The sequence below is a fragment of the Papaver somniferum genome, chromosome 2, assembly GCF_003573695.1.
Source record: "Papaver somniferum cultivar HN1 chromosome 2, ASM357369v1, whole genome shotgun sequence".
Classification (NCBI taxonomy): Eukaryota; Viridiplantae; Streptophyta; class Magnoliopsida; order Ranunculales; family Papaveraceae; genus Papaver; species Papaver somniferum.
The window spans coordinates 58,706,458-58,767,405 of NC_039359.1; the positions used below are offsets into that span (position 1 = coordinate 58,706,458).

At 37.1% G+C, this 60,948-nt stretch overlaps 3 protein-coding genes and 1 pseudogene across 3 annotated transcripts; all 4 read left to right on the forward strand.

Annotated features, from left to right (window-relative positions):
• The first annotated feature begins 14,560 nt into the window (after nucleotides 1-14,560).
• On the forward strand, nucleotides 14,561-18,318 carry LOC113351133 (phospholipid:diacylglycerol acyltransferase 1-like). Its single transcript, XM_026595183.1, has 8 exons — nucleotides 14,561-15,158; nucleotides 15,435-15,677; nucleotides 16,120-16,183; nucleotides 16,504-16,938; nucleotides 17,021-17,243; nucleotides 17,361-17,644; nucleotides 17,763-18,087; nucleotides 18,235-18,318. The coding sequence occupies exons 1-8, from the start codon at nucleotides 14,561-14,563 to the stop codon at nucleotides 18,316-18,318; spliced, it is 2,256 nt and encodes a 751-aa protein (XP_026450968.1).
• Nucleotides 18,319-24,268: 5,950 nt separating this feature from the next.
• On the forward strand, nucleotides 24,269-26,327 carry LOC113351134. Its single transcript, XM_026595184.1, has 6 exons — nucleotides 24,269-24,316; nucleotides 24,414-24,530; nucleotides 24,774-25,303; nucleotides 25,402-25,606; nucleotides 25,796-25,907; nucleotides 26,020-26,327. The coding sequence occupies exons 1-6, from the start codon at nucleotides 24,269-24,271 to the stop codon at nucleotides 26,325-26,327; spliced, it is 1,320 nt and encodes a 439-aa protein (XP_026450969.1).
• Nucleotides 26,328-38,315: 11,988 nt separating this feature from the next.
• On the forward strand, nucleotides 38,316-39,032 carry LOC113351135 (uncharacterized mitochondrial protein AtMg00810-like). The gene is made up of 2 exons (XM_026595185.1): nucleotides 38,316-38,942; nucleotides 39,024-39,032. The coding sequence occupies exons 1-2, from the start codon at nucleotides 38,316-38,318 to the stop codon at nucleotides 39,030-39,032; spliced, it is 636 nt and encodes a 211-aa protein (XP_026450970.1).
• A 3,326-nt stretch (nucleotides 39,033-42,358) lies between these two features.
• LOC113353355 lies at nucleotides 42,359-53,591 on the forward strand (annotated as a pseudogene).
• Nucleotides 53,592-60,948: the final 7,357 nt, after the last annotated feature.

The window sequence follows — 60,948 nt, forward strand, 5'->3', positions numbered from 1 at the left end:
CTTCTTCATTTGCATGAACGATAAAATGCATGCAATGAAAATTTGTATTGTCCCGACACATATAGATATAGTGACGCATCCCACGGAAAAAAAATTGTATTATTGTATTGCTCCCTAAACTGCTTTCTTTATTGCTTAAAAATAAGCTCTTGAAATCAGAAAATGGAAGATTATATGTGAATTTTAATAAGCCAGTTCCGCGTTGCTTGTTTTGAGGATTCTTAAATTTCAGTATTAGCAAGATGGTTGACTATGTATAAAGAATTTAGGATGATCTTTTAAGACAATACCTATTTTTAGATGTCAACTGCATATAACCATTATTTGACTATGCATGAAGAATTTAAGACAAAAAAAATACTCACTTTGTAAACCATCAAAAGGATGTAAATATGAAGCGATGTAATTTCAAGTTTCACATGATACAAAAAATTTGAAGTATAACATACACACATAATCAAGAAACTTTAATCCATTTTATACGAACATATACACGACTCTAGTCCAACAAAGAGTATGAACTATCTAACATCAATAGTAATACAGTTAAAAAATGCTATTTACCGACCCGGGTTAAGTGCATAACAATGGAAACATAGTTTTCTTCGTCATTTATTTTCTCTCCATGTAAATCCTTTGATTTTGGCCCGAAGAAGTCAGAGTCAAATTAGAAAATTTCATGTCCAGAGAAAAATAAAAAATTTAGTGTAAAAAAATAGAAATTAAATGATATGGTATTAAAAAGAACCTAACATAAGAATTAAAATGAATAGATAGCAATATCAAATCTGATCAGTATCTTTTGACTGCAAATGAAAAAAAATCGAGATAACAAAATACAATATTAATGAAAAGTAGCAAAGAGAAATTAAATCTCATAGGTGACACAAATATTAGGCGCGAGACACCCTTAATCCATTGATGTTAAACAAAAAATTAAAGAATAAAACTAACAAAAATTATCTCAATCAAGCAAAACAACAGAGAATCATACCTTGAGAATAGAGGTGTGCAAAGGATGAAAAGCGAACAAAAATTAAAGATAAAAGCTAAAAAAAATTATCTAGAGAAATTAAACTGCATAAATGACACAAATATTAGGCGCGACGCTGCATGAATCCATTGATGTTAAACAAAAAATTAAAGAGAAAAGCTAACAAAAATTGTCTCAATCAAGCAAAATAACAGAGAATCATACCTTGGAAATAGAGTTGTGCAAAGGATGAAAAGCTAACAAAAATTAAAGAGAAAAGCTAACAAAAATTATCTCAATCAACCAAAAAAAAAGAGAATCATACCTTGAGAATAGAGTTGTGCAAAGGATGAAAACCGAACAAAAATTAACAAATATTAAAGAGAAAAGCTAACAAAAATTATGTACAGAAATTAAACTGCATAAATGACAAAAATATTAGGCACGAGGCACCATGAATCCATTGATGTTAAACATAAAATTAAAGAGAAAAGCTAACAAAAATTGTCTCAATCAAGCAAAATAACAGAGAATCATACCTTGGAAATAGATTTGTGCAACGGATGAAAAGATAACAAAAATTAACAAAAATTAAAGAGAAAAGATTACAAAATTTATCTCAATCAACCAAAAAAAAAGACAATAATACCTTGATATTAGAGTTGTGCAAAGGATGAATAGAGTTATTGATTTAGAATAAAAGAAACGGTTTGGTATTAAATGAGAGGAATAACTCCCAAATAAATGACATTAAAACTCTAAATTTATTCTCTTAAATAAAATTAATATGTGAATTAATATGGACCCTTCTTTATATGCCTAAAATGTGGATTGAAAATCTTAAATATTTAGCTCAATCTTGACCATTCTTTATATGCCAGAAGTGTAATTGAATAACTTAAATATGTATCTCAATCTGGGCCATCCTTTATGTGTCCAAACTGTAGATCTCCGTCCATAAGAAAAAACACCATTGTCCCTTATAATATAGATATCATCTATTATGTGTCGTGTCGTGAGTTGATTGGTGATGTAGTGCAAGATATGGCAGAATCCTACTTGGAAGAAAGAGAGCGACGAAAAAATATTCGTTAGCCATGCAGGAATATTTTCCTGTTTGTTATTTTTGTTAGGAAATAAGAGATATCTTGCAGCATTGGCATGATATCATATTTGGTTAGGATTTCCTCTTTATTTGCATTAATCTTAAGAGATATTTGCATTAATATTAATTATGTCATAAGGCCTATATATGGCCTCGTCTGTAAGGAAGAAAGGCAGACTTTGAATAATCATACTCTTCCATTGAGAAGTTTTATCTATGTGTGATTTCTTTCGTTTCCAGTACTAACATCCTACACCATTTGGTATTCAGAATCTGGGTGTCGATCCTTCCAACATGGTTCGTGTTAGAGGTCAGGGTGGTCCTCGCGAAGCTCTGGTTGATGAGGTGATGGAGAGAACTAGGTACGATGAACTATCACGCACGGTTGAGCAGCTCGCCGGTCAAGTAGCAACATTGTTACAACGACGTGAGCGCCGTCTTCCTCCTACGGATGAATCCAATTCGGATGTAACAGATGACGATAATGATACTGAAAACCCCTTTGCTGGGCGTGAGCGCGACTCTAGGAGTTGGGAATCGTCATTCCGCATAGAGATTCCTGAGTTTCATGGTAGCGGTTTATCACCGGAAGATTGTATCGACTGGTTCTCTACTGTGGAGGAAGTTCTGGAATTTAAGAGGGTTCCTGATGATCGAGTGGTTCCTCTTGTGGCTACGTGTTTTCGAGGAAGGGCTGCTGTTTGGTGGCGTCAGTTGAAAGCTTCACGAATTCAGAAAGGTAAAACTCCTATTTCTTCCTGGGTTAGGCTTGAAAAGTGCATGCGTTCGGCCTTTTTGTCGTTTAACTATACGAGGGAACTCTATATTCGTTTACAAAATCTTCGTCAGGGTTTTCGGTCAATTGATGAATATACGAAAGAAATCTATGATTTGGTCACACGATCAGGTATTACAGACACTGAAGAACAACTTGTCTATCGATACTTAGGGGGTTTGCATGAGACTTTTCAAGATACCCTTAATCTGTTTGACTATTATTCTGTGTCTGAGGTTCATCAGCGTGCTTTGCGATTGGAGAAACAACTATCTCGTAAGTCGATTCGAGCAGCAATCGGCCGTCCTCTGGCTTCTTCTTCTCATACTGCTTCCGCACAACAGGTTGTTAGTACGCCTACGAAGTCTGGTCCTAAATGCTATCGTTGTGGAGATCCGAATCACTTGGCAAACGAGTGTCGCAAGGCTGGAAGACCTGGTAAGGCTTTGCTTGCAGAAGTGGATACTGCTGCTGATGTATTTGCTGATGCGGAGGAGACAACAGCTGAGTTCGATGAGGTGTTCCTGCCAGGTGACCAAGGTGAATGTTTGATGATCTACCGTCGATCGTTTCTTACTCCTAAAGCTAATGCTGACGAGTCATGGCTAAGAAAACTTCCAGAAAACGTGTACCATTGAAGACAAGGTGTGCCGATTGATTGTTGATTCTTGCAGCTGTGAAAACGTGGTATCTGACGAGGCTGTTCGGAAACTCAAGCTTCCCACGGAAAAACATACTATCCCATATTCTCTTCACTGGCTTAGTAAGGGATCCGAGGTAACTATTTCCATACGTTGTCTTGTGAAGTTTTCCATTGGTTCTGTCTATGAAGATGCTGTGTGGTGTGATGTCGTGGTGATGGATGCCTGTCATCTGCTGTTGGGTCGACCATGGCAATACGATAGGGCAATGACTCATGATGGTAAGATGAATACATACTCATTCATATTTAAGAATACTCGTGTTACGCTGGTTCCTGCCAATGTGACAGTGCAACACCTGTTTCTCCCGTGGCTTCCAATTTTCTTTCTTGGCGTCCGTTTGAGAACGAGATGCTCACTGAGGGGATGGTGTTCATATTGTGTGGTCTCTCTCGTGAGGCTACAGCTGCTGTGGAGGTTCCGGCATGTGTCCAGGGGCTGTTATCGGACTTTGAGGATAACTTCCCAGTTAATTTTCCAGAGGGTTTGCCTCCTTCTCGAGCTATTCAGCACCGGATAGACTTGGTGCCTGGTTCAGTGCTTCCTAATCGAGCTCATTATCGCATGAGTCCAAAAGAACATATGGAACTACAACGTCAAGTGGGGGAGTTATTAGCCAAAGGACTTATCAGGGAGAGTCTCAGCCCTTGCGCAGTTCCGGCGTTGCTCATTCCTAAGAAGGATGGTACATGGCGCATGTGCGTGGATAGTCGTTCTATTAATAAGATAACGGTAAAGTATCGTTTTCCTATTCCTCGGTTAGACGATATACTTGACCAGCTTCATGGTGCTACGGTTTTTAGCAAATTGGATTTGCGTAGTGGCTACCATCAGATTCGTATACGGCCAGGAAATGAATGGAAGACCGCTTTTAAAACGAGGGAAGGACTTTATGAATGGTTGGTGATGCCGTTTGGTCTCTCCAATGCTCCTAGTACATTTATGCGCGTAATGAACGAAGTATTAAAACCATTTTTGGGTAAGTTTGTTGTCGTTTATTTCGATGACATCTTGGTTTATAGTACTAACTTGGATTATCACTTGTGTCATCTTCGTGAGGTCTTAGTAGTTTTACGCCAGCAACATTTCTTTGCTGCTACAAAGAAGTGTGTTTTTTGTACGGATCGTATTCTGTTTCTTGGATACGTCATATCCAAGGATGGCATCTCGGTGGATGAGTCTAAGGTCGATGTTGTACATACTTGGCCTTGCCCCCAATCAATCCACGAGGCTCGGAGTTTTCACGGGTTTGCGTCTTTTTATAGGATATTTATTCCCCATTTTAGCACGATAGCAGCGGCAATCACGGACTGCATGAAGAATGGTAAATTTGCATGGACCGAAGAGGCGACATCAAGCTTCATCTTGCTTAAAGAGAAGCTTTGTTCGACTCCTATATTAGCTTTACCCAATTTTTCTTTGCCGTTCGAAGTTCACACAGACGCCTCTAAGGTTGGTATTGGTGCCGTCTTAATCCAAACAGGTAAGTCGGTCGCCTTTTTCAGTGAAAAGTTGAATGGATCCAAACGTAATTATAGCACGTACGAACTGGAATTTTATTCCATCATACAGACTCTTAAGCACTGGCGTCATTATTTGATTCATTCCGACTTTGTTTTGTTTACTGACCACGACGCTCTCAAGCACATAGGTAATCAAGACAAGATGAGTGCACGCCAGGTTAAATGGGCTAGTTATCTGCAGGATTTTACATTCGTCCTCAAACACAAAGCGGGTACTCAAAACCGTGTGGATGATGGTCTTAGTCGTCGACGAAGCCTTTTAACATCACTGCGGACTGAAGTATTGGGGTTTGACTCGTTTGCGACATTATACCAATCAGACCCATATTTTTCTGTCGTATTGGAAGATATACGTGCAGGCAACAGTGCACAATTCTCCTTGCTGGACGGATTTCTCTTCAAAGGCACTCGGCTGTGCATCCCGGCCTGTAGCTGGCGATTGAAGATCATCCAGGAGATGCATAACGAAGGTCACTTTGGTCGTGACAAAACATTCCAGCTGATCTCTTCATCCTATTTTTGGCCGCGTCTGTTTAAGGAGGTGCAACGATTTGTCTCCCGTTGTCACGTCTGTCAGGTCTCTAAAGGATCATCTACGAATGCGGGTCTTTATATGCCGTTACCAATTCCTTCGAAGCCATGGACTGATATTAGTATGGACTTTGTGGTCGGTTTGCCGCGAACACATCATGGGATGGATTCTATTTTTGTTATCGTTGACAGATTTTCCAAGATGTCACATTTTGTAGCTTGCAAGAAGACTACGGACGCGGTTAATGTGGCGCTATTATTTTCAGAAATGTGTACCGTCTGCATGGTCTTCCGGAATCCATCGTATCAGACCGTGATTCTAAATTCCTTAGTCATTTTTGGAGATGTCTTTGGAAATTGTTACGTACGGAGCTGAAATTTAGCAGCGCTTATCACCCACAAACGGATGGGTAGACAGAGGTAGTGAACCGTTCTCTTGGGAATTTACTTTGTAGTTTGATTGGGTCTCAGACTAAGCAATGGGATCAACATCTGTTTCAAGCTGAATTCGCTTTCAATAGAGCAATTCATAGGAGCACAGGGTTTAGTCCTTTTCAGGTGGTCTGTGGGTTTAACCCTCGTTCTTCACTCGACCTTGCACCGGTTCCAGACCTACAACGTGTGCATACCACTGCGGATGCTTTAGTGAAGAATCTTCAATAAATACATGACATTGCTGCTCAAAATTTGGTCGTTTCTTCTGCCAAATATAAAACGGCCGCTGATAAGCATCGTCGTCATGTTGAATTTGAGGTAGGTGATTTCGTTTGGGCTGTGCTTATTAAGGAACGTTTTTCGGCGGATACATACAACAAGTTAGGTCCTCGCAAGATTGGTCCATTTGAAATTATTGAAAAACTCAACCCCAATGCCTACCGTCTGAAGCTCCCGATTCATATTCATACAGCTGATGTGTTCAATGTTCGTCATCTAATTCCCTACCATGGCGACTTGTCCGATGATGATCTTCCTAACATGCCAAATTCGAGGGCGAATTTCCTCTTTCCCGGGGAGAATGATGTAGTGCAAGATATGGCAGAATCCTACTTGGAAGAAAGAGAGCGACGAAAGAATATCCGTTAGCCATGCAGGAATATTTTCCTGTTTGTTATTTTTGTTAGGAAATAAGAGATATCTTGCAGCATTGGCATGATATCATATTTGGTTAGGATTTCCTCTTTATTTGCATTAATCTTAAGAGATATTTTCATTAATATTAATTATGTCATAAGGCCTATATATGGCCTCGTCTGTAAGGAAGAAAGGCAGACTTTGAATAATCATACTCTTCCATTGAGAAGTTTTATCTATGTGTGATTTCTTTCGTTTCCAGTACTAACATCCTACACCAATTGGTCAGGCACAACACAACACTTTAAACTATTATGTTGTGACTTAACGGAGGAAGTCGTGCGTTATGTCGTGTTGTGCCATAATGGCGGTGACATGACACCCTTTACACCTCTATGCATACATACCCCTTTACATACATACCCCTTTAAATTAGTTATTTTAACTTATTTATATAAGAAACCTACTATAGGGGTTCTAAGAAAATAGTTTTGAGGGTTCTTATGGACACAAATATTCTAAATGAAGATAAGGGGATCTAACTTATAAGAAAAATACCAAAACACCCTTCACCCATTCACCCAACAGTAATCATATCAAAAGAACTTTTTTTCTTTCCTTACTCTCTTCCATCGCCCTTCTTCTCCCCCGTCGCCTTTTTTCTTATTTCTTCAGTTTTTTCTTCGATTAATCATCGATCCTCAAAATTATTCATTGTCGATTAAACCTCTATAAAAGAATCAAAAACCCATCTTATTCCTTTTGTTCTTATTCCATGAGTAAGTAGGTTCGATCAAATTAGGTATTTGAAAAATAGTTTCAGAACTATCTACGGTTTGGAATTCTTAATTTCCGAACCGTAGACACTATATACGGTTTTAATAACTCATAATTCCAAACCGTAGATTTTATTGAATTTTCATACGGTTTGGAAAATTCATATTTCCAAACCGTATGTTTAACTGACTTTTTGTTAATTCTTAAGTGAAAAAAATTGAAACTTGAATTCCCCGCCGTAGGTTCATATTTCCAAGTGCCTACGGTTCGAAAAACTCAAAATTCCAAACCGTAGATTTAACTGAATTTGCATACGGTTTGGAAGTGGTTTGGAAAATTCATATTTCGAAACCGTAGGTTTAACTGATTTTGCATATGGTGTTGTTTCTGAACCGTAAGTCATCTACGGTTTGGAACTCCAAACCGTAAACTCTGGGTTCAAAAATCTTACGGTTTGAAACATTCATATTTCCATACCGTGATTTCTACCTACGGTTGGGTCGATAAATAATCCCAACCGTAGATTGGGCTTACGGTTCGAATTTGAGGGTTTTCAAAAGAAAAAATAAGTGATGAGTTTTTTTAGTTTTTTCTCTTTATAATCGCCATCTTCATCGCGATGGAGAAGAAGAAGAGAGCAAGAAGAATAATAGGTTTTTATTTTTTCAGCATGATGAAATTATGATCATCATTTTCTTCATGATTTATGAATGAAAATAGAAGGAGAAGATAATAGATTTAGTTTTTTTGTATATGATCATCATCTTCATCGTGATGAAATTATAATTTCATCTTCATCATCATACTAATTGATTGAGGGTATTTTAGCCATTAATAAAACTAGTAGGATAAGAGGTTTTAAAGATTACTATTCAATGACGCGTTTTGTTACTTTGTGAGCCCTCAAGAACAAGCGACATGCATGCTAGAGGTGTGAATTTTTATTAACAATTAATTTCGTAATTATATGAATTTCTATTCACAGTTTTTGATATTTTTAGGCGGGAAGAATGCAAATGATGCAAGGCCAATTTGCATCACCATCAGCAAGATTGGCTGCTCTGCAAGGTGATCCTGTAAGCTGGTGGTTGTCATACGGTTCTCAGTTTCCATCACTCCAGAGGATCGCGGTAAAGATACTAAGCCAGACAAACACATCGTCTGGATCCGAGAGGAATTGGAGTGTGTTTGAAAGAATTCACACCAAACTACGCAACCGTTTAGTTTCGTCAAGAATAAACGATTTGGTATATGTTCAGTATAATTTAAGATTGGAGCAGCAAAGAGTTCAAGGTAAAGCAAAGCGACATAACATCGATGTCCACGATGTTCATAGCCTGCTGACAGATGAAAATATGCTTGATTGGATAGCAGGGGATGATGAAACACCAGTTTTACCTCAGAAAGAACATTGGTTAAATGAATTGGAAGAGGAAGCAGCTAATAATCCAGAGCCTCTCCCTCCACCATACGAATGGCATGATCCAGAAGTTGAAATCTCATATCAAAGGTTTCCAGTGAGTAACTTTGTTTATGACTTTGGTAACCTAACATTTGGAGACAATACACAAGGTCATGAAAATGAAAATCCCATATACAATTCTCATTACACTGAAGATCGTCCAGAAGAAGATACCCGAGGAATTAATGAAGAGTATAATTCCAATATTAATATCAATAATGAAGTAGATAATCGTAATGATAATGAGGAAGAAGACAATGGTTATGAAGATGACGATACTGTTAACTACGACAGCAAAATGCATTACGCGAACCAATATGAGGCGGAGGAAGAGGAGGAGGAATCAACTGAGAATCGTCGAGAAAACAGAAAATACTTGAATAAGTCGAAAAAAAATGTCGGTACAAGTTGGTTTGTCTAAGTTTAAAATTTCAAGCACTACTGTCACTAGGTTACTTATTGTAAGTTTATAAAATTTGAAGTGTTTAATGATTATTTATGAAATTTTAGTTGTAAGTTTGAAATTAAAAATTGTATAAGAATTTCTCCAACTCAATTTTTTTTTCCTTAAAAACGGGTTTAACCGGTATGAAAACGGAAAATACGGTGTAAAAAACGTGTGTTAAAATGTTATTTAGAAGAAAAAAACTGAAATATTAATTTTAGAAAAACGGTAATCACAGGTGTGAAAACGGTTATAACGGGTCTAAATAACGCCATTTTTTTCCTATTTATCGGTGTTATTTAGGTAAGCGTGTAGGTGAGCCTCACGGGCACGGTATATGGGCGTGAGCGTTATAACGGACGTTTTTTAGGAAAAAACGGCCGTTTTTCAAACCTTGCTGGAAACTAAAAATTTGGAACCCTATATAGGATTCTTATATAATATTTTCCTCCAAATATGGGGGCTTTTGTGGTCACGGTTTGATAGCGGCATATTTTATTGCAGCTCTTACACTATGGCGTTGGCTGTTGGTGTCCCATGTTCCATCATATCTAGACGTTCGTGCTTGCATGGATACCATAACTGGGTAAAGACCGGAGACGAGTACTGTCAGCGCACTGGACCGACACTCAAAAGGATAGGATCAGGGATAATTGTCAAGCTACAGTTTGAAACTTCTAACATTGCAATAAATCGGGAGGTAATAGAATTAGGTATAAAAAAAGGTGAGGAGAGAGATTGTCTGGGCAAGATGATTACGATTTAGGGGAGTCATGGTCTTTGGTCACCGGAAAAAAGAAACGAGGGTCGGTGGGAGGAGGAAGGGGAACGGTGATTTATCCTAACACCAAAACCCTTTCTTTCTCGGTTGATTCTAAGTTGATAGAAGTTTGGGGCAATGGATTAATTCTGTTAGTAAGGATGGTGCAATCTGGATCTCAAAAGCGATTCAACAAGATATTATTCCATCTAACTTCAGTCATGAATTTTGGTCTTACTGTGAGAAGAATGAATGGTTTTCTCTCTCAAGGGGCAAAAATTACGGTGGAGAATACCTTAAACTTTCTGTTCCAGATTCTAGAGGGTTTTTACATCATTGTTTTTTCCCTAAAGGAAGAAACTACAATGGGTGGAGGAACCTTTGTAAAGCTTTGGACACATGCTGCAACTTCTTCGTCGTTGCTTCTGTTCCAAATAAATCCATCGTTAATCCTATCTTCACCCAAGGAATGTCTAATTTTCAAAGTTGGCTTCACCTACATTTATTATCCCTAACATTAATTATGTAGGAAATTGGGATCTAGCCTTTAAGATTCAAGCAGATTCGAACATTAATGATTGGCGGATAGTGGGGAATCAAGTTCAGTTGGAGTTGGGCATTAATGACGTTTTGAAACTTTGGCCATTAAGTTTATCATCTGCGTTAATTTTTGCTGCATCTTCGGAAGAAAAATCTTCTTTTAGTGAGAAATCCTCGCTTGTTTTTGAAGATGTTACTCTTCATCTATCTCCATGGTCTACTCTTCTTGAACAGTCCAGCGAACACAAATTTGCAGGTTGGATTTCCATTAAAGGTATTAATCCTAAAATGTGGAATCAAGATCTTTTGATGACTATTGGTGAATCTTGTGGATCTCTTTTAGAAATTCATCAAGATATCCTATCAGCTGACTCTCTCTCTGAGATCATTCTTAAGGTAGAAGGTTTTGTCCCACAAAATTCTTGGTCGATTTCTGTTCAAAGCAGGGGTGTTTGGATCCATGCTATGGCGGAAAGAATGAGTTCAAGCGATCCGATTTCTTCTTTCCGGCGATTGAACATCAGCTCCGTAAATCGTGGAAAAAAATCGGTCTCTCTGCCCAACTGTAGCCCTTCATTGAATGCTGCTTCGATTCAAATTTCAAATCAAGGCAATGCAATGAATGCTCGAGTACAACAGAAGTTGCAGAAGCCTCAGACTGTCATTAATGCAAATAGTACTCGCGGGGTTCAACGGACAAATTCAAATTTCGAGGTGGGTCCATCTCTAGAGGGAGTTCCCAAGATTAATTCCAAGTTGGGCCTTTTTCCTAAGGGCTTTATTTCTGTTAAGAAAAAATCGTTGGAACCGCCTAATGGGGAGGAATACGAGTTGTTAGAAAGCCCACCAAATATCACTTCTGATCAGATTGGTATTTCGTCCAATTTTATTTCCCATCCATCTCCAAACTCGACAGACGAGCTGGAAGAAGGAGAAATAAGGGAGATGAGCATCTCAAATTCAGTTTCTCACTCAGGGGATTCAGCAGCGAACGTACTGCCGATGAATTTTTATAATTCCTTATTGAATTTGTCTTTGGGTAATGTTTCTTCTTCGACCTTGGATGATAATAGAGTGATAGCAGCTCCCTCTTCTCACTCTAGGGTTCCTGATTCTCCATCTCAAGCTTCCACAGCCACTCCAAATTCTTCGTGCTTTAAAGGTACGCAATCGGATCCTGCAAAAATTGCTTTAGCTCAAGCTTACTTGTTAAAACAATTCGGGGTGGTGTATGATAGGGCTAAGCATTATGGTGGTCCAATTGGAATGCTATTTCCGGATAATAAATCTGAGTATATGGAAATGATAAACCATGGAATAAACTCGCACTTGGAGGCCTTTAAGGATCAAATTGGTGCAGGGGAGGATGAAGTCACTAGTTGATTTTGTTTGGTTTGGTTTTTGGGTAAAATTATCTCTATGTTTAATTGTATTTCATGGAATGTTAATAGTTTGAGAAAACGTAAGAGAAGGCTGCGGGTCAGACAGTGTCTTTCTATTTGGAAATCTAGTATTGTGATTTTACAGGAAACTAGGCTGGAATCTTGCAATGATATCATAGTTAAGCAAATTTGGGGTAATAAGTTATGTGGTTGGGAAGCAATTGATTCAGTTGGTTTCTCGGGGGGTCTCTTAATTATATATGGTATTTGAACTCAGTAGTTGTGGAAAGTGTTATGAAAGGCAGGCACTCCATCAGTATCAAATGCAAGATGGTGTCTGATAGCTTCTCTTGGGTTCTCAGTGGAGTTTACGCTCCTTGCGACGAAAGACTTGGAGTTTCTCTCTGGGAAGAATTGGGGGTTGTTAGAGAAACTTGGAAGCTTCCTTGGTGCATAGGAGGTGACTTCAATGAAGTTCTTCGTATGCACGAAAGGTCAGGAACTCAAAGAATGACATCAGGTATGCGATAATTTACTGAATTTGTTGATAAACATGAGCTAGTTGACTTACCAATGCAAGGGGCCAGGTTCACTTGGCAGCATGGAGAAAACAGTGATAGATTCAGCAAGATAGATAGATTCCTAATCTCTTTGGACTTTGATCTCCATTTCCCATCCATTTCTTCATCTGTCTTGGGAAAACCTTTGTCAGATCATGCTCCCATCAAATTTGTTTGTGATCTATCTTATTGGGGGCCTTCTCCATTTCGGTTTGAATTCATGTTTCTTGAAGATCCTAATATTCTTGTTCTTATGGAGAAATGGTAGAATTCCTTTTCTTTTCAAGGTTCAGCTGGTTTCGTTGTAGCTAAAAAGTTGCAGGCTTTGAAACTGAAAATAAAGGAGTGGAATAGACTTGTTTTTGGAAGAATTGATAGGCAACTTGAAGAAAATTTGAGTGCTATCCAAGCAATGGACATTATTGCTGCGAATCAGAATCTTTCGACGCCGCAAAGGGCAGCTAGAGTTAATTTAAAATCTGATTTTGAACTTCTTTCAGGTAAGATGGACATTTTTTGGGGTCAAAAATCTAGGACTCAATGGGACAGAGACGGGGATAGAAATACAAAGTTTTTCCATAGAATCACTAAAGTGAGGAGAAGGAAAAATATCATTTCTAGTTTGACAATCAATGGCAATTTCACTGAAGACAAATCTGAGATTAAGGAGGGCATCACTTCTTTCTTCAAAAGTTTGTTCAAACAAGACGTCAGACAAAGACCTAGCATCGCTAACATGGAGTTTAAATTTATCTCTGATCTTGAAGCTCATACGTTGGAAGCTCCTATTACTGAAGAAGAGTGCATTGCAGCTTTGAAGGCTCTTGGTCAGGACCGAGCTCCAGGTCCTGACGGATTTCAAGTTATGATTATAGGAAAATGTTGGTCTTTTATGCGTCAGGACATCATGGGTGTTGTTAGGGATTTCAACAAATGGGGCACCATGAATTGGAGACTCAAAACTACTTTTCTTTCTTTACTCCCATAGAAGAATGTGGTCGAAGAAATAAAGGATTTCAGACCAATAAGTCTTATGGGAAGTATTTACAAGATGATCTCGAAAGTTCTAGCGGGGAGGTTAAAGCTGGTACTTCCCAAGATTATTTCCTGTCACCAATCTGCCTTCATCAAAGGTCGTCAGATTCTGGATTGTGCCTTATTAGCAAATGAATGCATGGATTCAACAATTAAAAGTGGAATTCCAGGAATCATCGTCAAAATAGATTTCGAGAAGGCATTCGATCATGTATCTTGGGGTTTTCTCGATGAGGTTTTATCTAAGATGGGTTTCGGCCGGAAATGGAGAACTTGGATTCAAGGGTGTATCTCCAACATTCCTATTTCAGTTCTTATCAATGGCTCGCCGCACCAACAATTCACTACAGGTAAGGGTCTTCGTCAGGGAGATCCCATCTCCCCCTTTCTCTTCTTGATTGTTTCGGAAGCTCTTCATCTTATGTTTCAATCCAGCATGAATTTGGGAAGGTTGGGAAGTTTTCAACTTGGTTCTAATGGTTTGAAAATAGGTCATTTGCAATTCGCAGATGATACTCTAGTGTTCCTTGATGAATCCAGAGAGCAGGTGGATTGTCTAAGGTATTTGCTTGTTCTCTTTGAACTAGTATCCGGTCTTCGCATCAACTTTGCCGAAACAAGTATGTATGGAGTGGCTGGAGATACTAATTTAGATTCACTTGCTAGTATCTTGGGTTGTAGGCATGACTACCTTCCGGCTAATTATCTGGGGCTTCCTCTGGGAGATAATGCTTTGGGTTCGATAAAGTGGGACGCTTTATTAGAGAAAGTCAAGGGAAGGCTACCTTCGTGGATAAGATCGGTCCTCAACAAGTCAGGTAAACTCACTTTGGTGAAAAGTGTATTATCAAGTATTCCTGTGTATTATGTTCTCGTTATTTACCGCTCCGGTGAGAGTTATAAATAAGCTCGAAAAAGTAATGAGGGACTTCCTTTGGGATAAGAGCGATACTGTAAAGTGTTATCACCCAGTGAAATGGAAAAAGTTTCGCACCCAGCTTTCTAAAGGGGGTTTGGGCATCAAATCTTTGAGAAGTATGAATAAAGCTTTGATTTGTAAATGGTGGTGGCGTTTCAATTCTGAAAAACAAGCTCTTTGGAGAAGAGGAATGGTCTCCAAGTACGGTTCCGCGGGTTTTGATAGGGAAACTAAAGCTCCAAAACAGGCGCAAGGGTGTGGAGTATGGAAAAACATTTACAAGCATCTTCAGGTCTTCAAATCAAGTTCCTCCATCAAGGTAGGAGAAGGAACGTCGGTTCTGTTTTGGGAAGATCGTTGGGTGGGTGACCATCCTTTAGCTACCAAGTTCCCCCATCTATATGCCATTGCTTCTACAAAAAATTGGACGGTTAACAAATGTGCTGCAACTGTCAACAGTGGTGGGTCTTGGAACTTAGGCTTAGATAGAAGACTTTCTTCGATCCAAATTGAAGAAGTTTGCGCTCTGATCTCTCTACTTCAGAACTGTTACAATGGTACGGGAGATGATGTTTTAAGATGCGATATCGACAAATCTGGTAAGTTCACTGTCAAAACTTGTTACGTTGAGCTAGAGAAACAAAACCATGGTGCAACTCTAAACTTAAGTGTATGGTCTAGGCTATGGCCACACAAAGTTGGTTTTTTTCTTTGGTTGGTGTTTCACAAAAGGCTAGTCACTATGGATTTTCTGTACAAGAGACGTAAGATTCTTGTTAACGGCTGTCTCTTGTGTTGTTCCGCGGGAGAATCGGTTTCGCATCTTCTCTTTCACTGTGAGATTTCTAGACAAGTTTGGAATCATTTTCTGGCAGGAGTTGGTCTTCTTTGGGTTTTACCGGACTGCATAGACTCGATAATTAAAAGTTGGAGATATAGAATAATCCATCCCATCGGAAAGAAGCTTTTGCCTCTTTTACCTGCTGCCATTTGCTGGACCATTTGGAAGTCCAGGAATGCTTTAGTTTTCGAGAACATTAACTTTAATGTGACTGAGGTCATTAAGCAGGTGAAGATTCAAGCTTACTGCTGGGTTCGCAATGATGAAGTTATGAAGGGTATTAATCTTGATTCAATCATTACCAATTGGAGTACTTACTTTAGTTCTTAATGTACCTATTGTGCCTGTCTTTTTGGGGGGTTTTGGGTTTTGTTGAGAGCTTGTTCCTCTTGCCTTTGTTGGGTTCTCAGTTTGTAGCTCTTGAGCTTGTTTTCCTACTCCTTGTAGGTCTTTAATCTATTCTTTTCCTTTGCCGATCAAAGAAAAAAAAACAAAAAAAAAAAAAAAAAAAAAAAAAAAAAAAAAAAACATTGCAATAAAAAGGATAAAGACTAGCTTTTAGCAAGAACTAATATGGTCAACAAGTTCCCACCAATGCCTGCTGGCCCTCCTTGGCCTTGATAGCATTTCTTTTTATTTATTTTTTGGTATGCTGGTCTTGATAGCCTTAGTCATATAGAATTTGCTTTCATGCCATTACATAAGCTATACTTAAACAGATAACTTTCTCTACAAATGGGCTCACGAGGCTGTAAGTGTCGGAGAAGCTTCAAGTTTTGACAAGTGTAAGTTCTTTGATTAGACGAATACATGGTCCAGTAAATCCTTTTAGGAAAACAAAACCTAAACCTAGATTTCTGACTCAATCCAAAGACAAGACAACAAACAATCATTGTCACGTTACTGCATTAGAGGACTTAACAACAGCTCCAAAAGAGTCATAGGTTTAAAAAGAGACTAGGATTATAATTGTCGACATCGGTAAAAACAAATAAAAGTTGGGTTCCAAATCGGATTCCCTCCTCCCTATAAAATAGAGGAAGCGAAAGAGACCCCAAGTTCCACGTACATATATCTTGAAAGGTCTGCTCTTTTTTCTTTAGGTTTAAAGTGATCGTGTCGTCTTCTAGTGTTGTTGTATCGAAAGAGGAATCTTCGAATTCAAGAAGCACTCATGAGAATGAAAGCGAGGATGGTGCAAAATACATAAATCAGAAGAAAACTTCAACAAAAGAGACGACTCCTAAGAGGGAAGGGAGCAGATTCTCTTGTATTCACAATTGTTTCTGGTTTATAGGATGTGTGTATTCGATATGGTGTTTGTTATTTTTTTTATATAATGCTAAGCTAACAGGTCCATCACCTGATCTATCACCTGGTGTTAGATTACGTAAAGAAGGGTTAGTTGCTAAACATCCCGTTGTATTGGTACCTGGTATAATTACTGGTGGTCTTGAATTATTGGAAGGGCATAGTTGTGCTGACGGGTTGTTTAGGGAAAGACTTTGGGGTGGTACATTTGGTGAAGTCTACAAAAGGTGGTATAATTTTCTTTTTTGCCTTCCTGTCTCTGTTGAGGTAAATGTATTATTGAAACTTGTTTGGTTGGATTCTCTGCAGACCTCTATGCTGGGTTCAACATATGTCACTGAACAATGAAACTGGTCTGGATCCTGATGGTATACGAGTTAGGCCGGTCCCTGGACTTGTTGCAGCAGATTATTTTGCACCAGGATATTTTGTATGGGCAGTCCTGATTGAAAATTTGGCGCGCATTGGTTATGAAGACAAAAACATGTACATGGCTTCATATGATTGGAGAATATCATTTCAGAATACTGAGGTAATCACTTGTTACCAACCACTAAGTTTTTTTGCGTCTGTGACTTTCTTGCAGCAATAACCAAGGATTCCATATATATATACTACGCGTTTTTTTCACTATTTTGGTGTATGTTAGGTGCGGGATCAAACACTTAGCCGAATTAAAAGTAATATAGAGCTCATGGTGGCGACAAATGGTGGTAAAAAGGCCGTCGTCATTCCACACTCGATGGGTGCTCTGTATTTTTTACACTTCATGAAATGGGTTGAAGCACCAGCTCCCATGGGTGGTGATGGTGGATCGGATTGCTGTGCGAAGCATATTAAGGCAGTGATGAACATAGGTGGACCATTTTTAGGGGTTCCAAAGGAAGTCTCGGGACTTGTCTCTTCTGAAGCTAAAGATGTTGCCGTTGCGAGGTACTATTTGAGTTTATATATCTTGTATATCTTGTGATGTTGATCTCATGCTTTCATCTTGTGATGTTGATCTCATGGTTTCAATTTTACTATACCCTTTACTGATTACCTTATGTAGGGCCATTGCACCAGGTGTCTTGGCTAAAGACTTGCTTCGTCTTCCTCTGCAACATTTAATGAGGATGACCCGCACTTGGGATTCAACGATGTCCATAATACCAAAGGGTGGGGACACTATATGGGGTGGTCTTGACTGGTCGCCAGATGAAGGCTACGACTGCAATCCAAAAAAAACAAAGAGAAATAATTCCGGGGTTGTAGATCAAAATGGGACAGTCGCCGAAGTGTGTATAACTAAAACGGCACATTACGGGAGGATGGTATCATTTGGGAAAGATGTAGCAGAAGCTGATCCGTCTGAGATCGAACGTACAGATTTTAGGGTAAGCTTTCTCTTTTCATGTCTTTTTATATGTTTTACTGGTAAAAAGTTGAACATGCTGTTGAGTTGAACTTGTGTAGAGATTAATAACCTTTAAAAATCTTCTATAGTTATGTATCTCCGACATAGTAGTTTCTATATTGTACAGGACGCTTTAAAAGGTTACAACCTTGCAAATTCGACTTGTGATGATTTATGGAAGGAGTACCATGATATGCAACTGTGGAGATGAAACTGTTCCTGTTGTGAGTGCTGGTTATATGTGTGCAAAAGGTTGGCGTGGGAGAACTCGGTTCAATCCTTCCGGAATTCGAACTTACAATAGATAATATGATCATACTCCTCCCTCTAACCTCCTAGAAGGCAGAGGACCAAAGAGTGGTGCACACGTTGATATAATGGGAAACTTTGCACTCATTGAGGATGTAATAAGAGTAGCTGCAGGAGCTACGGGAGAAGAATTAGGAGGTGATCAAGTTCACTCTGACATCTTCAAGTGGTCCGAAAAAATCAATTTGAAATTATAAATTAATCATCTGAAGGATTCATTCATTAATCATTTGATACTTGTATATTATATCTTGTATTGTTGCTCTTGTATTTTTACTTAAGCATATGAAATTTTATCTTGTATTTGTGGGCCACCCTTTCATCCACCAGCTTATGAAATTTATTAGCAGCACGTATTCATTTCCAGATGGGGTTTCAAAAAGATTCAAAGGTAGTGGTCTTATACCTCTTAATAAAGATCTATTGACCGTTGAGGAAGATACTGCAGATCCGTCAAAGAAAGAGACAAATTGATCCTAGTAATTCAAGAGAGAAATATTATTCTTTTCTATTCAATCCTAAAATTTCTTCATGATATAGCAGAGCTATATTGCTCAAACGAGTTAAGACGATCCTGTGTTAAAAAAAAATTACAGCAAAGATATGGCGCATCAAAGCAAAGAGTCTTTTCCTTTTTCCGATGTAACTCTTCCACACACCTAATCAATATTGTGTCTTTGAAACTCAATTCCAAAAACTATTTACTATGGAAGATGCAGATCCAATCGTTGATCCAGGGTTTTAAACTCATGGATTACAGAAAATGGTGTAGAAAAACCAAATCAAGCCTTTGAAGAATGGCAAGAAACTGATGTGCTAATAAAAAGCTGGATTGCGGGTACACTCTCGGAAGATGCATCAAGTCATGTCATTGGTCGTACTACCTCAAGAGAGGTATGGGTAGCTCATGAAGATGCATACCTACAGGCCAACAAAGATCGCGAACTTCAACTTAAACAACAACTGCATGCTCTTAAGAAAGGTAACAGCAATATGACAGATTTTCTAAAGAATTTTAAGACTATTTGTGATGACCTTGCAGCAAACCAAAAACCTGTCCCCGATGATGATAAGGTTCTGCAACTCTCACAAGCTCTTGGAGATAGATATGACACTTTTGTGACAGCAAAGTTACCAAAGCCTCCATTTCCAACTTTTAGTCAGTTTGTCACAGCCTTAAATGGCTACGAATTGAGGCACCCAAATGCTACTGAAAAGAATGAACAAGACGTTGATCATAATCTAGCATTTTCTGCTCAACGATCTGGACGTGGTAAACCTTATCAGAACGGGCGTGGTCATAATAATCATCATCATTTTAGTGGACGCGGAAGAGGGTACCCACCATCTAATGGTTCGAAATCAGCTCCAAACTATCAAGGAAATTCTTCCGACGGTACTAACTTTTGCTCACAATATAATCCCTCTCGTAATTCTAACAACCGTGGGTTTCATGATTCAGAAAGATGTCAATTTTGTCGTCGTTTTGGACATGATGCAAAACGTTGTTGGTACCGTTTCGATTACTCTTTTGAAAATGATGATGATATTGTTAAAAATATTGGCTAATTTGTGATGGTTAAATCTAAAATTATCTAGATCAGTTAAGGGTAAGGAAAATTTGCTGTTTGGTCCTAAGCCCATATATTTAGTTATAGTAGAGTCCAAACGGGTTTTAGACTTATCACTAGGTCCATAATATTTTGAAAAGAGCAAAATGACGAGCTTACCCTAATATTTACCACGTGTGAAGAATGCACCCACTATCTATTCCCGTATAAAAACGCTGAAACGGTCAGAAAAATCATTAATGTTTATAACGTTACACAGAGAAACTGAAATCTTAACAGAGAAAATTCAAAGAGAATCTCAATCATTTTGAGATATCCATATTCTAACAAAACAGATCTCAAAGTTCATTCGCAATCATACGATTTCCCTTTGAAAACAACGTCTGATTCAGAGAAAAATCTAAAAACCTAATAATGGTTACAAGAAAAATCAAAAGAACAATCAGAGAAGAAGAAATAATAAGAGATGATAGTACTGCTCTTAGGTCATCAGAAGAAGAATCAGGAATTTCAAGACGAAAATCAAAGAGGAAACAGAGTAACAAGGTTGAAACACCGAAATCGAAGAAAAAAACTTCAAAAAGTTCATCGGACGATGAATATACAGATGTACTAAAAAAGAAAACGAAGAAAACCGAGTAACAACGCACCAATTCAGAAAAAAGGTACTATTTCTAACACTTTCAGTATATTTTTTGTTTCGGGGACATAGATCCACCAGTACATATTAGAAGTACTGATTAAAATTTATGAAAACCTATCAGAGTTTACATGCAACTTCTACTTTGTGTTTCTAGCACTTAGAATTGGCAGTACATAACTATAAAACTGTAGAATAAGAATCAAAAGTGATATGCAATGTGTTTCATTTTATTTCTGATACATAGAGCCAGCAGTACATATATCAAATACTGAGGTTTTTTCTTAATTAGGTTGTTTTTTGGCAGTACATAAGTCCAGTAGTGAATGGGTAACATTGTTTATGTGTCTATTTACCACTGTTTGTGTTTCTGGCACATAATTGGCAGTACATAACTAAAAAACTGAGACATTGTAGTGTTTATGTACTCTAAATTCATCCGTTTCTTTGTTTATGTGATAATGATCTTTGGATATTAAGTACATAATGCCAATAGTGATTGATTGTGTTTCTGAGATGATGAATGTGTAGTCCATAAATGTTGTACTAAAATAAAACCAATTAAATTTTGCAGGTAACGTTGTGCCAAAATCTGTTAGGAAGTTGTATAGGTCTGGTTTCACAGCATTACATAGTCTGGTTGCCAGAATGAAGGCGAGTAAATATACTTTGAGTGAAGCCACATTGGAAAAGATAGCCGAATCTTCTTATGGACAGATGTTTTTGATGTTCTGGCACACTAAGTACTCAGAAAGTCATTGGGAGAAGTTGGAAGGTGCAGTGAAAAAGTACTTGAAGTGTTACAAAAGGGGTCGAGTCAAGAATGAGCTCACATTTGAGTTTGTTAGAAGAGGTGAAACACACATTATCACGTCGACACCAGAAAAAATGGGTGTAGTGTTTGGAATGCCAAGAATGGCAGGAAGAAGAACTGATGACACCTTTTTGATGGTAGGTGGTGGATGGAGGCAGAAACCATTCTACATTAGACACTTTGGTGATAGAAACACGGTTACAAGACCAATGCTACAAGATGCCATCTTGAAACTGCTCAAGCGTACTGGTATCAAGAATTGTAAATCTGAAGGTGGCGAAGACAGTGATGATGACAATGATGAACAAGTAACCGATAGTGAAGATGATGAAGATATGGAGTACAGGATACCAAGAGTAGAAACTGAACAAACAATTGAAGATATGGTTAAGCTATTATGCCTGTTTATGTGTATTACTTTGTTTTTTACAACAAAAGATGCTCATAAACTCAAAGAAAAGTACTTTGGTTTAGTTGATGATCTTGAGAAGTCAAAGAATGTATCTTGGCCTGACCTGATACATAGTTTCTTAGAGAAGAAAATCAATCAGAACTACAACACTCCCGAGGACATCACTGGTTGTGTCGTCTATTTGTTGGTATCGATCATCTAGTACAAGCTTTTTTTTTCCAAGTACATATTTAGTCTACTGTCATTTAAGTTTCTGTATTTGATTCTATTGATGTTATTTTTGTCATAGTTTTTGTATGCGGAGCATACTCACTTGGTGAAACCAGTGACGTTACCAGATGATCGATACCTTCCAAGAGCGGCAAGGTGGAACATCAAAGAAATATCTGTTGAGTTTCTAAAGGATATGGAGGCTTCGCAATACACAGTAAGTCCCTAAGAAAAACAATACATATTACTAGGATAAGTTTTATTTCATTATGCTTCTTGTAGTTTTGGTTTAGGAAACAATGATGCACCAGTACATATCTAAAAAACTGATTAAAGTTGATGAATTTAAGTATAATTATTTGTGTTTTCATATATAATTATACTTAAATGATTTGTTTTAGGTAGGACACTATCAGAAAAGCAGTTTTCTGATTGACCAAAATGATTGTGTGTGTGTCATATGCACTATTTATTTGAGTACATATATGTTATACTGATACAAAAACTGGTTATATGTGTGCGTTATATGTAATTTTCCCGTTCTCTAAAGAATTTAAGGATGAATATACTATGTATGAAAAAGAAATGTTGAATGAAATTGCTCAAAGGCTTCCAGCTGAAGAAGTGCCATTGACAGTAGATTGGCAAGAAAAATTCGAGGATTTGGAAGTAAAGAATGAAGATTTGAGGCTGACAATTGCAGAAAAATGGTGTGAGTTACAGAGAAGGAAAGAGGACGGCCTCCCCATTGATGTGAGTATCCAAGAAGAGCTTTTGAATGATATATATCACAGAGCTTACCCACCTCCACAACCAAACTCGGGAGAAGAAGAATCTAGCAGTAGCTCTGAAGAAGGGCATGATGATTTGGATGACACCGTTCCATCAGCAACTATTCCCTTGGTAACAGAGGATGAACAGGAAATTCCAGATGATACCCAAGAAAAGTCGAATGAACAGGGAAATGCTACTCCAACAATGCCTGTTATGGGGGACTCTGAAGAAAATCTCACACAGTTCGATATTGAAGTTTCACAGTTTAAAATTTGGGCTAGATCTGATTTGGAGCGAAAGGTGAAAGAGCTGCAAGAGGAAAAGAGCATGCCAGAACCATCACAGGTAAGTTATATTCTTTCTAGTATTAGTTTAGTTTGTAAAAAACTAAAACTTGTCAGTACATATCTACTATACTGAAAAAACATACAAGTACATATCTGCAATACTGATTAAAAACATATCACCTTATGTTGAATAACAGACTGAAAAGGCTGAACTCCAACAAACAGCAGCGACACAAGTTTTGGGTAATATTGAAGTGGAAATTGGTTCTCTTAGAGATAGACAGGTGAGCGAATTGAACGTTACACTAGTTACGAATTTTATACTTTGTCATCCTATAAAATAATACGGTTTGGCATTGCATTTATGTAGAGTGCATCGCTTGAAGAAATGTTTCCGAATATGCAGTTTATGCCTTTGGTTTGTGAGCTGCCGAGTCTCAAAGAACTGCATACCGTGCCGATGGAGAAACTGATTGACCTGGCCATCCATGGGAAGGGTATTTATACCGATGAGTACTTAAAATATCTACAAGATGAAATTATGGGAGATCCTTATCCATCCTTAGGAATTCTTAGTCTGGAGTACCCGTCGACTGGTAGTTTACCAAGCTTGGAAAAAATGGAATCTTCTCAAATCTTCGACAAATTTTATGCTAAAGATCTGGATCCTCCATCACAAGTTTCAAGACCAACTTTTGACTTGGGTTTAGGACCAAGTGATCAAAATGGAGAAGAGGTGCAGCAGCCTGCAATTGATCTGGGTGCACCTGATCCACCTCAAATCCATCTTGCAGCTGCGCCTGCGCATAATGAAGCTTCAGCTGCTAGAGGAGCATCAGATCAAGCTCAAACGGATCCCTCGGATGAGCAAGCTCAAATCGATACTGCACCTACACTTAATGAAGCCTCTGCAATTGTTTTAGATGTAGCTGAAAAAGCTCATTTGAAAGTTGATCTTCAGCAACCTGAACAAGAAGTATGAACATGTTCTAAACCTAGTACATATATCCTTCTGATACATATAACCAGCAGTACGTATATCAATTTTTGGTCAAATAGTTCGTAGTCTGATTTGTTTCAAATGCAGGGAATAAGGAAACCTTGGGATCCCATTCCATTCAATGAAGTATAAAGGAAGAAGAAAATGAAGAATGACAGAAAGCAACAGCCTACTAAACAGTTAAAGAGTCTTGTAAGTACCTAAGTCTACTTCTGTTTAATGAATTTATGTTTTGTTTTTAATGATGCTTTTAGCATATGTACTAATATGAGCGCCGATTCTCAAACAGAAGTATCCAGTTTTAGATGCTGAAAAGGCAGAGGAAGCTCGACTGAAGAAGAATATGAGCGCCGAAAAAGCTAAAGCATATGCTGAGACTCTCCAACTTCTTTCTGAGCTACAAAAGGTAATTATAATTATTAAAAAAGTGAAAAGTAACAAATTTATCAATACTTAATGGACCAGTTATGTTACATATGTTCAATAACATGGGAAAAACCAACAGTACATATGTTATGTACTCAGTGAAACTAAAAGTACATAACTTCTGTACTGAAAAGAATCCAAGAATACATATGTTCTATTCTGTTCATTTTTTTTTTTGCTTTTTTAGTCTCTCATTTTTTTTTACGTTTATGGTATATTGAAGGATAACGAACCTGGAGTTAGTCAAACATCAGAGGAAGATGACGTAACACTTGCCAAGAGACTCGAAGATAGGCTGGCTACAAAGAGTAATGAAGTCAAACCAATAGCGAAGTCGACTACGTCAGTCATGGACAAGGAGAAGAAAAAGCCGACTATCTCAGCCAAGGAGAAGAAACTTACTCCAAAAATCACATACACCCCTCAGAAGCCAGTAACTCGGAGCCACCCGCAGAAAAGAGTTGATCCTGAGTTTGCTAGTGGCAAAGGACTGTCGGGACATAAAAGGCGAAAAACAAAGTCCAGAACTGAAAACCCAGTTGGAAAAGATTGCCCAACAGAGAAAGTTCAGAAAAAGGATAGCGAGAATGTGAGAAAGAGAAAAGCTAAAGGTGATCCAAATCTGCAAGAACTTACTAAAAAAGTGAAGAATGCACGCAAGTTGTTGAGCCTAAGGAAATCTCCGTTCTATAAGGATTTGAGTTCACAACAAAGAGCGCTTCTCTCTCCTTTTTTTGACAAAGCTACCTCAATGTGAGTCTCTCTTGGATAGTCCCTTTCATTTTAACAAAACTTTATGTACTTCGTTTAGAATCAAACTTATAATTGATTTGGATTATTTGAATTTGCAGCAACAGTGCTTGGAAAGCTCCTGCTGTGATTGGTCATCACATATTATCTGCAGAGACATTTGAAGATCTGCTACATAACAGGGCTTTAGAGGGAGATCTTATAAATTACTGGCAATACCAACTGAAAAAAGCATATCATAATGAGCAACCAGTGAATGGACAGAGAAAGTACATTCCAGTACTCCACATTGATCCAACAGGCTGGGTATGTTTTCCAATTTATCTTGATAAACAACATGCATCATGTCTTTGTAAAGGGCATAGCATATCTGCGAAACTAAAACGAAACAATTTTTTTTTGATGTTGTAACAAATATTATGCTTTCATATATGTGTTTTACACTATAATTTTCAGTACATATTTACTACACTGATAAATTTAATTCTTTTTCAGTTTTATTTAAGTGACCCAGTACATCAAGTAGCAGCAAAACTGCTGTATTCTTACCCATCAGGAATATGGAGGAAGGACCAGGAAGATTATTATTCCAATGTCACACCAAAACGTGCATTGGACGCTTCTTGTGTATGAATGCGAGAAAGGCGAATTCTTCCACTACAACACTTGGGAAGCTGTATCCAAAAATGAGTGTCTCGATAATGCTAATCTTATGGCAGAATACTGCTTGTTAGCAATTAATGAACGCTTGTCGAGCCTGCGCCTTCCACTTGTAAGCAGAGTAAAGATGATTAGTTACCCAACACCTCAACAGGGAGACTATCCAGATTGTGCAATATATATCATGCACATCATGAAGAAAGTTGCAAAGGAGGAAGTAATTGATGGAGTGCGAATGAGCTTGGGAGACCCAGAAGAACTAAAGGACAAAATACATAAGAAGAGGATCTCTTTAGCATGCAAAATACTCTCAGCAACATCTCCTCCTGAGGAGAGCTGGAATATTCATGCTCCAAAAGGTTTTTAAGACAGTGCTTATATGAATTAGGAATGCATAGTAGAAGTTATCATAGAGAACATATTCAGAGTTTGCTAGTTTGTTTTAGACAATATCAAAGTTTAGTAATTATTCTTATTTATTTTGATAACAATTGTTCTCGAAACTATGGTGTTTGTGTTTAATCTATGTACAGTTGTTTGGCTTTATAAAAATGTTGACATGTTGGATGGTAAAAGTCCATAGTATGAAGTGTTTTGGTGTGTATTATGTAACATAGACCAGCTATTAGAGTCAATTGAAGAATATGACTCTCTAAATTTGTTAATCATGATGGGAGAGAACATGAATCTCAGAGCTGGTCTCTTTGTTTGGTGTGTCTTAATTGAACAGAAAGTACATAATAGTTGTGCTCAGAAAGTCTTGAACAAACTTGGAAATCAACCTGAAAACCAATAATATTGAAAGTGGATAATGCAGTACAAAGTACCATTAAAAGAGTCTTAAATGAGCACAAAGTACCTTGTCCCAGAAAGATATCAAACAGTACATAATTTCAGCACTCTAAAAAAAGCGAACAAAAGTGTTTAAAATGATGCGCAAAACAGAATCTGCATTGTGACCAATAGAACTAATAAGGGAGAACTGAAAATCTAAAACTCATGGGTATGAAGGAATGACAGTGCACGTTGCCTTGTTGTGGTGAGTTTTCTTCTTACAGTTGGAACAACGGACGGACTTCCTAGCTTTCTCCCATGCATTCTTGATACGATTTCCCTTTGGCCTACCTGGTGGAACTCGTGGATGGGGTGGAAAAATAGTATCCTCTGGCAGATACTGCTCTGGCCTGTTGTAGTTGGGGATTGGTCTGATAGCAATTGAATACAGCTGCTGAAAATTTGTAACTTTGAAGTAGTCTTCGATATAATCTACGTATCGATCACCCTTGGCAGATATAGCTGCTGTAGCATGAGAGCATGGAAAACCATAAACACGCCATCTTTGGCAGGTGCAAGTCTTGTTCAGCAGATCAACAGTGTGAGACCTGCAGATGCGTAAAAAGCTTTTCAGCACAAATAACTTAAAAGCAGTACATATATGCAGCACTGCAAACAAATACAAAAAAACAAAACATATGATTCACTCCTACATGTATGCTATAGTACAGTAAAAGTTGTTTTATGGGATAAAGCTAACCTAGGCGAATGAATCTCATACTCATACGCAGATGACTGAGTAACATTCCAAACTCGACCAATTTGAATATGTTCTTTAAGTAACGCCTCGTAGGTAGGAGTGAGCTTCTCTGGGTCCATCAAAAGACTCATTTCGCGACGTTCATTCATCAACTCCATAACGCGTAACCTATGAATGGAACAAAAAGAACACCTGTAATAAATTTTGAACAAAAAAAAATGAACCAAAAACAAAGAAAACACCAACAAAAAACACACACACAAACCTGATCATGTCAACGAGGGCGCAGGCAGGCAACCTCTTGTCTTTCCGAATCCAATTATTGAAGGACTCAGCAACGCTTGATGTAGTCTGACCAAATCTACAGCCAGTGAAGAACGCGCTGGACCAATGTTCCCTAGGCATATTGCGGCAATACTCAGCAACCCCAGGCCTTCCCATTAACTCCATTTCCATTAGTGCTTCTTCATATCTTGCTGGTGTGAGAGCATAAGTTGCTTTTTTGAAACAAGCCATAACTTCTTTGTACTTCTCGTCCGATTTCCTGATTGGTAAGTTTCCTTGCAAGTGGTAGTAACAATAGCCATGATGGGAAGTAGGAAAGTGTTTAGGAATAGCCCTCAACAATCCTTCATGACGATCAGACATAAAGGTGATAGGACGGTCATCAACAATGTTGCTAAGATTGCACATAAACCAATCCCAATTGTCAACATCCTCTCCTGGGACCAATGCAAAGGCTAGCGGATAAAAACCTGCAAAAAACAAACAGTACATATATTATATACTGTCACTAAATATGTTGCTATATTCATAGACGTAACATATATTATGTACTGGAAAATAGACTAAGAATTTCCAGTACATAATAGACATATTGTACTCAAAAAAAGGTCTTATGCTTACATATATGAATTAGTGTGTGTTAGACACAATAACTTTTCAGTACATAAATGGTATACTCAAAAAGTTCCAACGATTAAAAGCAGTGAATAACTTGTAAACAATAACAATTAAAACGTAACAAAGAGCACTTGCCTTGATTCCCATTCAGACAAGTAGCAGCCATAAGGGTACCTCTAAATCTCCCGGTCAGAAAAGTTGCATCAACAAAAATCATTGGTCGACAAAGTCTATAACCTTCAATACAAGCGCCTATTGCGATGAATAACCTTTCAAATGTCTGAGTTGCATCGTTAAACTGAAAATCCGCATAAGAGCCAGGATTTGTTTCTTTCAATGAATTCACCCACCAAACCAGATCAGAGTAAGACTTTACATCATTCCCAAAAATTTCATGGTGTGACCGTTCCAAACCATGATATGCATGGTGATATTTGATATTAACACCAGCACCAACTTTTATATAATCTTCAATTTCGCGAGGCTTGATAAGTGGGTTGTGCATCACACGATCATGAATAAGGTTGTGTACCAGCTTCTTCGATACTTTAGGACTTCTCAACTTCACACCAGCTCCACAAGTGTGCCTCCCAACATACTTTTTTATCCTAAAAACATCGCAAGTAGAATCAATAGCAACTGCATGGATCATCCAAGTGCATGGGACTTTACTGCATTTCATTGTGAACCTTTCACGATCATTCTTCACCTTTGTTACGCGATACCCAGTTCAAACAATACTTTTGACAGGCCAACCGAACAGCATCAACACCACCACGAAAAAGCTTGTTAGGATCATCAAAAACATTCTCCCACCCATCGGACAGAATAGGTTTAACAATTTCTTTTCCATCAGTTTCATAACTATCTCTATCTGCCCTAATCAGTTCTGAATTGTTGTCGACGTCGCTGAATGTAGAGGAACTACATCCACCAGCAGAAAGAAAATCCACATGCAGCTCAAAGAACGCCGATTTCTTTGAAAAATGCAAGGCAGCGAGACCATGAAGTTGAAAGTCAGCATCACAGGCACTTTGACACCATTCTCAAACATAAGTGATGATAATCTCAGAAGGGTTCAAGGTTCTCCAGTTTTCACAAATAAGAAATTTCAGGTCATCAATACTAGACTTAAAAGTAACCAGGTGAGCAAATGATGATGCTTATAGTAAATGTATGCATAGCAGTAGGTATTTTGATTGGAACACTCTGCATCAGACATGTTTTGAACCTGAAAATGTGACAAAGATGTAACAGTATTAAAATACAGTATTTCACATACGTACTGATGGGTCAAACTAAAAAAAGTGAGAGATCTATGCAAGAAACAGAATCTAAGAGCATAACAATGAGTATGTCATATATGTACTGCTGGATAATACGATCTGAAAGTGAGAACATACTGATTTTGAAAAGAAAACAGAAGATAATCAAATCGAAAGCTAAAATAAGCTAAAAACTTAACAATCTAACCAAATAACTGAATGAATACGAACAAGATTCATAAAAAACAAACAGAACACAACCAATCTCCATGATCCAAAATTCAAATCTTAAACATGATTCAAAACTGTAGCAGAAACAAGAGTATGTCATATATGTAGTGCTGGATAATACGATCTGAAAGTGAAAACAAACCTGATTTTGAAAAGAAAACAGAAAGATAATCAAATCGAAAGCTAAAATAAGCTAAAAACTTAACAATCTAACCAAATAACTTAATAAATACGAACAAGATTCATAAAAAACAAACAAAACACAATCAATCTCCATGATCCAAAATTCAAATCTTAAACATGATTCAAAAACTGTAGCAGAAACAATGAGTATGTCATATATGTACTGCTGGATATACGATCTGAAAGTGAGAACAAAACTGATTTTGAAAAGAAAACAGAAAGATAATCAAATCGAAAGCTAAAATAAGCTAAAACTTAACAATCTAACCAAATAACTGAATAAATACGAACAAGATTCATAAAAAACAAACAGAACACAACAATCTCCATGATCCAAAATTCAAATATTAAACATGACTCAAAAACTGTAGCAGAAACAATGAGTATGTCATATATGTACTGCTGGATAATACGATCTGAAAGTGAAAACAAACCTGATTTTGAAAAGAAAACAGAAAGATAATCAAATCGAAAGCTAAAATAAGCTAAAAACTTAACAATCTAACCAAATAACTTAATAAATACGAACAAGATTCATAAAAAACAAAACAGAACACAACCAATCTCCATGAAACTGTAGCAGAAAGAAGAAAATAGAAAAGATTAAGCAACATACCTGTTAAAATCACTAAAGAAATCTTCAAAAACCCTAGTCCAAAAGCGAGAAGAAGAAATAGAGCAGAAACCGGATGTGAATTCGCTGTTTTTTTTTTAGAAACTTTGAAATAGGCTGCTTAAATATATGTAGGATTGGAAGGGTAGTTTAGGTATTTGAAAATTTCACATGATTTGTCCCGCACGTGTACAGGACTTGGGATTAAAAAATTGGGTCCATTTTTATATTTTCTTTTTATTATGGACCACTAGTTACTGGGCTTTAGTGGGTGGACCTGCCACTAACTAGTATCACTATAATAGTACCTATTGGTAATTCCTAGTAAGGATAAATGATAAATACCCATGGGCTTACCGTAGATCGGCCCAGTCTAGAGATATCTAGACTCTTCTCATTTTCCTAGTTACAAAGTCAGTTGTAGACTCTAGAGTGTTCTGTGTCTCTATGTCCCTCGGTCATGGTCTAGAAAATTTTATCTCTAGGCTACTCTTAGATTGTCGGTCAAATGTTCTCTAGAATGTTTCATTTCTAGAGGTTTCTGTCAGTCGGTCATCAAGCCTATAAATAGGCAACGGATGGTTCATTTGCAATCCATCCAAAACTCAAGTGAGTGAAGTAGAAGTTAGAATGAGAACTAGTCAGTAAGCAACTCAAGTGACTGCTATATTGTAAACATAGTGAGTCAAAGAGCTACGCTAAATTCCCGTGTATACATTTTCATTTCCAAAATTAATCAAAGCCTCACTTTCAATTAACCAACCTCTCTTCCAAAATCATTTCCATAAACCATCACATTTTCTCATTGTGCCAACAGATATGAATGCATTGCCTGCTGCAACTAATCCACCTTCGTCCGGTCCACGCTGGTACGCTGATTCGGGTGCGACATCTCATATGACATCCGATACTGGTAATCTTCAATCTTCAATTCCATATACTGGTAATGATAAAGTATTTGTTGAAAACGGATCTGGACTAGTTATCTCTCATATTGGATCCAAAAATATATATAGTATCTTCTCTAGGACATAACATTAGAATGAATAATGTTTTAGTAGTGTCTAAACTAACAAAAAATTTACTGTCTATTAGGCAATTTACTGGTGATCATTTATGCTCTTTTGATATTTCTGATTCTCATTTCAAGATAAAGGACCAACGAACGGGGACAAAATTAGCAACCGGAAGTAGATTTGGCGGTCTATATGCTTTAGATACAGGGGGAGGAAGTGCCGCACCTCTCTCTGCAATAAAAACTGGAACCACAAATTGTGATTTATGGCACCAGCGATTAGGTCACCCACATTCCAAATGTTTAAAAAAATTATACTCTAATAATTTAATCTCAGTTTCATGGAAGAAACATTTTACTCTTTGTTCTAGTTGCCAAATGGGCAAACGTTGCCGTCTTTCTTTTCCCCATTTAAACAATAGATTTGAGATTCCGCTGCATAAAATTCATTGTGATTTATGGGGTCCGGCTCCTGTTGATTCTTCTCAAGATTTTAGATATTCTGTTGTTTTTGTCGATGACTTTTCTCGCTATACTTGGTTTTTTCCTCTGAAAAAGAAATCAGATGCTTATTCTACTTTTGTTACGTTTCATAAAATGGTTGAAAAACAATTTGATAGTTGTGTAAAAAATTTCAATGTGATGGAGGGGAAGAATTCAATCATACTCCTTTCCTTACCTATTTACAAGATCATGGCATCATTCGTTTTGTTTCGTGTCCTCACACCCCTGAACAAAATGGCGTGGAGGAACGAAAACACCGACACATTGTTGAGACTGGTCTCACACTAAAATGTTCCTCTCCAATGCTGGTCGGATGCCTTTCTGACGGCTATGTACCTTATTAATCGTCTTCCAAATTCAGCTTTTAAAATGGAGACTCCATTTTTTACATTATATAACACTAACCCCAATTATGAGATGCTTAAAGTTTTTGGATGCAGGTTTTATCCTTATCTCCGAGACTATGTTAAAAACAAGTTTGGCCCTCGATCATATCCATGTGTGTTTCTAGGTTATAGTCTCATCCACAAGGGCTACCGGTGTTTACGACCATCAACTAAACGCGTCTTTATTTCTGAAATTTCCCCATCTAGTAACCTGAAAATAACCTTCTATGACGAGTGGACAGCACCCTTAGAACCTTCAAAATCACCTGAAACTAGCTTAGAATTAGACACCTCACCCATTCCCACTCTTATGCCTACTGTTATTACACCATCACTGACATGCCCAACAGCCACTATATCCCCAACACTCACCACACCCATAAATCCAGTCATACAAAATACTACGGTACTAAACCAAAATGAAACTAATAGTAGTCCATTAGTTCCAATTTCCGAAACTCTTCCTTCAACTGAACCCACGTCCTGTCAAAGTCCAAATAAATCACCATTACCTACTGATGCAGGGGCATATTGTCCTTCTTTAGGGATATTGTCTAATTAGGAATGTCTTGTGATTTTAGGGATAGTTTTAGTTGTTTCCGTATTTAGTTTAGGTTTCTTTTCGAAGGGGTTATCTTTATAGTATAAATAGGCTATTAGGTTTTCTCTAGGAGACAGACTTTATTATGATTTTTTAATTAAATTTTAATATGCGGATTATAGAAGAGTAATAGTTTTTAACCTAGACTCAATTATCTAGCGTTCTATTGTTATCAATCCTATGTTCTATTCAATTATCTTTGTTCTATTTGCCCTAGCTTTCTGTTTTAGTTTCTAGAACTGCATTAATTGGCGCTAGAACAAAACACACCAACAAACCCTAGTTTCTATAATGGTAGGTAGGAATAGAGGTGGTGGTAGAGGTGATGGAAACACTGATGTTCTTGAGTTACGAACCTTGGTTGAGGACATCTTGCAACAGTAACAGGGACGTGCAGAAGCCCTTATGGAGACACCAGAAGGCCGACGCAATCCTTTAGATTCCCCGGAAGGAGTTTCTGAAGAAGATGAACAGATAAAGTTCAATGAGAACCGTCGTTATGTTGCTCATGAGAATCCAGTATTCTCACAATGCACCCCTTTGTATTCACCTGAAGGAGGATCAGAGGATGATGAAAACGTGTTTAATGAAAATATTTTTCATAACCGTGTTGTTCATGAATCATATCGTGGAAAGTTGCAAAACAGGTTACTCAGAGCCTTTGACTTGAACACCAGATGGGCAAAAGTTGAAGTGGGTGATATGGCGGGAAGAATACATGCTGAAGACTTCCTAGATTGGGAGGCCAGCATAGAGAATTACTTTGAATGGAAGCTTATGGCTGAAGCTCGTAGAGTGCTGTTTATGAAGTCAAAATTGAAGGGGTCAGCTCTACAATGGTGGAAACGGCTACAAGAACGACGTACGAGGCAAGGAAAGAAGAAAATTAACACTTGGGATCACATGAAACAGAAGTTGCGCAAACAATTTTTGTCACCAGATTACACAGTGATGATGTATAAGAAGATTCACTTGAGCCAACGTGACCTTAGTAAGAGCATAAAGAAAACTAGCACATCAACAACAGCTGCTCGGATTACAAACAGAGTGCACAAGAAAGAAGCTCGCCTCATTGAGGCTAATAGTGATGAAGACACGTCAGAGGAGCCGATATATGATGAACTCGTGAGTCAAAAGCTGAAATATGATGAATTTGTCGTTAAAGAGCTGAAATATGATGAATTGGTCCCTGAAGAGTTAAAATTTGATGACTTTATCATTATAGAGCTACATTATGATGAACTTGTCAATGAATAGACGAAATACGTTGAACCTGAGAGTGAAGACGAAGTCGTTATTGATTGGAACTTACCACCAGTGTACGACTGCTTTCCAGAAGTTAAAGACACATTTTTTTTACTTCTGTTAGTATTGATACTTCTATCAAGGAAGACAGTTCCCTGGAAGCAGAATCTGAAGTTTTCTTTCAATCAGGTTATATCGATCATGTTACGCAGGAACATACGAAAATTTTAAGTATTCCTGTTAACCCAACTCACTCAGTTTATGAAAATCAAGCTACACATCAAATACATGATTTTAGTTTGGGTTCAGAAGCTTACATACAGTACAAACTATATGTACTGTTGATGATCCTAACTTGAGATCAAACTATCACAAGGGAGAGGTTAGCCGCGAAGAAGATTGTAGAGAAAATTATCTCAGTAAAATTCGTGGGCGAATTCTCTCAAACAAGGGGAGGAGTGTTATGATGGAATATTTAATAGGAAAGCTTGGAACAGACGTGTGCTACTCAAGAATAATGTATGACAAAAGTGGTGCTCAAGCTGAAATAGTTGAGGACAGAGAAGCTTGCGCTGATGACATAACATGTATCCATCACAAGGTCCGTGCGATCACCAACAAGAAGAAAACATTGGAGTTGACACGTGTTTCTCTGTCAAGCATGAAAACACATGTGGCCAGTTCGTACTACAAGGTGAGACTTTCTGTACTATAAAGAAGTGCTTACTCTGTGACGGAGGAAGCGTTTTCAATTGTTGGCAGAAATCTGAACATTGGGGTACTAGAATCATTGGAGAATGACTCTCTTTCAGATGAATCTGTTTATAATCGGAACTGCTGTAAGATGTTTGCTAGTTGGGATATGTTGACAATTCTGTCAGTGGAGAAAGAGACAACAATGAAGACTATTGTCCTTACTGCAAGACTTTCTCCTGGTCCAACTTGTTCATTGCGAACAGTTTGTGTATACGACCATCAGGAACAACTAAAGTTAGAAAGTATCTCGACTGACTTGATCTACTGTCAGCAGGGATTATGGGTAGTCTATATCTTTTTGGTGATTATGCTTGATGTTTGGCTAAAATATTTGGTTGCATCCTTAAGGAATTCATTGGTCGATATTATTCTTAGGATAGCAGATGCGAACGAATGTTTACTGAGTAGCGGGACTTACAAGCTGCATCATTTATCTGTTCTAATTGAAACAGTCAACGAGAATGGGCAGTACATAGATACATCTAATGTTAATCAAAGGTATACAAAATGGCTACGTGGAGATAAAGTTATGGTTCTTTTCTTTGAAAAAGGAAAGTACACAGAGGAAGCAAATACTAATCTCTTGTCAATTCAAAATAAAGATGGTCCAGACACTCTACAGAAGTTCAAGAACGATGCTCCAAAAAAATTGCTTTTCCATGAGACTGTTGTGCTACAGTTTTCAACTACATCAACGACAATTGATATCCTATGAAAGGTGCTCGCTATCTATAAGACGCTTTCTTGTAGACTTCTGTTGTACAACAACGCAACTAATGACCATGTACAGAACATGTCCGCAGGACGAAAGATGGAGATTATTCGTATGACATTAATAAGGGAGGACCAGACAAGCTTGGAAACGTATGATATTGAGACAAATTTGTGGACCAGTATCGAAGGAAGCTACAGCCTTGTGCACAATGCAAGAGCGTATCTCGACAACCTCGTTTTATGGGAAACAGCGGTCCAAGTTACGTACTGTTTAGTATTCTAGATAGTATGGTGACCTTTTGGATTATGGTTCTGACATTATCCCTAACTATGGATGTTGTTAAGAAAGAGCTTAAGTTAATGAATGCTACTCATGAAGAGAATGTACCAACAAAACAAGAGATAATGCTTAACCACATAATGGATGTTAGGTATTTAAGTTTGAAGAAAGCTGCTCAAACTGGTAGAGCACCTAAGGTAAGAAAATGATATTGTCTTCTTAAAAAGGTCTAAGAGGTGGAGTACCAGGACAAAGGTCTGGTTACTTTAATAACAGTTATCAACTTCAAGTAGCTTCTCTTTTATTTTCTTGCTTATTTTTAACTGTAATAGTTTAGATTTGTTGATTAATGCTGGACTGCATGAGTAACAACTAATAAGTATGATATTAATAATATTAAGATACTATTTGGTTATCAAAATTAATCTCGTTTGTGGAGTATCGTCGTGGATATCACAATCGTTTCTAGGTAATGACTTTTGTTTTATCATTTGGTAGTGAAGTTTGATAAAAAAAATTAGGGAGCAATTACGATTAGAAAGGATGAAGAACAGAGCTTGGAAAACTCGTATTTGTGCTCTTGAGGATATGAGATCTCCAACAACTCAGAACTCTCGCAGTAGGAACTGTCCATTCTATGAATGATAATCGTCAGGTAGTATTCAATTCTTATGGTTTACTGCTTGCTGCAAAAATTAGTGCATTTTCTTCCTCACTTAGTTGTAACACACCATGGAGATTATGTCTTTCACTTTGTATGTAAGGGAAAACTCCATGGAAGTCCATCAAGTCTGTTTTGATTCAACCTGTTTTGTATGGCTTGTATTCCATTTCCCCTTCGAGTGTCTAATAGAAGCTACAATTCAATATGAAGAAGATCTCCAACCTGGTTATAGGCATATTAGATCACTAAAACTGTTATGTGAGGGATAATTTAGAATATGACAAACAATGCGAAGACTATGATAATTCTTTTTATATTTATATCATTATTGAAGAGGTCTTATTTGTGGATTCTTAAAGCTCTATGCATCACTAATGAAGTTTATATTCTTATGGCCTGCAATGAAAGTGGTGCCAAGGGCTGCAAGGTTGTTTCCTTAACTGCAGAGTAAGCTTTCATGTGCTTCTTTGAGAGTAAGTTCATCATTGCAACTTGTATTACTCATGACTGTTTCCTATCCTTAAAATATTTCATTATACAGAATGTTTGATTTATCTTTTTCAGGTTTTTGGATTCTTAGAGTTCAAGAAGCTAGCCGATCGGAAATGACTTGCTAGTTTTTAGTTTCCACCTAAATACTTTCTCAGTATTTCATCTTTTTTGTGTAGCTTTACACACAATGGATAAAATGAATGAATGTTAAAATTCTCAGTTTTCAGTTAAATTTGAAGTTGCACTTGAATATCAGTTAAATTTGAGGTTGCATTTGAATTTCAGTTAAATTTGAGGTTGCATTTGAATTTCAGTTAAATTTGAGGTTGCATTTGAATTTCAGTTTGACTTGACTGTAGTTTGACTTAACTAGACTAGACTTTACTGTTTGACTTAAATACCAGTAAGATTAATTCAGATTCAGACATTTCAGCTGATCTGAATCTGATCTTTTTTTTTATATTATAATTCAAATCTACGACCAGTATCGCGTGTCAGCGTCTAGTTACTGTAAGAAACGGTCTCTGTTCAGAGACCCACCCAATAAGGATCGTGCAATTAAAAAGCGCTTTATAAACGACCCATTCAGAGAATCCTAGAACACGTCGTTTAACTTGTATATATGACGTGTCCTGACGGTCGCGGAATGTCTGGTTTCCACTAGTGTTTGAACGTTTCAGTAACTATCTTATTTTTATTGGTTTTAATTCTTCACGCGCAGATTCTTCACTTTTTACTTGGCATTCTGATGCAGGTATCATCTATTTGCTTCTTTACGTAGATGACATTATTGTCACGGGCTCTTCCGATCAACTTCTCCAACGTCTTATCACCAATCTCAGTTCCGAACTTACAATGAAGGATCTAGGTCCTTTACATTATTTCTTAGGTATCTAGGTGACGAAATTCTATGGAGGATTATTTTTGTCGCAACATAAGTATATGAAGGATATTCTCTGTAGAACATCAATGACAGAGTGTAAACCCGTTTCCACACCATTCGCTCTCAAACATGGCCTTCACCAAGACAGTAATACACTTGTTGATGCTACTCAGTACCGTCAGATTGTTGGCTCACTACAATATCCTACTCTTACGAGACCAGATATTTCTCATGTAGTTAATTTTGTTAGTCAGTTCATGCATCGACCCACAATTATACATCTCACCGCTGTGAAACGTATCTTACGGTACCTAAATGGTACTTTGGACTATGGGATTCGCCTACTCTCTAATTCCACTCTTAACCTTTATGCCTTCTCTGAAGCGGATTGGGATGGCTGTTTAAAAATCCGACGTTCAACTACTGGATACAATATCTACCTTGGTTCCAATTGCATCTTTTGGTCGTCGAGGAAACAACCAACCGTGTCTCGCTCCAGTACAGAAGATGAGTACAGATCCATGGCCGCTAGTACTGCTGATCTCACTTGGGTCACCTATCTATTACGTGAACTTGGTATTGGTCTTGACAAACCTCCTGTGCTATTTTGCGACAATATTAGTGCTCATTATCTAGCTAAAAATCCCAAATTTCATGCACTACAAAGCACATCGAGTTGGATTATCATTTTATACAAGAAAAGGTTGTTAATGGTTCGCTTATTACTTAGTATGTATCCACGAACTTCCAACTAGCTGATTTGCTAACTAAGGCTTAATTTGGTATTGCTGCAGATTTTGTAAAAGCGCTTTTCTGCTGTGCATTGTTGTGCTGTGGTGTGAGAAAAAAACAGTTAAACGTTTGGTAAAAAAATTAATTAAAACTAAAGCTGATTAAAAAATCTATCAAAGTGTGTTTGGTAAAATATTCAATTCAACCATAGGTGTTATAGCAAATGACAAAAACAGACCTACATCTGAAAATAGTTTTACTTAATTTTATTAGGCTTAAAAATAATTAACTTTTTTACTATTAAATATAAATATATATAATATTATATTTTGTAATGGTCACTATTATTATGATTGTTAAAAAAATTACTTTACTTAACCACTTTTTGATATATATATATATATATTATTTTCAAACAAAAAATCAAATCAAATTAAAATTAATTAATTATTTAATTATTTAATTTTTATTTTTATTTTTATTTTTATTATGACAAATTAAAAGAAATGGTATATAAATAGTTTGAAAATAAAAAATAATACTCCCTCCGTTTTTGGAAAATTGATACTTTCATTTTTTTCATTTTAGCCTAAAAATAGGACAAATTAAAAAAGTGAAAGTATCTCTTTTCCAGAAACGGAGGGAGTAATATTTAGAGAATAAAATATAAGAAATAAAAAAAATGATTGTATATAAATTTAAAGCTAATTTTTGTTATTTATAAAATAATAAAGTAAGAATAAAAATGATAAATCAAACATTAAATTTAGGTGGGACCACAACTTATGTTTTTGTAGCTTTTAAAAGCTCCTGATCCCCAACTTTTAAAAGTTGGGGAATTTTGGAAGTGCTTTTATAAAAAGCGCTTTAATTTTTTTTTTTAACAAACACTAATTTCAAAAATTATTGACATATACTCCCTCCATACCTATTATATAGGCGGATTTTGAATTTTCTTTGTGCCAATAGATAGGCGGAGTCCTATTTCAAGATGAATTTTTTTCAAAAATACCCTTATTTATTATACATAGAAAATTGTGTTAATAATAATACAAAGGATAAAACAAGAAAAAACATAAAAAATGATGAATTCAAAGTAATTTTCTTAATTTTCACCTGAGAGCGTCCACAGTGGTGCGAGCATAACTAAAGACCAAAGACTAAAAAAAAGATCAAATTTGGGTTTAGTCCGTCCTGTGGCGTAGCGGGTGACGAGTAAATTTGGTCGCGCGTTGATATAAAGTTCGCTTCATCGTCCAGCGTAGATAAAGATTATGCCTGGCATGGGGCGTTGATAAAGATAACGCCTGGTATGGGGTGTTGATAAAGATAACGCCTGTATGGGGCGTGAACTATAGCAACGCCTGGTGTGTGGGACGGAGATTATACGTTCGCCCGGATTCAAAAAAAAAAAAAATAATAAAAAAAATAATGGGGCGTTGATAAAGACAACGCCCCAAGCAAAGTTTTCAAAACTTTGTGAAAGTGGGATCATGACTATATCAACGCCTGGGTGTCCGGCGTTAACTTTACGTACGCCCCATCCAGGCGGACATTATACCAACGCCCCATCCAGGCGGACATTATACCAACGCCCTGCATCAGGCGTTAACTTTACGAACGCGCGGCTACAGGCGGACATTATACCAACGCCCGTCGGGTAGACGGACATTATATAAACGCCCGACTATATTTGGATTTGGTCTTAATCGCCGACCAAATTTGGTCCGAGTTTTACTCTTTGATCAAATTTTGATCGATGATCCGTCCCACTACGCCAGCCCACTCGACACCAAATTTGGGTTTAGTCGTCCAATGCAGTTGCTCTGAGGGGAGTAATAAAGATCCATTGATGGTTGAGGAAGATACCGCAGATCCGTCAAAGAAGGAGACAAATTGATCCTAGAATATCTCTATAGCTTTATGTATAGAAAGATACTTATACCCATTCCATATACTGTGCATACTTATCTTTAGAAAGATAAAATTCATTTCTCTATAAAATGTTCCGTAATATGCTCGTTGTAATTCAAGAGAGAAATATTATTCTTTTCTATTCAATCCTAAAATTTCTTCACCTCTGAGCACATAAATCATGATAGGCCGACTGCTTAGAGGTGAACTTTCCATTTTTGAAAAAGCTGCAAGTTTTCCTATCGTGACTTCATAAACGACTCAAAGGAATCGAAGCAATCTCCTTAACAAAATTTCAAGCAGGAGTAAATATCTTGGTCAATTAAGTCAAAAACTTTCAAAGAGGAGATAAAATTGGATTTAGATGATGCTCATATATATCATGTTGCTATTTTTAAATGTTGATTAGATAAAAATCCACCTTATTATACTGATTCTAATCCTAAAAATTTGAAAATAAAGAGTAAAGTTTAGTTTTTATAATGGTTTGGATGAAATTTCACCTCACCAATGCTAAAACTAGAATTAATTTGCTTAAGTAGGTCCTACCCAATCTCCTATTAATATTTAAAATTTCAAAGGTTTAAAAGCAACGCTGTATTGGGGGCCCTAGAAAATAATTAGGGGCCTCAACCATTTTATTCTCACCCCAAAAAATCTATTTCCACCGTAAAATATAGTGATAATACTGTTTTACCTTTCGCTAAACCTAAAACTCAAAATTCTATCAACCTTTAACTCTAAATCCCAACTCATTTTCATTTTTAAACCCAAAATTTTGTTAATCTCACTTAATTTGATTTTCACTTTTTTTTTTCAAATTTCTGATTTGCAATTTTTTTTTCTGAAACTCGCATTAAAGAGCCATTAATGACGCAAATACATTAAAAAAATTAACGACTCTTTTATAAACATTAACGACAGTTTAGAATCGTCGAGAAAAAAGTTTTAAAAAGTAACGACTCTTGGAGTCGATTTTGAAAGTTTAACGACTGTTAAGAGTCGTTATTAAAAAACGTCACTAACTTAATGACATTTCATGCGAGTCTCAGAAAAAACAAAAAAAATTTTGCAAGGAAAAAAATATTAAAATCAAATTAAGTGAGATTAATATTAATTAAGTAAAATTATCACTAATTAAATAAAGGTAGATTAGCCATTACTTAAAATATTTGGATAAAGGGTATTAAAATTAGGTTTGGGCGACCTTTTTTGTCTTATGGTGTGAGACGGCTGATTAGTTTTCGGGGCCCAATTAAGCTTTCTTTAAAAGCAGCTTAAAACATTTTTCTGCAAACCAAAGCGAATTCCTTCATCTGTTTACCGCTTGTCCAAATCATTCTAAAATGATGGAACACTAAGAAAGAAAAGGAAAAACCACCAAATTAAGCATCATTATTCCTTTGAGAGCTCAAGCAAAAACCAATATAGTATAGTAATGGAAAAACCATTAACAATGTGGTGGAGCTTGTTGTTACTGGGTTTTCTTCTATCACGTATTACGAAAGCTTCTGTATCTTATGATAGTAAAGCTATTATCATCGATGGACAAAGAAGGATTCTTCTTTCTGGTTCTATCCATTATCCTAGAAGCACACCTGAGGTATATAACTAATGATGTACTTAATGGGGTTTGTCTAAAATCTATAAGAAAACTTTTTCTCGTAACTTTTTCTTCATTATCTGTGGTTCTCATTAATGTCTATCTCTGGTTATTCACTGATTTTTCTCCAATTAATAAAATTCTTTGTTTTCTCCTAAATAACATTTGGTTAAGTTTGAAGCTTTTCAAAATAAATAATCCAAATCCTTGTTGCTGGGGTTTCAGATGTGGCCTGATCTTATTCAAAAAGCTAAAGAGGCAGGGTTAGATGTGATCCAAACATATGTCTTTTGGAATGGACATGAACCTTCTCCTAATAGGTATTACTTTGAGGGAAGATATGATTTGGTTAAGTTTCTCAAGTTGGTACATCAAGCTGGTCTCTATGTTCATCTTAGAATCGGTCCTTATGTTTGCGCTGAATGGAACTTTGGGTAAGAAATTTCCAACTTTCTTTTCTTCATTTTCATTTGTTTCGAGTCCGCGCGTCTAAGGTTGTGTTTTTGAATTCAGGGGTTTTCATGTGTTGGCTCAAATATGTCCCTGGAATGCATTTCAGAACTGACAATGGACTTCAAGGTTTTGTTAATTTCGTACTTATTTATGGATTTTGTTTTTACATATTTTCAGTTTGGGATACGTAGGTTATATTGTAGTGTTGTTGATGAAGTTATGGATTTTTTATTTTTTTTGAATGGTTATAATGAACAGAAAATGGATTATATAGCCAAAAAGGCGCGTTTTATGGGCCAAATGGAAGGGTAGAGATTTCGTCTGGGTCAAATGGACAGTGAAACTTTTTATATGAAACTGACCTAATTACCTTTACCTTTCTTCTTCCTCTCTAGATAATATCGATCTCTTCCACCGTTTCCATTACTTTCTTCTTATACTATCTGCTCTCGATCTTCTCTTTCTCTACCACCACCATCATCAGCTATAAGCATATCTATCAGCACCACCATCGACAATAACTATCGTCACCATGATTCTACACCGTCTGCACCATCATCATCCTTCTATACCGCCTCCGCCATATCAAACTTTTCTCACCATTAAACACATCAACATCCACAAAACACCAATATCAACTCCACCATCGTTAAAGAGATCTGCAGATGCCTAATTTGGGTTTGAATCAACCAATTTAGAAAATCACTCATGATTATACCAAAACACGCAGGTCTGGAAACCTTAATTTTGTTTTTTATTTTATTTTCAAAAATTAATGGATTGATTGTCTTTATTTTATCACAAATGGGTGTATGGTGATTGGTTGGCCCGGAAAAGCGTATAAAATTGAAGCGTAATAAAAACGCGGGCCTACAATAATACCGCAAGTGCACGGTTGTCAGTTATAGCTCGTGCAAGTACGGGTCGATCCACAGAGACTGGGTGTGTTTGGAGTTTCTAGCTATTTTGGGCTCTAAAATTGCTATTGTTGGGCTTTGGGTACCAATGGATTTTGGTAACCAATGAGTTATGATTGTGCTTTGGGCCTTTGAATACTCTTGGAATGAATTGGGGTGTTGTCTTAATGAAATGAACTGAGCTTGGGCTCAGTTGGTTTTGTAGTGCACTAGGCTTTGGTTTTGAATTTGGGCTTGGGCTTAGTGTAATGAACTGAGCCTTTGGTGGACTGAATTAGACTGGGCTTGTGATGTGATTTGAGCCTTGGGTTGAGCTGAGCTTTCACAGTGAACTGTGGCTGGGCCTTAACCTGAACTGTGGTCTTAGCTGAGCCAAGCTCAGTTGCAGCAGCAGCAGTGGCTTCAGCAGGGAAAGGGAGAGCAGCAGCAACAGCAACAGCAAGTAGTAGCAGCAGGGGGAGAACAAGGCAGCAGAAGCAAAGGCAGACAGGAAACAAAATCACACAGGGCCAAGGATGGCATTTACAATGACAATGAGGATGGTAGTGAAACAAACTAACAATGATCATGGGAAAGAAGCAAAAATCAGTGGCAATGAGGCACAAAGGCAGTTAGCCTAAGGCAAGGGAGCAGCAATGAAACAAATGGTAACAGTGGCAGTTAACAGGAAACAAAACCAAATAAACCAAGGCTGTTAGCCAAGGGCAGTGGGAGAACAAGGCACAAAACAGTTATAAAAAAAAACAAATTGAGAGCCTAGGCATACAACTAGAGTGGGAAGAGAACCAGTTTGCTCACAGTCACTAGTGAGCACTAGTTTCTCCCCACTGCTCAATCAATCCAATGCTTCAAAGGCTTTAGCCTAACATTCACACAAAACAGTAAACATCACAACTAGGTTATGAATCCACCTTGTGACCTAGCCAGATGGTGTAATTCTATGTTAAATCCCTGTCCCTAATGGAGCTAGGTGAAGGTTCAAGCCTGTCTATGTTCCAGGGCATACATAAATGGAATGGAAGGAGAAGAAGCTTGCTAATGAGCACTAAATTCCTCCATTTCTCAATTAGCTCAATTTACAAGAATTATAACCTAACATTCCACCTCTAACAGTGACTTAAGGCATCATCTCAGCCTAGCTATACAAATACACATGAGATCTCACATAACAGCAACAACAACAAAACAATTACTAAACAGAGCATTGAACTGAACATAAACAAACACAGAAGACATAAAACAAAAACATGAACTGAATTGAAACACAAAAACAGCAACTGAATTGAAACTGAATAAGAGTAATGGAATAAACATAAAAATAGTTGAAAATTAAACACTAACCCTTGAGACACTGGCTATTCCAGTGCTTTAGGGTGACACACTGGCTAATCCAGGCATACCCTTCTCTCTACACATCAGTTGCCTTTTAGAGTTTTACAAAATATCCCCAAATTTCGAAACCCTAACTTGCAAACCCTAATTTTTGAATTGAAAAGTCCACTCACCTAATCCCTGAATTGATGTCGACCCATGCCTATTCTCTCTTCTCTGCTCCTCTCCATGTCTTCAGTTGCGTCTTATAGCCTCACCTAATTTATTGATTTATCACCTAGGGTTTCAGTGGTGAAAAATCAATGAGTTAGATGGCTATAGAGGTAGGGGAGGTAGCTACGGCGTGTAGGTGGTGTTTGGTGACAGTGGAGGAAGTGGCGATGGCAGGGTGGTGGTGCGGCAGGGTATGGTGGTGGTGGCAGTGAGAGCAGGCGGAGAGGGAGTTGCAGACAGAGAGGTTGAGAGGGAGGAGAAGACTCGAGTGTTTTGGGATGTAGGAAGTGTTTGGTTGGGTAAAGGTGCTTCGTGCTAGGGTGTGAGGCAAGTGTAGCGAGTTTGATGCACAGCGAGAGGGAAATCATCGGATGACCATATTTGGATTTAAATGAACGACGCGATGGGATGAAGCTTGGAGAGACCGTTGGATTGCGAGATACAACTAAGCTGACGGCTCCAGATGGAGTTAGGTGCTGTAGTGTTTAGCAGGAGCTTCAGACTTCGATGCACGATGATGAAGCGACCATTGGATGATGAGATGGATCCAATCTGACGGCTACAAAAGAATGGGTTTGGGTTTTGGAGTTCTGGGCTTGGAAAATGGGTTTAGTTTTGGGAAATAAGTTTGGGCTTGGGATATGTTGAGCCCACTTCTTCTTTAAGAACAAATCTCTTCCTTATTAAGCCCACTTTCTAGCCTTTGGTCTTGCACACAATATTCTTCGTGGTTTCCTTGCGTAATTCTTCCCGGCTTTTCACCACTTTTCTGCTCAAGTCATCCAAACTTTATTTATTACCTAAAAATACAAAATTAATTAATAAAAATATTTATTCTTGAAAACAATGAAAATGCAGAATATGGGATAAAATGTAGAATTAATGCACAAAAGATGAGTTAAATGCCAAGAAAAATATATAGAAATATGCACTTTTTAGCACTCATCAGTGATTTTAATTTAACCTTACCTGCTGAACCTAAGTTGAAATTAATTGATTTTATGAATTTAATTTTCATCTTCATTGCAATTTCTTCAGAGTACTTTTTTGATAAGAAATGGATGAAGACTATGCTCAAATTGGTAAGTTTCTTGACCTTAATTGTGTTTTGATTTCAAATTTGTTCATCTTAATTAGATGAAACTGGTTTTATCTTGTGCTAGATTGAGTTGAACATACATGGCGAAAATGGGTTTCATCCTATACTAAATTGGGTCGAATTTGCTTTCACCCATTTTAAACTAGGATGAAACCGGTTTCATCTATAGGTAGGATGAATCTATTGGTGTAACTGGATTTTAGTTGGTTATTGTAATGACTTTAAAGTTTATGTTGTGGATGAAAATGGTTTGCATCTGGTTATGTGTATTGTATGGTTTGCATCTGGTTATCGAAGTCATGCCGCAACAAGTGATTGTAAGAAATGCCCAAGTGCGTTTTTATGGCTAAATGTTGTAGGATGTAACTGGTTTTCATCTAGCACTAAGATAGGATGTAACTGGTTTTCATATGATACATGCATATTTGAAGTTTAATAAAGATGATAATAAGGAGGATGTAACTGGTTTTCATCTAGCATAAAAATAGGATGTAACTGGTTTTCATGTTATTTGATTCTGTTATTTGTCCGCGTCCTAGTTTTCATGTTATTTGATGTAATTAAGTAAGTAATTTTCACTAATTTCTTATGATTGATGAATTTAAGTCTAATTAGTGATTGTAAATCTAATTGACTTCATATGAACTTTTCTTGGTTACATGAGAATGTGGCTAATATCCATAGCATGATACATATATACATTGTACTACTTCCTACAAGACTAATTTGGTTAAGTGAGAATGTTTCCTATAGTATTAAACAAGTTTCATCTAGGTTTAATTTGTGGTGTATATCTTTTCAGCATGTTTATACTATGATGAAAACCAGTTTCATCCAGGTTTAATATAATATAAACTAGGATGAAACCAGTTTCATTTAGATTTAATTTGTGTTGTATATAATTTCAGCATGTTTAAACTAAGATGAAAATGGTTTTCATCCAGGTTTAGTATAGTACAAACTAGGGTGATATCAGTTCTATTTAGGTTTAATTTTTGGTGTATATTGTTTCAACACGTTTAAACTAGGATGAAACTGGTTTCATCCAGGTTTAATGTGTGAGTACCTGTTTAAGTAGTAGTAGTAGTGTGTTTACTAACCAGCAATCTCATTTCTCAAACTGTAGAATAAAGCAGTAGTAGTAGTGTGCTTACTACTAGTACACCTAATTTTAATGGAGGGTAGGTTTGTGATATTAGTAACATGACATTTATGTATCATTGCAGTATGGGTGAATATCTAAGGGAAGGGATAGAATGTAATCAAAGTTGCTAGGGTATATAGGACCATAGGTAGTTGCCAATATAGGAGGAAAGGATTAGTGCATGCTATTAACATAAGAGAGAATGGTAAAAATGGTAATGATTCTAATGATCACAGAATGTAGATTCTAATGATCTGATTAAAAAAATGAAGATGGTGTCCGGCACATACATGAGGGCTCCTCCGAGCTACTAAATGTTTAAAATTATATAGCAGGGATTAATATGAGTTTAAGTAGAAGTTTAGAGAGATTAGTACTGGTGAGGATGAGGTTGGGATTATAAAACCAAAAACAGACAGCTAAAACATGTATTTTGTCTTACAGAGAGTTTTTATGCGAGTGGCTCCACTCAAAGCTGTGGAATATCATCATCATCACCAAATACATTTCACTCTGTCGACTGTCTTGAGTATCTGAGACCGCTGGATATCTCTCAGCTTCAAGTCCCTCATGGATGATGTTTATGCAGGGAATGACCCACCAGCCGCTTTTGCAACAAGTGTCCAAGCAGAAAAGGTCCATGGTGCTATTAGCCATAGGGTCACAAGACTACTGTAACAACCTGTAAAGTACACATCACACTAGTAAAAATTATCAGTAGTATGGTCTTAGCTCTAGTTTCAAAAACAATTTGGGTAGTTAGCAGCTTGTGTCCCATTATTTGCATTTTGTGCTAATGGATTTATACTCTTCAAAGAAGGAAAATCCTAATATATCTGGCGTAATTATTTTCAGACGTGGTTTGATATATGTTGTAAATGTTACGGATAGGTTTCTTTCTTCATTTTTTTGAACGGAAAATTGGTCATTTTTTTGAATGGATAAGTTGCAGGGGTGATGCTAAAATGAGATTGCTGTGATGTCGAGAATATGAAACTGATGCTGTTACGGTTAAATGTAATGGCTTGGAGGTGCTTGTACTGGAGTTTGGTTGCATCTGCAATTGTTGGATCTAATGGCAGTAATGGAGCTAATGGGTACTGGTGGTGTTGTTTTGATGATGGAGAAACTGTAACTAGTGAAGTGTCAGGTGGACTGGTTGGTATTGCAATGGAATGAATGCAGGAGATGACATTACAGATGTGCAGGTGATGGCAGTTGTGGTTGGCATGAGGCAGAGATGAAGGATCTGCGATGGATTGAAGTTATTAAACTATGGAAGTGGAGTTGTTGCTAGCACTTGGCCTGGCAGAGAAGGTAGTGAACTGCAGGTGGTCTTGTAACTGCTTACAGGGAAGCTGGAAGGATTTTGCAGTTACAATGGTTGAATGCTCAAGTTGCAGGTTCATGTTACAGGGAGAGAGTAAAACACTGCGCTGCAGAAATGGAATTGCAGTTGAATTGGAGCTACAGACGCGGGACAAAGAAGTGTTGCTGCTGTTGCGCAATGGTTGTGAACTGAGATTGAATAGTTGCAGCTGAGTTTGGCAAAAAATTCTGTTTTTTTTTTTTGCTCTGTTTTACGTACTCTGTTTTGTACTCTGTTTTTGCTCTGTTTTACGTACTCTGTTTTGCTTGCAATTAATTCGTAAAACAGAGCAATTAATTCTGTTTTTTTTGTTGTACTCTGTTTTTTTTTGTTGTACTCTGTTTTTTTTTTTTTTGCAGATTACTCTTTGTTCTCCAACCCAGTAAACAGTTGAAGAAGATAGGGTCATATTGGTTTGTTCCAATTAATTCATAAAAAATATTCTGGGTGAAATAACCAAATTGGTTATTTAAACAGTATATTTCTGATTTTTGGCTATATAAACAGTATCTAAACCTAGAAATCTATTTCACCCAGGAATTCTTGCTTTTGGTCTTTTTGACCAATTTTGTGTATAATGAAGGATGCAATGCAAAAGTTTACGACCAAAATCGTCGACATGATGAAATATGAAAAAATGTTTCAAACTCAAGGAGGTCCTATTATTATGTCCCAGGTAAATAAACAAATTTATCAGGGTCTCGAATTAAGTTATTAAATTTTGAGATTATTGTACACGAGAGTTTTGTTTTTGTAATTTGAATTGTAGATAGATAATGAATATGGACCAGAGGAATGGCAACTTGGTGCTCCCGGTAAAGCGTATACAAAATGGGCAGCTGCAATGGCTCTAGGACTTGGCACCGGTGTCCCATGGGTTTCCCGGTTTCTGACGAGAAAAAGACTAATCAATCAGTCACATTCAGCTAATAAAGGGGTCAAGGTACTTTCCAGACTCTAGAATAGGTTCCCACAATTCATGCATCAGTCAAACAAACTAGCCTAGCTGAGTCCTCCAGTAAGTCTCGAACCTAATGCATCGGACCAGCGACCTCAAACCGCCAATCAATCGACGGAGTCATCATACTATTCCAGTGATTGACGGAAGCGGAAGACATAAAATGAAAAAAAGTATTATCAAACAAAAGAAGCTGTATTGGGATCATTTGTCCTATATGTGCAAATAGAGGTCGGGTAAATCTTTCCCCGGAGTAGAGCATAAACCTAAACGAATTGAAGAGGCCCATTCCGGAACTGGCTTCACACAATCCGACAGCCCTGCAGCTCCCGTGTTATGCAGACCACTACGCTACATCCTTGATTCACGATCCCGTCCTGGGTCCTGGAAAGGTTTGTTTATCCAATCAATGCAGATTACATGAAGGTGACTGTTGGCATGACTATGATATTGCCGTTCACAGGAGAATTACAAATGACGTGGGTTCACTACTGGTTCGACTTAAGAAGCCGACGATTCCATCTCTAAAGTGCATATACTCAAGTGTTATGTGCAAACAAGATGATGCTCCTGATCCAACCGTAAGTAACTTTTAACTTCATAAACACTTCCGTAGATGAAAAAAAAAGTATGCTTGTAATTCGCCTTAATGATAACCTTTTTTAGTTCAAAGGTTTCTCGTGATCTTCAGTTAGTTTTAGCCTTAATGATAACCTTTTTTTTTTTTGGTGTTATACTTCAGTTTCATGGAGGAACAAATTTCGGGAGAACAGCGGGTGGTCCGTTCATAGCAACTAGTTATGATAATCAGACGCTTTGCTTATTCATATAATTGTTTACCTGAACAGCCATTCAAAACTGATCATATAGCATTAGATATTAGTAGATTCATGTACGTAGTCAGACTAGATAACCCGAGGTTTACATATCTTGCATGCTAACAGTTTTTTTTGGTTCATTCTTAGCGAATCCTGCTTCTTTCGCTGATTAGAATTAATAATAGCAGTACTGTATTTTTTAACTGTCGTCTATTATCTCTTATGTAGGACTATTAAGGGAACCGAAGTATGGTCATTTGAGAGATCTTCATAAAGCAATCAAGCTTTGTGAACCAGCTTTACTTTATTCTGAGCCCATCAAAACAGTTCTTGGGAAGCACCAAGAGGTTTGTTTCGTCGTGCTGCTATAAACCTAGATCCATATCACAGAGAACCAGTATCTTTACTTACATTTTTGCAAATATACGTGTGTCGTTCAGGCTCATGTCTTCAATTACAAGGCAGGAGGTTGTGCTGCATTCCTTGCGAACAATGTCGCAAACTCCCATGCAACTGTTACCTTTAGAGGCCTAAAATACTACCTTCCTCCTTGGTCTATCAGCATTCTTCCAGATTGCAAAAATACCGTTTTCAACACTGCAAGGGTAAGAATCAACCATAAATAGCTCAGTTCTTTGAACGTCTCTGAAAGAATATGTGATAGAGATCGATATGTATAGTCGTGGAATGAATTGTGGTAACGTAATCTCGATGTATGCACGCAACATTCTTTTATTCTTTTCTTTTTTCTGACAAACATTCTTTTATTCCTAAACAGGTTGGGGCAAAGTTCAGTTGCAAAGATGACACGAGAGAGCAGCGGGTTTTCTTGGCAATCATATAATGAAGAGATCGCATCCTACGAGTATAATGATAACTCGGCAACAATAACACGTGAATTAATGGAGCAGATTAATGTGACGAGAGATAATTCGGATTATTTGTGGTACTCAACAGAGTAAGTAGTAAAAGAATAAACCAAGTATCGAGTATTCTGTTGTCTTTTCTTTCGTATTCTGGTCGACTCAATCTTTTCAAACACCTCTTTGTACTTTAGCGTCAAGATAGAGCCAAATGAAGCATTCCTGAAGAATGGGCACGATCCTGTGCTAACAGTGATGTCAGCTGGTCATGCTTTGCATGTTTTCATCAACGGTCAATTATCTGGTAAGCAAGTTTTGTTAGACAAAAGTGTATAACAAACGATTCACTGATGATCTTTGCCCGAGTAATATAATTCTCTTTGTTTTGGCAGGAACTGCTTATGGGAATTTGGATAACCCAAAACTGACATTCAGTAACAACGTAAAATTGAGAGTTGGTATCAACAAGATTACCCTATTAAGCGTAGCGGTTGGCCTCCCGGTTAGTTTCAGTTGTGTTTCCCCTCTCTTTCATGGCGTACTTTTTCGTATACTCCTTGTTTGGTCGCAGGAAAATCTTACCATTCTAACACTCTGCTTGTTGGTTGAGTTGACACAGAATGTTGGCAAACAATTTGAGACATGGAATACTGGGGTTCTTGGTCCCGTCACATTGAAGGGCCTTAATGACAAACAAAGAGATTTAACATGGCAAAAATGGTCTTACAAGGTTTGTATTCTGCCCGTTCCCTGGTTTCTATATCTTGCCATTGCCACCACAAAGCAAACTGCAAACATATTTAGATTTCCAAATTAATGTATAACCTTGCAGATTGGTGTGACGGGTGAAGCTTTAAATCTTGGTTCGCTCCGTGGAAGTTTTTCTGTCAAGTGGATGCAAGGATCTTTGTTAGCTCGAAATAAACCCCTAGCATGGTACAAGGTGAGGATCCGGGCTTAGCTTCAATATTTGTTAGATATCACGAAATTTTGTTCCGGCTCCGATTATGAGGGCTAATTATATATGTCTCCTTTTGTAGACTATTTTCGATGCACCAGGTGGACATGATCCTTTGGCTTTAGATTTGGTTAGCATGGGAAAAGGTCAAGTATGGATGAACGGGGAGAGCATTGGACGTCATTGGCCTGCGTATAAAGCATATGGAAAATGTGATGTTTGTAATTATGGTGGGTATTATAATGAAACGAAATGCGCTAGTGATTGCGGACAATCCTCGCAGAGATGGTTAGATAATTAACTTCTTCATATTTTAGTTAGCAAAGACTATATTTTGGAAAACCGATTGAGTTTTCTTTTGACTAATTTGCTGTTGTATATCTCTAGGTATCATGTACCTCGTTCATGGTTGAAACCCACTGGAAACTTAATGGTTATTTTTGAAGAATTGAGTGGTAATCCAAGTGGAGTTACTTTGGATAAAAGAACTGTACAGAGTGTATGTGCTGATATTTATGAAGCGCAACCATCACTAGAGAGTTATTTGGCCCTAGCCGATGGAAAATCTGCAGTACCATTGAATGCGAAAGCCTATCTCTGGTGTATGCCAGGAAAGAAAATTTCTTCGATAAAGTCTGCTAGCTTTGGAACTCCCCGTGGAGTTTGTGGGAGCTTTAGGGAAGGAAGCTGTCATGCGCACAAGTCGTATGACGCCTTTCAAAAGGTATTTGATGAAATATTAGTTTTCTAACATTCCGTAGTTTGCATCACTGAAGAGAGATATTTTGCGCAATTATATGCGCAAGTAGCTCGAGAAAAGCTGGTTTGCGTAATCTTTTTAGCACAATCTTAGTCTAACACATGAAATGTTACTGCAGAACTGCATTGGGCAACAATCTTGTGCCGTAACTATTAGTCCTGAGATTTTTGGAGGAGATCCTTGTCCAAGTACCAGGAAGAAGCTCTCAGTTGAAGCCATTTGCACATAAGGAAGGTTATACATCTGAAGTCATCAAATACTATTAGTTTCGGTTATTGGCTTCAGCCAAAGGATAGTTGTAAAGCTGCAACATGTACAGCATTAGGCAAATACAGTGTCGTGTCAAAAGACAAGAAGGCAAAAATGTAAATAAAGTAGCTTTTAGTTTATCAAAGAAAACGTTTATATGAAAATTTTGAATGCACTGCTCATAGCAATATTTTTCAATAATAATTTAGGTAATCCCGTATTAGGCATATATTTTATTCTTCGATATTATCCCCATGTTCTGAACATAAGGTCATTATTATCTATATATTATAAGGGACAATGGTGTTTTTACTAATGAACAATGAACGGTCATCTACAATTCGAACACATAAAGAACTGTTTAGATTGATTATTTACCCCTGGATGGATATCTACAGTATAGACATATAAAGGATGGCCAAGATCAATCCACGTCTTAGGCTCTTCCCTTCTTCACCGCATAACGCATCCACTCGACTGAGTTATTCCTAGCATTCAATGTGAAGGCGTTCCTTTTCGACTTAATGAAATGCTTTTGTGAAACCTAAATGTTTTATTAGGATCTAACAAATTCTCCCCACCTTTCTCATCCTATCGCCTTCTCCACTATCTTTGAGATTTAGAAATTTTGAAGAAAATAACTCAAGTTTGTATTAGAAATTAAGAAAGTTATTTCTTTTCCAAACGCTGTTTAGGATAATTTCGTATTGATATAACATGTAATGATTTTGTATTCAGGACGCTATTCAATAATCCACGAAATATTGAACCATTTCTAGATGTATGTTTGTTAGGTAGATTTGGTTTTCAATTTTCATAAGTTTCTGTATCTTCTTTTTTGTCTTTGATTTGGTAATAGTCTCATGCTGAACTATAGTTTCACATTACATGATCTATTTTTCCCTGTGTATCGAATACCAGTTTGGTGTGGTAGTCAATGAGAAGGAATACAGTTCAGTCATTAACATTATGCCTAATGCCAATTGCAGCGCAAACTATCTTGCTCCTTTTGCCGAGGCTATGAATGACAGATTCAAAATTATAGACTACCGTCCATCCCATCACTGGAGAGGTGAAGGAGCTTCTCTATTCAACATCATTACCTTCCCTGCAGCAGCAGAGCTGCCAAGATAACCTAAAATCCATGATTATATTTTGTGTAATGCGGTTAATGATTTAATTAGCTATGGCCTAATTATTATTTTTTTTATTTTTATTTTTTTTACATAAAAAAAATAAGGGAAACTTGAATTTGTTTCTACTATAATAGAATTTTGGCCTTTTAATTTTATTTTATTTTGTTTTGACACAATTTCTCCAGTGCAATGATAAAGCTTTCGAACAGCGTAGTACTGGCAGGACCAGTGCTTGGGGAGATTCGAGTCAATTGTTCCTCCACATTGTGACCACAGATGATTCTTAGAGGGGTAACCTTCTTAAAGTTGGTGATAACTGTTTACTGCAGCTTAGCAGAAGCATCTAACTTATCATAATAGTGGAAGTAGTTTAATTTAGGTGGAATTTATCACTCTAATGATCATTATTTTCAAAGTAATGGAAGTAGTACGATTTCTGACATCGTGTTCATGGTCTGTTTGATGCACATATGTATAAACAATTGGGTAATCGAATGCTCAACACTGCGGTCGTTTGGAGTCTGGAGTATAAGTTCAGGGTGTCCTTATATGTTGTTCAAGAGTATAAAAATAAAATTAATTAGGATAACTCCAGACTACCCACGAATCTAACTAAGTTTTAATCTACTGGATTACCTATGTCTTGCTTGGAAGTTTGTTCATCATGGGTTCGTTATTAATCTTTAGGTATAAACCCTAAGAAAAGTTGTTTCAGTAGCTAAAGAGGAAGAGGTTCAAGAGAGATAGGAAAAATTATCTGTAATATCATATACTTGACAGAGAAATTTTCTCATGTAGTTTGAACTAATTTGCTTTTGTTTTTTTTTCATCTCTTATAGTACATATTTTTGTTTGTTAATGTTGGTTTTGGTATTTGTACTATGCAGAACCGGTAAAGGTCTATCCTAACTAAGGTTCCGAATATTGATCTTTTATCATAGAAGTTTATTATAGTGGGATAGATGATAGACATAAGGAAAGGAGAAAGCAGTGCTACTTTGTATCCATGGTAAGTCAGTTATAAACGACGTTTTGAAGGTTTTTTGTCTGATTTTATCAATTTGAGATTTGAATTTGAAGTAAATATGTATAATATTCTAAACCAAGAAATTGTTAGACAAATTCATATCCAGATCCCGAGTCATGGTAATCGAATATTTTTTGAACCTTTGAAGTACGGCTAGACATAAACTCCCGAAGTGGTTTAATCACATAGACATAAACTCCCGAAGTGGTTTAATATGAGATTCACATATTTATGTGATGCAAGAAATAATGTACCTTAGGTTCTTAGTTGAATACAGTATGGTGGTGAATAAGGATGACACAAAAAGACCGGTTTCAAAAACCTTAGATTTGATTCCGCCTTGAGCAGTGCGACTTTCTGTAAAAGCTTTATGACCCCGTTCTACAAGTGTTCTGCATTTTCTACTGTGTACAATCAGAATTTCCTTTTGCTTCTTTCAGCTAGAAGCAGGTAGCTTCTTGCGATAGATGAAGTGCGAGAGTTGGGCTCAAAGGTTCATTCATTTTATGTAGCTAAATAAAATTGTCACTGATAGAATCCTTGGCTTTCAGGCTTTTATCCTACAGGAAATGGGCTATATAGCCAAAAACACAAGTTTTTTGGGCCATATGGACTGGTAGAAGTTTCGTCTGGGTCAAATGGACAGTTCAACTTTTTAATTGAAACTGACCCAATTACCCTTTTGTAACTGCACGTTCTCCGTCTCCTCAACAAAACCACGTTCTCCTTCTCTCTTCAGATGAAAACCTCCAACATCCTTCTTCTTCATCTTCTCACAAACTAGAAGAGGAACAAATTCGTCCACTGTTTCACTACACCAAAAACCATCAGAAATCGATTTCCTCCACCGTCTCCTAACCATCAACAGTAGCAGATTCATCAGAAACCATCTGAAAATCAGTTTCCTCCACCTTCTGCTAGTTTCATCAACCTTCAACACCTTCGTGAAATTGGGTTTCATTCACCGTCAACACTTTCGTGAAATTGGTTTTCATTAACCGTTTTCAAACACCATCAACACTACTCTACAACATCAGAGGTTTCTAGGGTTTCAATCAATCTATCAGTTCAGTGAAGAATCAGGGTTTTAAATCAATTTGAAGAATCAGGGTTTCAAAATATATAGGATGTAACTAGGTTTCATCTGATTCCTGCAGAAACTGGTTTTCATCTAACTTTGAAGATAGGATATAATTGAGTTTCATCCATATTTAAAAATATGATTTAACTGGTTTTGTGCCAAATTGTTGCAGGAAGCAGTAGCATAACTACTTATGCAGATAACCTAAACAATGCATAACAGGTCATGCTGTCAATATTGGATCTGCATAAGATGTTATGCAGTTAAACAATAAGTGACGCATTGAAGGCGTAAAAAACCTTTTATATGCATAACTACTTATGCAGATAACCTAAATAATGCATAACAGGTCATGCTGTCAATGTTGGATCTGCATAAGATGTTATGCATTAAAACAATAAGTGACGCAGGGAAGGCGTAAAAACCCTTTTATATGCATAACTACTTATGCAGATAACCTAAACAATGCATAACTTGTCATGCTGTCAATGTTGGATCTGCATAAGATGTTATGCATTAAAACAATAAGTGACGCAGGGAAGGCGTAAAAAACCTTTTATATGCATAACTACTTATGCAGATAACCTAAACAATGCATAACTTGTCATGCTGTCAATGTTGGATCTGCATAAGATGTTATGCATTAAAACAATAAGTGACGCAGGGAAGGCGTAAAAACCCTTTTATATGCATAACTACTTATGCAGATAACCTAAACAATGCATAACTTGTCATGTTGTCAATGTTGGATCTGCATAAGATGTTATGCATTAAAACAATAAGTGACGCAGGGAATGCTTAACAAAAACAATAACACTTCTTATATGCATAACAAGTTATGCAGATACTCTAAACAATGCATAACAGGTCATGCAGTTATTTTTGGATCTGCATAAGATGTTATGCATTAAAACAGTAAGTGATGCAGGGAAGGCGTAAAAACCCTTTTATATGCATAACTACTTATGCAGATAACCTAAACAATGCATAAATTTTCATGCTGTCAATGTTGGATCTGCATAAGATGTTATGCATTAAAACAATAAGTGACGCGGGGAAGGCGTAAAAACCCTTTTATATGCATAACTACTTATGCAGATAACCTAAACAATGCATAACTTGTCATGCTGTCAATGTTGGATCTGCATAAGATGTTATGCATTAAAACAATAAGTGACGCAGGGAAGGCGTAAAAACCCTTTTATATGCATAACTACTTATGCAGATAACCTAAACAATGCATAACAGGTCATGCTGTCAATGTTGGATCTGCATAAGATGTTATGCAGTTAAACAATAAGTGACGCATTGAAGACGTAAAAAACCTTTTATATGCATAACTACTTATGCAGATAACCTAAAAAATGCATAACAGGTCATGCTGTCAATGTTGGATCTGCATAAGATGTTATGCAGTTAAACAATAAGTGACGCAGGGAAGGCGTAAAAATCCTTTTATATGCATAACTACTTATGCAGATAACCTAAACAATGCATAACTTGTCATGCTGTCAATGTTGGATCTGCATAAGATGTTATGCATTAAAACAATAAGTGACGCAGAGAAGGCGTAAAAACCCTTTTATATGCATAACTACTTATGCAGATAACCTAAACAATGCATAACTTGTCATGCTGTCAATGTTGGATCTGCATAAGATGTTATGCATTAAAACAATAAGTGACGCAGGGAATGCTTAACAAAAACAATAACACTTCTTATATGCATAACAAGTTATGCAGATACTCCAAACAATGCATAACAGGTCATGCAGTTATTTTTGGATCTGCATAAGATGTTATGCAGTTAAACAATGTTCGTATTTTATGCAGTTAAACAAGTTATGCATAATAAGTTATGCAGTTCTGCATGTTTGCTTTCATATGCTTGAAATATACATTCATTCTTAAGGTTCATAAACAAGTACCTCTAAGCTTGAAATATGCTTCTTGAGCGTTGCTTTCTTCATTGCTGCAAAGTCCCACCTTGCAGCTCTTGGTGTAGCATTGGGATTGACCTTGACAATGTCTGATGATGATATCTCAGCTATGTTAGAGTGCTCAGCCAACCAAAGCTGAAAAAAAAAGATATTATGTACATTTATTTTATTTTAAATGCATATTTTGTTATGCACATTTTGTACTGCATAACTTGTTTTTGTACTGCATAACATGTTATGCACATTTTATTTGTACTGCATAGCTAGTTATGCAGTATAAAAATTATACTGCATAACTAGTTATGCAGATTTTTATGGTACTGCATATCTAGTTATGCAGACTTTTTATGCAGATAATTTACCGTTCGACGCTATTAGATGAAACTTCGATTCAACAGTTGAAACTCCAATTGAAACTTCGATTCAACAAACTATTCAACAGTCATTAATCACCATGATTGATCAACCAGATCTGAAAAAGACACGAGCTCTGAAACTTTGATCGAATTCTGCAGGTGAGGAATAAACGAGCTCTGCCGGGACGGGGAGGTTTTGAAAAGAGAAATAAATTCTCTTTGAAAAGAAGAGTTTAGAAGGTTAGGGGTATTTTAGGTAAGATATATTTTTTTATTTTAATTTTCCTGGGCCAAATATCCAAATTGGCTATATAAACAGTATATCTCTGATGTTTGGCTATATAAACAGTATCAAAAGCTAAGAATCTATTTCACTCAGGAATTTTGTGTTTTGGTCTTTTTGACCAATTTTGTGTTTATCCTAAGTCTGAAGTCAAACTGATGACCTTGCACATAATCAAGTGTGTTATGCAACTACCCAAAAAAATTATGAGATGATGTGACATTTCCAATCAGGAGACACAAACAACCCACACCAAAAAATTTTTGCCCATTGTATGCAGAAATGCTTTTGATTAAACATGAAAATGAGCGGATGAAGTTGTGTCCAGGACGAAAGTGTGCAAAAAAAAATCCAGTGGATGGAATGTTGTCGACGGAAACAATGCAGAATGAAATGCTGGGGTGCTACTGGCCGTCAAAGAAGATCGCTTCTATACTAATATCTTTATTTCGTGGAAACAATCAAAATCTTAGTTATTTTTAACTGATACTAGAAGTTGAGAGGAAAATATAAGTTTGTATTAACAATTACCCGGGTATGGGAATTTCATTTTTTTTTGCTTGCAGAAAATTAAGACTATTTGAATTGTGAAAACTACAGGGAGACCCATTCTCCCTGATGTTACTACTGTGAAACCCACGCTCCCAAAACTACAGGCGCGCACCCAAATTCTGGAAGAAAATTATTCTCAAACCCAAAATATATAAAAATCATGTTTTCCCGAGATTTCTTTTTTTTCCATGGATGTCGCTATATTGAGAAGAAGAGGAAAAAGATTATTATCTGCTTCATTGATATCTGCTTCTAGATCTGTTGATGTTGTTTCTGGACCTTCTTCTTCCCAGTAAAAATATTATTTGAAGTGGTTTTACTGTTGAAAATCGATGTGGGATTTGGAAGTTGAATCGCTGATGTTGTTGACAATTGAGGAGTGTGTTCTGATGGGTTTAGTTAGGTCATTATATAGAAGGTTAGGGTTTACTGAAGGTATAAAAATTGAATTATAGGAAGGGGGGTTTGAATTCGTAGATGGAAAAATGGATTTACGGTGGTTGTGTTAGAGTTTACAATGAAGACATGAAGTTGAGCTGCAACAGAGAACGAAGAAGGAGAAATTGAAGTTATGTGATGAAATAACAAATGGGTTTGGTTGATTATAGGGTCTGAGAAGGTTAATGGAGCTGTTACTGCCATGGGTTGTTGCTATTGAAGAATATAGTGGTTGATGGAGGTTTCAAGCAACAAACTGTTGTGATGAACAGAAAGAGAATCTGGTAGTGAACCGGACAATTTCAAGCAAGATTAAGACATTATAATTAATTGGAGATTTTCTAGGCTTATAGTAAATATTTATGCATTTACTATTTTCGGATGGCAATTTCAATTCAGATTGTGTATCTATTAATCTTCTTCCATGGATTTTACGAGTACCAGGTGTCTCAGCCGAAGGTTTCCTTCTCAAGTACACTCGAAGAACACAACCTACGCCACGGGATGCACACAACCTTCTCAAG

Coding starts and splice junctions, on each gene's coding strand:
- LOC113351135 (XM_026595185.1), top strand. CDS start 38,316: ATGACAGAGTGTAAACCCGTTTCCACACCATTCGCTCTCAAACATGGC.
- LOC113351133 (XM_026595183.1), top strand. CDS start 14,561: ATGAGGGACTTCCTTTGGGATAAGAGCGATACTGTAAAGTGTTATCAC. Junction 15,678..16,119: donor CAATGATGAAGTTATGAAGG/GTATTAATCTTG, acceptor ATACTTAAACAG/ATAACTTTCTCTACAAATGG. Junction 17,244..17,360: donor TATCATTTCAGAATACTGAG/GTAATCACTTGT, acceptor GGTGTATGTTAG/GTGCGGGATCAAACACTTAG.
- LOC113351134 (XM_026595184.1), top strand. CDS start 24,269: ATGAAGAATGACAGAAAGCAACAGCCTACTAAACAGTTAAAGAGTCTT. Junction 25,607..25,795: donor ACATTGATCCAACAGGCTGG/GTATGTTTTCCA, acceptor ATTCTTTTTCAG/TTTTATTTAAGTGACCCAGT. Junction 25,908..26,019: donor TTCCAATGTCACACCAAAAC/GTGCATTGGACG, acceptor ATCTTATGGCAG/AATACTGCTTGTTAGCAATT.